At 37.3% G+C, this 72,089-nt stretch overlaps 4 protein-coding genes across 4 annotated transcripts in view; 3 read left to right on the plus strand and 1 right to left on the minus strand.

Annotated features, from left to right (window-relative positions):
* Nucleotides 1–22,551: 22,551 nt before the first annotated feature.
* LOC143538267 (uncharacterized) lies at nucleotides 22,552–23,073 on the minus strand. Its single transcript, XM_077031862.1, has one exon. The coding sequence runs from the start codon at nucleotides 23,071–23,073 to the stop codon at nucleotides 22,552–22,554; it is 522 nt and encodes a 173-aa protein (XP_076887977.1).
* A 6,563-nt stretch (nucleotides 23,074–29,636) lies between these two features.
* On the plus strand, nucleotides 29,637–37,598 carry LOC143538299 (uncharacterized). Its single transcript, XM_077031889.1, has 5 exons — nucleotides 29,637–29,826; nucleotides 31,011–31,353; nucleotides 32,178–32,452; nucleotides 36,277–36,473; nucleotides 37,111–37,598. The coding sequence occupies exons 1-5, from the start codon at nucleotides 29,637–29,639 to the stop codon at nucleotides 37,534–37,536; spliced, it is 1,431 nt and encodes a 476-aa protein (XP_076888004.1). The 3' UTR covers nucleotides 37,537–37,598.
* Nucleotides 37,599–61,758: 24,160 nt separating this feature from the next.
* On the plus strand, nucleotides 61,759–63,231 carry LOC143538284 (F-box protein CPR1-like). The gene is made up of 2 exons (XM_077031873.1): nucleotides 61,759–61,950; nucleotides 61,986–63,231. Exons 1-2 carry the CDS (start codon nucleotides 61,812–61,814, stop codon nucleotides 62,921–62,923), a joined length of 1,077 nt encoding a protein of 358 aa, XP_076887988.1. The 5' UTR covers nucleotides 61,759–61,811; the 3' UTR covers nucleotides 62,924–63,231.
* Nucleotides 63,232–71,758: 8,527 nt separating this feature from the next.
* Nucleotides 71,759–72,089, plus strand: part of LOC143538286 (protein MULTIPLE CHLOROPLAST DIVISION SITE 1-like) — a 3,283-nt gene continuing 2,952 nt past the window's right edge. Inside the window, exon 1 of the mRNA XM_077031874.1 lies at nucleotides 71,759–71,855. Within this exon, the coding sequence (XP_076887989.1) occupies nucleotides 71,808–71,855 (48 nt within the window). The 5' untranslated portion in view covers nucleotides 71,759–71,807. The remainder of the gene's footprint in view (nucleotides 71,856–72,089) is intronic.

Here is a 72,089-nt window from a genome sequence, read left to right on the forward strand (position 1 = left end):
TTTAATTTAATGAGATGTTATAACCCGTTTAAAGAATATCTGGGTTTGGTAAGACCCATATCCATGAATTCGAGTCAAATGCATAAGAAACCTTCATTTAAAAATCAAACAAATCTGATGACTCCAAAAAAAGATGGAGCGACCACATCGCGACACGTAGGATTTTTATGTTTTCGTTTATATATATTATTATAGATAAATAGATTATAGATTGTTCTAAAGGTTTAACAATAACTCAACAAAAGACATTGGTTTAGTGGTTAAGGCTCTCACAGTCTCACTAACTAAAGTGGTTACCTGGGTTTGCAACCTATAGAAAGAGAAATTATTCTAGGTATTTTTTTTAAGTTTGTTAGTTGATAGTTTCATTTTTTTAACAGCTTATAGAATTATATATATTCGACATTAGCAAAATTAAATATGCTAAAAGGTAAGTATATAACTATAGTAAAACATAAGAGTAATTTTCAACCTATGTTATTATGATTTTGTCAAAATAACTCGTTTAGTCCGTTTGTTCCGAATAATCAATGATACGTTAAGTTACATCATCAGAAGCTTGGTGACCAAGTTAGCATTTTCCTCCCAATTGTATACTTTTCAACAAAACTATAACCATCCATCAATCAACGTTATGAAAACAATTGTTGTTTTGGCGTATATGACCACTTATTTATGTACAATTCAAGCATCCTCGACATTTCTTGATTCTCTTTTCATTAATAGTATATATAAAGCCCCTTATAAATTATATATCTACTAATTGTCAAACTTGCATGCCCTCACATTGAACAACTGTTGTGGATGTACTTTCTTGTATGTAATGTGTACTGCATATAGTAGCGTGCTTTCTTTAACACGATATTGAAGGACTAAAGCAAGTTATAAAACTAAGAAAATTTGTTTTTGATCATGCGACTCCATTGTCATATATGCATATCATATGTACAATTATGGACCGCAAACACTATCATCAAACAATCTTAAAATCAAAATTACCTATATATAACTTGTTACTTTTTAGAATTTTGAGGCCCCACAGAAGCGGAGCCAAAAACATTTCTTTTTAACTTCCTCTCGAGCCTCCCATGACCCTAAGTTTAACAATTTTAATTGTGCAATCAAGTTTAGCAAGTTGGTTAAATTTAATATAAATAATCATTAGTTTTGACAAAAGGAGGGCATCCCGATAATATTTTTATACATGTTTCGATATACATATTAATGAGTCACCTCTTATTTCACTTTTATGGTTTTTCGATCGATGTAAAATACATATTTATATTCTTCTGGACATAATACAACTTTATTTTTTGGGTTTCTCTTCCAATTGTAATAGCGAGTGTCGGTATCGTAACAAACTGAACCGATACATACCGGATTACCGTTTTGCAATCCGTAACAACGCCCATGCTTAGTTCACCGGTTCATTAAGGCTGAGGGGTGTGGAGCGTGAGAAAGGGCGCAAGAGGACAACCACTCGCGCCCAGGGGCGCGAGCACCACACCACCGAGGCGCGAGAGGGGCGCGAGAGGGGCGCGAGCGCGGAAAAAGAGGCAGGAGCCAGGGGGTTCGCGGGACAGGTTGAGCGTGAGGGGCATGGGGAGTGGTGAAAATAGCCGTTTGAAAGATAAAATGAGCCGTTGGCTCTTAATTTTTTTAAAAAATTTTTTTTTTCTACTACTATATATTACCCATTTTATACAACACTTTAACACAACTTCAAAAAACACCAAACTTACCCATTTCTTTATACAACACTTCCTATATATTACCCATTTCTTTCAAACTTTTTTAAAAAAACCTTTACAAAATCCTATATAATACCCCTAAATCAACCCATTTTTACCATATCAAACACAACTTCAATCTCCAAACAACCCATCGTCCCATTTTTTTTTTTTAAATAATGTCTTCGTACTCGTCTGATTCCGACTCCTCCGAAGAGGATGATTTGCTTCTTCATGTAGGGGGAGTTTTGACCGCAGCCGTGGTAAATCTCTTGCAAAATCAAGCCCATCAACCCCGACTCCCGAAGGTTAGAGCACCACCTCGTGATCGTGATCGATCGGGTGCTAACGATACTTTGATGAGGCATTATTTTAGCCCTCAACCGGTATACGCGGAGTCGGATTTTCGAACTCGTTTTCGAATGAGCAGGCAATTGTTCACGCGTATAGCGAGTGATTTAGAGGCACGGTATCCCTTTTTCCAACAAAGGGAGGATGCTAGGGGTCTTCCCGGTTTTACCCCTCTTCAAAAATGCACGGCTGCTATCCGTCAACTAGCGTACGGCATCTCGTCGGACGCTTTGGACGAGTATTTACAGATGTCGAAAAGGGTTGCACGTGAATCCCTTCATTTTTTCTGCCAAGGTAAAAAACATTAATTTTACTTTTTATTAAATATTTATTAAATTTTTTAATATATATTGTACGTAGGAGTCATATCGACTTACGCTCGGAGATATCTGCGTAAACCTACAACGTATGACATCCAACGCATATATGAGGTGCACGAGGAAAAACATGGTTTTCCTGGGATGCTAGGTAGCATCGATTGTACGCATGTTGGATGGGCTATGTGTCCAACGGCCTGGCGAGGTCAGTTCCACCGTGGTGATCATGAAGGGCCGACCCTCATACTTGAGGCGGCGGTGTCACAGGATCTTTGGTTTTGGCATGCTTTTTTTGGTGTTGCTGGGTCAAATAACGACCTTAATGTTATCGATCAGTCACATTTGATCAACGACCTTATCGACGGGGTTGAACCACCTCAATCTTTTGTTGCAAATGAAGAACTCTTCAAGTACGGGTACTATCTGGTCGATGGTATTTACAACGAATGGGCTGTGTTAGTTCAAGCTTTTACAGATCCAGTCGCCGACAAACGGAAGTATTTTACGAAGAAGCAAGAGTCTGCTAGAAAAGATATTGAAAGAGCTTTTGGAGCTATAAAAGAACAATATTATGTTCTGGCGAACCCGATACGTTATTGGACTCGGGAGAGGATAATGGACGTCGTCTACACGTGTCTTATCCTACACAACATGACGTTAGAAGACGAGGGCAAAGCTATACGCCAAAACTACCAAGGTGACATTCCGCCACAACCGTCCACAATCAGTGATCAACAAAAACTTCATAACATAGCAAATATCAAGAGCCGTGAGATACACGGGGATCTTCGACATGAGTTGGTTGAACATTTGTGGGCGAGGCGACCAGAGGATCTTGTATTAGATTAGTTTTATTATTAAATATTATTGTTTGTTTAATTTTTAGTATGTTTTTTTTATTATATGAATTTTCAAAAAAATGTGTGTTTTTTTTAAATAATTTCTTGTTTTTTTAATAATACGTTTTTTTAATACATTTATAAAAAAATAAAAAAATAAACCGCTCGCGCCCCCTCTCGCGCCCCTCCACACCATGGCCCGGGGCGCTATCACCACTACCAACACCCATCTTATCAAGTTTCTCTCTCTGCCACACGTCACAATATTATTGGCTGGCGCCCCCACTCACGCCCCCTCTCGCGCCCCCCACACCTCTCAGCCTTAATAAAAGGAAACCAGCACATACCAACTATAAAATTAGTCATTTCTATATTTAATATGGTTAGAAAGTCAACAACCGATTAATCTTGTTATCCTCATTGTTGCTATCAACATCAACATCAACATCAACATCAACATCTTGGACTAATCTCCTTCAATTCAAAATTTCAAAAACCACATTAATCACCATTTAACAATCACTATCTTATGATCTTCATCAACAAGATCATCATGTTCACTTATAACAAAGTAACCCTAAAAAACAACCAACTCAGTATCATTTTCTTAGAGGGGAAGGGGCATTAGTGTGGGTAAGGTTTATGGGTTGTTTACCACATGGTAAACCCACCCTTAACTATGTGGGTAGTTTGCCAAATTACAATTTGTGGCAAAGGTTTACCACATGGCAAACCCATTGGAGGTTTTTGAAAAATTAAACACTCATTAATTTTCAATGAAATTTTAATTTTAATTACATTTAATTGTTTATTTATTTTTAAATTTAAACAAAAAATGTCATGGGGTATTTGTGGGTATGTGTTTCCGGTTATTTTATGATTTGTGGTTACTTAAAGGTATAAATGAAATAATTGTGTATCATTGGTCAATGCATGAGTACTATCTATGAGTGTCCTTCCTCTCTTATAATGTGAGGAGGGGTTGCTCACCGTTAGATGATGTGTAATACTCCACCTTTTACCATTCTAAACCATTTGTTTATATAATTTAAATTCAAAAATAAATGAAAAGGAAAAAAAGGAAAAAAAAATGATTGGGTGTGGTTTATGTGCACGAGGTCATTGGGACTCCGCCACAAGTGATTTTGGGGCATGGGGCGCAATGTTTCAATGAGACTACTAATTACATCTTAGCATTATTTGTGGTGTTCCCGGGAGTGTACCCTTAGGCTTAAGCTATGTGTTATACATCATTCTACTCATTTCCATCATTCATGATACGTATGCGTCATCTTAACTTTTCATCCATTATTCAACCTCATAACTCAACGGATAATATACACCGCTCTCCAATATTCTCCAATATTAATTATTCTTTTTATTTAATACAATTTATAATGTTCATAAAATAAAACAAAACTTATACTATATATTTATAAAATAAATAAAAACGCATAAACTAAAAAAAATGGAAACGCTTATATTAAGTAAAAAAAATCCAAATCAAAAACTTAAAAACTAGAAAAAGACAAACTAAAAAATGATTGCATTAATTATAAAAACACAAAAATAACTTTAAAAAAAGAGAGTTATGTTATATTTTTTGACGATTTTTTGTTTCTACATGATCACCGGCTTGCTTCCCGAAAGATTGTCAAGATTTCGCGTAATGATGTTGAAATCTTTCTGATCCACGTCATCTTATATAACATTTTCCTTTAAACAAATTTTTCTCGTTCGATCTAGGCTAGCATCGGTGCTTAGTTTCTCCTTCAATCAACTTCATCATCTCGATTTACAACTTTATAAATTTTACAAATTCTTCCCATATAACTTCCAATTTGGTGTTATCGCCTTCTTTTAGTTGCCGATGCCGCATTGCTATGTCCCTCCCCATGGGGCGTTCCGGTTCTACCCGATCTTCATCCTCGAAATCACCCGCATTAAGGTCAATGCTACAACGGGCATCCGAACCACCTATGCTAACATGTTGGATAAACACAGTTTGAGTTTGGGTTGTATAAAACTTTAACATGTGGCCATATCAACATGTTTACAATATGTCACTTAGCTTTTGTTGTAGTTAAAGTGTTTATACCTTTGTGCTTATATTACAAGTTGTGTAATTTATTAGTTGGACTTAGTTGACAACTTGTTAGTGTATAGAAGGGTTGACATTTAATTCTATGTTAATTACTGCACGCGGTTTTTTGTTGTTAGTAAAGGAAAAGTACGTACAGCTGGAGTACATTATATAATGCACTTTGTCCCCCTAACTTGTTATTATGTCTCCTAAAAGTCCTATGATATATATACCCTTCTTCCAAAGAAGGTTATGTATATGCATTGACTATGAGATAATTGAATATAATAAGTTATATATATAGCAGTACGGTCAATATATAACTAAGATAATTGAATATGACTTGTATGTACCGCAGGATAGCCAATATCCAACGTTGAATATGAGCATCTAACGTTGAAGTTTTATCAAGAAACATCACCGAAGAACATTAACTGGCAAAATGATCTCGCTAGTAATTACCGAGGGTAAAACAAAGAGTTTAGAAAATGTAGTTTAAATATAAGCTAGGGCGGGTGGTTCCTTGGTAATCATCGACATATTACGATGAGTAATTTGTTACGTACTTTTACATTTGTAGCAAACAGACATTTCCGATGCAATAGCTAAGCACATGTTGGGTAGCAAAAAAATCATCATCATCATCATTATTATTATTATTATTATTATTATTATTATTATTATTATTATTAGTCAATAGGACGAAACCACAAACTCTTAACATAACCGGACGGAACAATTGGCTCCTTGGTGACAAAGGCGCAACACATGCATGGTCTGGAAAGATGGCCCATGACGAGCAGTATCAAAGTGGTTAAATGCTCGGACAATTTGAAACATTTATTTGTCTCAAATATTCATCAGAGATGCCTTAACTTGATACATATAGGGCAGCTTTGTGAATCTATACTTGTACCATATTTTTCTTAATTAGTACTTGATTTAAGTAATCGCTAAGTAAAATAACGTACAGTCGCTCAAATTGCTACCGTCTTAATCAACCTTGTTGCAACTTGCAACACACTGCATTCCACATCTCCCTTTCTCTATATTTTTGGTGAGGGTCCAACCCAACACGAACCAAAAAGTTTAGCATGAACATAAATATCGTGTTAGACATGAACTCAGACTCGACGAATATTTGCGAGTTGACACGAACACAACCCGCTTAAGCTTTTTTACCCTTAAAAATAATACTATAAATTATAATGAAAGAATTACATTTTATATTTGAATCTCATGTCAAATTTCTGTTTGAACTTTTTAAGTTTGCCATGATATATCTCAAACCATATCAACTTATGATATAAAACATCAAAAAGATAAATTAAAAGCAAATGGGCTAAATAGGTTAACCAGCAAACCAAACACGAGCACAAATCGTTCAACTAAATGGGTTTATGAGTTCAACCCAAAACTTATATATACCTGTTTCTACCTAACCCAAAGCCACAAATTTCATGTTAGGTTCTTGCCATGTTAAAAACTTACACCCCTTATCCTTGTCACCCATTGCTACAACTAATATACAATGGAGAACAAGTTCACGAGAGGTCATCAAAGAAACACAAATCACAATGATTGCTTTTAAAAAGTGCGCGATAACATAATATTGTAGAGTAAATATCATGAAAAACCCACATATTTACTTTTTATTCTTCTCACAAAAGTTTATCAACAACTTCTTGCACGCTCAAATCATTCTATATTAATTGAGAAAAACACAACCGCCACCATACCCAGTAAATTTCACTCATAGCAAAGCTACTAGTAGGGTATGAGGAGGGAGGGATGTAAGCAAACCATACCTTTATCCTTGAGGATAGAGAGACTGCTTTCAGAGAGACTCCCGACTCAAAATATGATTTAAAAAAACATATTGGAATCGATAAATTAAAAAAAAAACAGTTGAAATCCGGTCTTCTACTTACGTATTTTTTTCTGGTGTGGCTTATAGTCTGCTAAACAAATTAAAAGTGCAGGTTTAAAGTCGTTTTAAAAAAGTTTCACATCTTTATATAAGTTTAACATGTAGATATATGACCAGAATCCACAAATAGATCCGGATATGTGATATTTGTCGTGTCTTACTGTATTATAGTATTACTTGGGATTTTATAAAAGTTTAACATGTTGATATATGACCAGGATCCACAAATAGATCTGGATCCATGGTATTAGCCGTGTATTATAGTGTTACTTGGGATATGATGTTAAGATAAGCAATGACGTAGGATCAGGTAGGGTTTGATTGATTCTCTAATTTGTCATTTTGTGTGATAACGGTCGTTACTTTATAGATATATTTAATGGAATTTTCAGATCTACTTTGGGAAGGTATTAGTACGTACACCACTCGACCCGCCTCTTTAAAATATTTCATTTTGAACAAATTAATATACTTCGGTGTTAGGTGTTAACTTACTCTTTTAAATAATCACTCGATATCTTTATTTTCAGTCCTTTTAACAGTCAAATAGATTTGTTAATATACGTTTATCAACTGCTTCATTTTCTAATAAGTTGAATATATAACTTATGTCTTGATGGTCTAAGTAATATACGTTGAATACAATTTCTAATAAGTTGAATACCATGAAGCTTCCTTTCGTTTCAGCTGTGGTAAATCTTTAAATCCTTATATCTAATAAAATTGAAACCCATCAATTACAATCAAATTACTTTCAACGTACACACTTTTAAATGTGTAGAAAAGAAAAGCATTTTTCAATTATACTTATTGTTTAATCGTGTAGGAAAATCGTTGTGGCATTTTTCAGCACTTTATTGTAGTGTGGTTGTTCGATGGCTGATATACATCCGAGAATTTTACTCCTACGCGATGTGGAATGAGTAATTATTAAATGTTAGTAGGAAAATCGTTGTGTGTCACACCCCGTCTAAGGCTTAGGAGCGTGACTCAATAGTTGGTATCGTGAATGTAAATAAATCAGAGTTGTGTTTAGTTTGCGGAAAACTTATAATCTATAAGGATCGAAAATGTAATATTTACATATATTAAAAGTCGGGATTAAAACACCCAACGGTTAACAAAATATTTATGTGTTTATAATTTACAAACCACCATATGTTTAAGTTTACAAAAGAAAATCCGAGCCATCGGATTTATATAAGTAGCACTTTGATACTCCAAGCGCTAAACTTGTTCACCTGCAAAATGTAAGAAAATACGTCAGCAACGAATGCTGGTGAACACGCTGACGCAAAAATAACTCTTTTACTTTATTACCCCTCGAGACTACACATGTCTCGGCCCAACGTGGCTTAGGAATAACAAAGTCAAATAACACATTATAAACTAGAGTCTCTACACTAGGTCACCTCACAAACACCGCAGTGTTCGACTTCATTAAGTACCCGTAAATATACACATACGGTCGTACTCCCTGCAGGAGAGCGTCCTACGACCAAGGGTGGTGCGATCATGCCCATACATCGCATAGTACCACCTATGTAAGGATCCAGACATATGTATACCACAGCCTGAGGGCTAGGTTTATACCCATAGTTATAACGGTTTTAGGAACACATAGTTCCTTGTAAACAATTTCATATAACAAGTTGACTCTTTTGAAAACAAGTTTAAAAGTTTAGGGGCGTATTCACCTTGTCTCTTTAGGATCGGTTTCACTCACCGTCCAAGGGTCTTTCCCTTTCTTTTATCTCGAACCTATAGTTACGAGTATAAATGTTTGTTAGTCGGATACACGATCCGGCTTAAGACCTTTAGTCTTATATCTCAATCCTCGATTGAACATCTAGTTCAATTCTTATTTACTTGAAAACCTCTTGTTTAAAAGTAAATTTATAAACCTTTAGTTTATATTCAAAACCCGACGTTTCTTCTTCTCCAAGAAACGTAATCATTTTCTTTTATTATTTAAGAATACCCTCTTTAAATAATATTTTCATAACAAAGAATATAATCATATATACTTTACACACATATATATGTTATCACTATATTCATCAATCATATTTTCATTCATTTCTTTGTTATGTTTTCTTTTCTTTTATTGAGGCATCGAGTATAACCTCGACTTAAGGCTTAAGCCTTGAATACAATATTGAATTCATTATTACGCCTAACCTTAACGGCGTATGGAAACTCTAGGGACTTGAGCAGCACTCCGACGCCGCTTCTCTTTTCTCGACACACAAATCGAGGAACACCAAACTTCAACACCCGTTGGCGCGAACTTCAAGACTCATTGCCATTACTACAAACACCTCTTTGGTATGTGGGTGGAGGGTGGCACAACTTCGAGGAAACATTGTTCACAAACGAGGGATTCGAGGCAAGTTTATCGAGGAAATCGCTTATATGATTATTGGTTTCTAGAGACCGAGAGTAGTGAGAGGTGAGAGCTGTTGTTGGATGAGTGAAAATGAGCAGCCCTTGGTCGTTATTTATAGACCAAATCTGGTGTCCCATTGCGTACCGCGCCCGAGTCCCTGGGCACCCGTCGCGTACCGCGACGTAGCCCAGGTGAGTCACCGCGTAGGCTTGCCACGTGGCGACACGTGGCAGCCGTTGCGACACGTGGAGACACGTGGCGGCAGTGTTGCGACACGTGGAGACACGTGGCGGCAGTGTTGCCACGTGGTGACACGTGGCGGCACATAGTGCCACCGTGTGCCATGTGGCACACGTGTCACAACTTGTCAGACACCCCATCGCGTACCGCGATGGGAGTCTCTTCTGACTCATCGCGTAGCGCGATGGGTCAGGAAAACAGAATTTTCATTTTTAACCCTCCAGTTTGGATTTTGGCAATTTTAGTCCTTAGACTTTGGAAAGTTGATACTTTGAACTCGAAATTTTCACGATGTTACATTGTGGCATGGTGTTGAACTCAAGATCTGCAGGATAGAGCGAATATCAGAGGGCCACTCGAGTCTCAAGCTATAAACATATTAGCTTAATTAATAAGTCAACATTACCTTAAAATTGATTGTATATATAATGGTAAATTTAAATAAGATAATTCGAGCTGACTCGAGCCAAATCATGGTAGCTTGAGCTTGGCTCCTTTACTAACCGAAGCAATTTTGAATGAGTTTTTCTTTTCAAACAAGTTTCAAGCAACTTTCAAGCCAGCCACAAGATTTTTAAACAAGCCTACACATAACCAATTTTTTGGTGACTTACATAGTTTTTAAGCAGTGGAACGCAATAATTGGTTCTCTTTAAATCAGAAACCGAGCCTATTTAGGTAATAGAAAATGTTTGGTTTGAACTTTTGAACTTTGAAGAAATATGCAATTACTATAGTTAGTGTGAGGAACGTTTGTAAGATTTTGAAGACATTTTGTACATTTTGTTGACATAGTAATTAAAGAATGTGCTTTGATTAAGAAATTTATCTATATATATATATACCTTGAAAATTTTAAAATGTTAATGGAGATACATAGGTTCATACAAAATGATAATATATGGTTTGCTAACATGAGATATTTATATACCTTTAAAAATGTTTGATATATAGTAGATGATGTGTCAAAATATAAAATAAAAATTCTCAGTTAGTAATTTTGTTCGCATAATATATAAATCTGTTACACGTGAAATACAATTGTATCACTTAATGCATAATAATTGTGTACGTGCAAGTGGCATTTATTAACACGACAAGGTACATGTGATGTGTTGGGATTTATGGTTCATGTTTATGGCAACTTGTCACACACTTGTTTCTTTACTTGTAATTCCACATTCGTGCTCGTGGTACAAGTGGATGATTTACTTAATACAAGTTTATTTCATTGATTAAATAATAATCACATGAGCACTCACGAAAGTAATATAACTAATGAAACACATTGGGTACGTCTATACTTAAATATTTTTTAAGCAAACTTTTGTTAAACAAAGCAGGCCCAAGGCCCATAGTGTTGCAAAAGGCCTAATTGTGTTGGATATGCTTTAAATCTCCACCACCATTTCGTTAGTAAAGCCACATTCGATTGTCTTATGCCACCAACACCTAGACCTCCAAGCTCGTTTGAAGCAATGATTTTTTTTCCCACGCTACCCAACTAATCATTCGAGCATTATTGGCCGATCCCCACAAGAAATTCCTCCTAATGCCTTCGAGAGTGTTTGTTACACTTATCAGCGTGTTATATAAGGAGAGGAAGTAAATTGATAAGCTTCCAAGTACTCACTTCACAAGTGTAACTCCCCCTGCAAACGATAATGCTTTAGCTTTCCAATAAGATAGTCTTGCATTGAGTCGAATTGATCACCATCTTTACACCTAACTACCAGCCATGCCTTCAATTTTTACGCTGCCCACACACACATACACACACGCACTTAATAAGCTACTTTTTTTTCTCCATATCAACCTTCAGACTGTAAAAGACACAGAAACATCTTTAGTATATGGCAAAGGTTTCTTAGATTCACCTCTGACCACTACGCAATGAACTCATCGGCATAACACAAATGTACTAGGAGGGGAGCCTCATGGTAATTAAAAAAAAAAAAACTAGTCATTTTATAGCTAAGTGGTGGTGTAGATTCAAAATTGGTTTCACACAATTACGGGCTAGAATTACTGTTGTTATTCATCATGACAACATATATAATGTGGGGTTGTATCCAGACTAAGGTAAGCATCGGGGGCGTGGGGGTTTATAAACAAAATTGGTAGAATTGAGCCGGGTATTGAAAATGTGGTCCTCTCGACAAGAACTAGATTGATAGTTCATTTGGGTAGTGAAAACAAGACTGGATTGATATTATGACATGCAATCTACCTTCAAAGGAGATATTTTCAACCTTGTTCACTCTCAAATCAGTCAAAAGTTGTAAAGCTCAAGACATGTATTCGGTTCAAACTGACAATATTATTATGTGGACATGAAAATGGAATAGAAATCTTAAACTAGGCTGTGTAGAATTGGAAGAATGACACAGATGTCAACACCTACTAAATAAGTGCTTGATCTCAACAGTTATGGTACGTTTGGTAAGAGGTTACAAAATAGACTAAGGAATGAATTGTACAACGTAAAGAAATGGATTGTTACAATTCCGTTGTCTTATCTAGATATCCAATAAAAATCAAATGACTTATTACATTGGGTTGTTTGTTGGCGGGAAAAGACGAAGAAATGAAAAAGCAATTCATTAAAATGACATAAGTATCCCCTGACTTAAAATAAAGAAATTTACCAACGAAACTTGAGATAAAATAAAGAAAAGAAAAGCATAATTGTGATTAATATTTCAAAATCATATTAGATATAGGAAAAAAAATCACTAGCATATTTGTTTTATAGTGCAATATCATGCATATAAAATTAAAATAACGAAAAGCACGCGTTCAAAAGAGAAAAAGAAAGAATTATTTTTAACGCGGATTTTTTTTTCTTTTTGAATTAAATATTTGAATTTTGTACCTAAAAGCAATCAATTATCTTTATCAAGATCCAATATTCAGGTGGTTCCTAAATAATTTATTATGTGTTATATATTATAATTATTATTATTGTTTTTATTATTATTGATCGTGTAATTATAAGCTTCTATATATTTAACCTCCAAAACATCCCACTGTATTCTTGAGTTTTTTTTCCATGTGATAAGAAAGAAAATGATAAGATTTTAGTTTGAATCTTTATTCTTGAGTTTTTTTTATAAAAGAAATGATAGGAAAACTTGGGTGTTTTAAGTCCCAAAGTTTTCTTGCCAATTTGGCATGATTTGGAAAGAAAGGAAATGATAAATATTTAAAATTACCACTTTACCCTTCAATCTATATCTAATAATTGTTTTAAAAAGACTATATTTGTAAAACTACACATTTTTTTCTTTTCATTTCCTTTCCTTTCATTTAAACTAAAAAAAGTAATTAACCATTTCTTTTCTTCCCATTTCTTTCATTTTTCATTAAACTTGAGAATGTATTATATGCATTTACTTTCTTTTCTTCTCTCATCCTATCCAATCTTATACTTTCATTTCTTTTAATTAAAAACTCGAGAACTCAGTGGGAAGGGCCATCATCTCCGGCCATGTTGTCTTTGTTTTAGCGTTTAAGGTTTATCGAATCTTGAAACCCGCTCTCCATACCATATAAAATAATATAGAGAGAGTTCAGGTTGATCGGTTTATTTATTTGAAAATCAAAACATGGCTATTGTTTAAATACATGAAGGAAGAAACAAGGCTATAAGTAGTCGACTAGGACTCAAATACATGGTTATCTTTATCTTTAAATAAACAAATAAATATGACATAAAGAAATAAATATAAGAGAGAGATAGAATTCCAATGGTTATTGTTATTATTATTATTATTTCTATTATTATTGATCGTGTAATTATAAGCTTCTATATATTTAACCTCCAAAAACAAGGAGGACAAAATGAGAAGGAAATATGCCCCAGTCGAGTCGAGCCTAAAAAATATGTTTCTAAACATTAACATTATAAATAATGTACACATATTTTTATGTACTTAACAGGCTAATAGCTAATTGCTCCGGCAACCGTTCATTGTATGCGTTCAGTAATCAATAACTGAAATCAATTATGGTATTCATTGTATGCGTCAGTAATCAATATCTGAATATGGTGCAATCAGTTGAAACAGACGGGTTAAGAGCCGGTTATTGAATCGTCGTCGGTTACGATTTGACTGAAAATGGTTATTTAAAGGAGAATTTACCCTGTCATTGAAGACACCAACAGGACACACAACATCGTTTCCAATTAGAACGCCCCCCCACATCAGGTACGATTTAATTGGTTTCTAGATTTTTAACTCGTAATATTGCTAGTGTTTTACTGTTGACATTTTTATATTTAGTTGTGTACAATCGTTATAGTTGATGATGTTAATTTTATGTAATTTGTTTTTCAGTGAAATAAATTCTGGTTTTTTCTACTCAAATGCTGAACAGAGAGAGGCAATGGTTGCTGCAGAGAGACATTCTGTTGACGAGAGAGTGAAAAAAATCATTGATCTGAAAAATAAGGCATTATTTTTAGGCTTGTAAACAAACCAAATGAACTCGAACATCGCGTCTTTGTGTTGGTTCGTTTACCTTTAATTGAACAAACGATCAAACACAAACAATTAAAACGAACAGGGTTTTATTATGCTGTGTTCGTTCTTTATGAAAATGAACGTGTTGGGCCTAAAAGTTATTAAAACTATACTATGTTCTAATTGGACAAAAAAATTAATGTTTATATTAGCAAACAAACTTAAATAAACGCAAACTAATGAACATAGTGAATGAACGAGGCATGTGTTCATGTTCGTTTAACTAAATGAACAAAATTTTTCTTTTGGTTTTCTATGACATCAATTAGTTTCGGTTAACATTATTTTTTTATATTACTGAAGGACCAAACGACCACACGATTGCACAAATTAAGGATGCTATTAGAGATGGCCTGCGAGCAGTCAAAAATACAATTGAAGACAAGGCAGTTGTTAGAGTAAGTTTATTATATATTTGATTATGTTGTTGACTCTGACTTTAATATAAGCTGTATATTTTTATGTGTATTAGGGTGCTGGTGCTTTTGAGATTGCTGCTTGACAGTATTTGGTTAATGAAGGAAAAAAAACTGTTAAAGGGGTAAGTTAAACTTGTTTATACTTTTAATATGACTTTTTAATATATTTAATATTTTGGTTCTTATTGTTACGACCAGCGTGCTCAACTTGGTGTTCAAGCTTTTGCGAATGCACTTCTTCTTATACCAAAGACTCTTGCTGAAAATTCTGGGCTTGACAATCAAGACGTTATAATTACTTTAACTGTAATCTCTTTATTATATTTTCTTTTTATTATTTTATTTTTTTACAACATGTTAATAAAGTATGCTCACTAAAATCACTTAATTAGGGAGAGCATGACAAAGGGAATGTTGTTGGACTAAATCAACAAACGGTGGAACCAATTGACCCTCAGATGGAGGGAATTTATGATAATTACGCGGTCAAGCGCCAGATCATCAATTCAGCGTATGAACATAGCTAGAAAATATATTTGGAATTTTTTTATAATCTCATTGGGTGATATTTGTTGGGGTTTTGTGTTTTTTGCAGGCCTGTAATTGCTTCACAGCTGCTGCTTGTGGATGAAGTGACTCGTGCGGGCCGCAACATGAGAAAGCCGAGTTAGTTGTTTGGTTACTTCATTTAGCCTATGATATCGCAGGTTGAGATTTACGGTTTGTTTTTGGTTGAAAAAGCATTTCTTTTCTCTTGAATACTAAAGTAAGGTTCTTTTTGTTGTCAACCGAATGTCAAATATTAAAATTATCATTTAAAAATAAGATTTTATGTTGCCGAAGTTGACCTTTTTTCATAATTTTGACTATTTTGGTAAAAATTGACCTTTTTTCCGTAAATTAATTAAACCATTCCTTAGGTGAAGTTCTTTCTTTTATTTATTTTTTGTGAAGTGGATTACGTTCTAAAAATCGTTTGTAAATGACCCAAATGAACCGACTCGGTTTGTGAATGAGCCGGTTTTGAGCGCGTTTTTTCAAGCAGGCTCGGTTTGTAAAGGAGCTGAACAAGCTGGCTTGTTTGTGAACGAGCTATTTGAGTCATTTTCAAGCATATTTTAGAAAAAAAATGACTTTTGTAGGGACACCTGGCTCCCGGCACCAGATTTTTATTTGTTTAAGCCGATTAAACCGAAACAAAAAAAACAGAACCGGAATTTTGATATTTTCTTTTATTAAATAAGTCAATCCTGTATGAAGGTGATGGTCGGATATTTGAGAAGCGGAGTTTTCACAAAGCTGGGGCTTTTGTTATAGTCACTGAATGGAGTTTTAGTACCCAAAGGTTCTTCACACAAACCGGCTTTGGGGGGTGTGACGTTTTTCATCTTTTTGCAAGCTTTCAACTTAGTTAATATGATTTGAATTAATTCTTTGTATTATTAATCACTGCAGCATTCAACAGCAGCTATTCAATGTTGATAGCAATGAATACAACAGATCTGAAGTTGTTCTAATGGAATGGATGGTACAATAAGTCCTCAACTTCCAGTGCTATTTTACCAACTATCTACAATTTCTTATGGTAAACAATATTCTAAAAAATATTAATTAAGCTCTTCTCATTGTCATGTTTAAATGTTTAATTTGAAAGCTACAAAATCTGATGAAGATGTAGATGAAATAGCTAAATATCACGCAGTGCTTGCATGCAGAAAAGCAGCATCTTTTGGTGTCACGTTTGCCATGCTTGCTGATCTGTAGAGTGTTTTGGATAAACCCGATGGTTGTTGCTTGCGGAGAAGACGGGTCCAGTGGAATGAGTCCAGGGAAAAGGGTATGTATTTCTTATTTCAAACAATTTGTTAAATCATTTTATTATTGCATAATGATCAATACTAACAGCTCATGAATATGTTCAATATATATTGTATGCTTTCTTCCTAACCTTTATTACTTAAATGCCATATATATGTGCAATAAGTATTAATAAAGACTATTTCGTCTCCAGGATCTGGTCGATTTACCGAGAAAGAAATTGGTTCAACCGATGTCAACACAACGAATCCATGAACATCCAGGTAACTTTAATAGGCACATAAATCTTATAGATTCATCTTTTATAACAACTCTAATACATTTTGTTACACCTGCAGTCCTGCACCTAAGTACCTGTGTATTTTCATGTGTTGTATTAATCTTTTATAACAACTCTAATACTTTAATTTTGTCCATTTGTGTAATTCTTATAAACTTTTGTGTCAAATTTAATTTCTTTAAATACTTGTAATTTGTTTTGAGAAATTTGATTTTAGGATGTCTGACATATTCCAGACATGCTTTCTGACTTATTTGACTTTTTATTTCCTTTTGTTTGCCTCGTTTGATATAGCGCATAATTGTTTGTTGACGGTTACTCAAAGTTATCGATATATTGTAACACAACTAATCTTTATTTCTTTTTTGCAGGGTTTGGTGTTCTTATTAACTGATGATGTTCTAGATTGAAGTATGTTTGGCCCATTTAAGATGTAAGGATCCCACATCAAGAAAACCGGATGTTCTGCTTTGTCATTTTAGTGCTCCAGAGACCGTGAAAGCGATCTTGGCTAAAGGTAACCCGCACTTTGTTTGTGATTCACGCACGCTTGTTAAACTATATAAAGAAAAAGGGAAGGTTACCCGACAAGCATGAGTAGTTTTTTTTTATAGAGTTTCTAATATTTTTTAAGAAATTTATTAATAAGGTGCATATTTTATGCATGAAGCATCAGCAACAGATTGAAAGAGGGGATTCTTCTTATTGTCATGAGTTCTATCGTACTTGAATTTACTGAACCGTTTGCTCATATACCATTTGGTGAGCAAAAACATATTCATTTTTATCTTTTAACTCATTTATTTGAATTTTTGAGTGTTTGATTTTCATTTTTCGTACCATTACTGGTGCAGGTGTCATCCATTAGATGACTGTCTAGCAAATGTGTCGGTTCCCGAAGAAAACCAGCTTTTGAATGCCTCATGCTGGTATGGAAAATAGAATTTAAAAACATGAGCCGGTGTCGACTTTGGATTAAAATGCTTTTTGATGTTGCATTGTTTCTATTTTGTGGAATGACTTTGTAATCAGTTACCATGAATATATGTGCCTTCCAACTTCAACAGAGCGCACTTACTGAAGTGGTCTGATAGGCACCACATTTTATCAGATTGGGTGACTGAAGTGCATGTGCTAACTGTCATTAGTTTATTTTACACTCATTAATAATGCAATTCATAGTTTGTTTGGCATACTTCATTGGTTGTTTGCTCCAACACTGTAATTATCTGTAGAAGCTTATGATATGGAAGATAGTCAACAAATGCATGTTGGTGATGAGAATAAAGTTGATATGGAGATTGAACAAGTAAATGTATGCAGTTGATGCTCAATTTGCATGCTTCGTAAGGATATGTTTGTTCACTCAGCTTCATGTATCTTTGTTTGGTTTAATGTGTTGTTTAGTCATATGACTGTAACATATCATAATTATATAAAAGTGAGTGGAGTTTTACTTTAGTTTCTTGACCGATGTGGGATGCTAGACTTATTTATAAAGACAATGCGTTTTGGTTTTACTTCTCTGTTATGTAGGACTTATTGAAAATAATTTTAAAATTGTAAAATGAGTAAATAGAGAAACAATTTACCGGTTCAAGAATACAACAAAGGTGAAATGGTTGCCTGGCATTCAGTAAACATGGTGTATACAAGATTAAAAATATGAATTATAAAAAAGATTACTAACTAAAAAATATTTTAGTTTTGATAACCTTGGATACAAAACATTAAACCTCTAAATAATAAATAATAACTATTTAGACTTAACATCGATATACCTAAGACTTAATAATCGCCTCTAAACTTCTAGAATCATTTAAATTATTTATTTGTTATTTCTAAGATCTAAATCTAAATTATCCGTAAAAATATATAGTTATTTTAACATATACACGGGTGTCCGCATAATTCATGTGTTCATCACAACAATAAAAGCTTGATAATGAGCTACGCTCAGTCGAGCAAAAGCTAACTCGAGGTCGACTCAAACTATACAAAACATCACGAAATCATTGATAAACGAATAGAAACCGAGTACTATATTGTAAGCTGTTGCCGCCGCTGCATCGCGCGGGCACACTTACTAGTAAGCTTCTATATATTTAACCTCCAAAACAAGGAGGACAAAATGAGAAGGAAATACAAAAGATGGAATCAGGGCCGGCTCTGAGAATTCACATGCCCCAGTCGAGCCGAAAAAATATGTTCCTAAACATTAACATACTAAATAATGTAAACACATTTTTATGCGCCTATTAAAGTTATAGCGTAAACATGACAATTAGCAAAATCATTGTCTTAGAATGGGTTTATGACATACTTAATAGGCTAATAGCTAATCAAGGATTTGTGAAGCTCTTCTAACATTCTTGATAGCAAATTGATGAATCAACTCATCGCAGTTTATGCTTTATAATGTTCCGTTCTCAATAGTTATCATTGTCAACACACTAAATCTTTCTTGAAGCATTGTAGATTGAAAATAAAATTTAGTAACTATAATTTCAAAAAACTCATTTACGCAAATTCATTACGCTGTTATCCCATCTATTCATTTCAAAATCATACTAGGTATAGAAAAAAAATCACTAGCATATTTTTTATAGTGCAATATCATGCATATAAAATTAAAATAGTGAAAAGCATGCGTTTAAAATAGAAAAAGAAAGAATAATTTTTAACGTGGATTTTTTTTAATTAAATATTTCAATTTTGTATCTAAAAGCAATCAATTATCTTTATCAAGATCCAATATTCAGGTGATTCCAAAATAATTTATTATGTGTTATTATTATTATTATTATTATAAGCTTCTATTAATTTAACCTCCAAAACATGGAGGACAAAATGAGAAGGAAATACAAAAGATGGAATCAGGGCCGGCTCTGAGAATTCAGTGCCCTAGTCGAGCCGAAAATATATTTTCCTTAAACATTAACGTATTAAATAATGTAAACACATTTTTATACGCCGATTAAAGTTATAGTGTAAACATGACAATTAACAAAATCATTGTCTTATAATGGGTTTATGACAAAGTTATAGTGTAAACATGACAATTAACAAAATCATTGTCTTATAATGGGTTTATGACATACTTAATAGGCTAACAGCTAATTAAGGATTTGTGAAACTTTTCTAGCATTTTTAATAGCAAATTGGTGAATCAACTCATCGCAGTTTATGCTCTATAATGTTCCGTTCTCGATAGTTATCATTGCCAACACACTAAGTCTTTCTTAAAGCATTGTAGATTGAAAATAAAGTTTTAACAACTATAATTTCAAAAAATTCATTTATGCAGATTCATTACGCTGTTATCCCATCTATTCATTTCAAAATCATACTAGGTATAGAAAAAAAATCACTAGCATATTTTTTATAGTGCAATATCATGCATATAAAATTAAAATAGAGAAAAGCACGCGTTCAAAACAGAAAAAGAAAGAATTACTTTTAACGCAGATATTTTTTATAAATTGGTTGTGGCTCAATGGTAAAGTACTTATTTTACAAGTTAAAGGTAGGGGGATCAAACCTCACTACCACCAACTTATATGGGAGATATGAGGGATGACCCTGGCTTGCCAGGGTTCGAGTCCTGATCTCACCCGGTTTTACCGGCTCCTCGCTGTCGTGCCGTTTGGCGGGCGTGGGGGTCGGGTTTTATCCGGTGAATCCCTCAACAGGTGAACCGCTAGGGGCTCCGTCCGTCCGGACTAGTGGCCGGCTCAGGCTACCTTTAACCAATGGGGACCGCGTACAGGATACCCGGTGTTACTTAGTTGGCCGTTAAAAAAAAACACTGATTTTTTTTGAATTAAATATTTGAATTTTGTACCTAAAAGCAATCAATTATCTTTATCAAGATCCAATATTCAGGTGGTTCCTAAATAATTTATTATGTGTTATTATTATTATTGTTGTTGTTGATCGTGTTATAAGCGTCTATAAATTTAACCTCCAAAACATGGAGGACAAAATGAGAAGAAAATTCAGAACATGGAAATATGCAATTGTGGGGGTAAGGCATCAAACATATCATACAAGTAACAAGTCAAACGGAAGAAACTGCGGAAAAAGCTTCGTCTGCAAAGGCGTCACAAGCCCATCGCGGAAGATACACTCATAAAAATAAGAAGTAATAAAGCACAACGTAAGTACCACCATAGGCAGGACACAGGCCCGGCTCCGAGAAAGCAAAAAAAAAAATTAGGCCGAAGGCAAAAAAATTTTGGGCCTCAAGTAAAAAAAGTTTTTTGTTAGGTTTAAACAATTTAATTTTTATACGGGTTTACTTGGTTATAATTTGGGTTGTATAAAAAACTTTTGTTTAAAAATATGATTAAACATGTGTCAAATGAGATTAGAACTCACAACCTTTTGGTTGGGAGTAATACCATTTGCCACTAGACCAAATTATTGGTTATGTAGTTGAGTTTAAACATTAAATACACATATTATATTAATAAAAAAACAATAATTTAAAAAAATAAAAAAAATTCGAGCCTATCGGGTGTCGGACCTATGGTGGTTGACCACCTTGCCATGGCCCGGCAGGACACGTGGCGAAGTACCACTGCTCAATAACCTGGCAGCTATATGGATGCATGATGGACCAATGAGAATGAATCAATGTAGTACTTGCACATAAAGAAAGAATATCACTGGCCAGATTGTCCAACCAATGGACCATCATGCTGGGCCATGAGAATAGAAGCTTTCATTGAGTGGGACAACTGACCCAACCCTTCTCCCCTCTTCGGTTATATACACAGGATGATGTTTAATGGTAAAAGGATTTGATTCCACACTCTCTAAACTCTCTAAATATATTCCGATCAATTACAATACTAATTATCACGCCGGAGGGTGGTTACGAGAAGACCACCATATTTCCCTTCTCGTAACGAGCTCACGGTGCTTGGTTTTGTAGGTGGATCCTCCATTGGAACTCAGTACTGTCCGTAATCTATTCTTGGGTGAGATATTATGTTTAACCATACCGGGTTAGACTTAGGGGCTGTTTGTTTACATCTGAATGGAATCATTCAGGTGTAAACATCTGATTCATTCAGACTTCAGACTGTTTGGTTTCAAACGAAAAAATACCTAAATGGTTAAAATTAGATCTGAATCATTCAGACTTGTTGTTGTTGCTGAATGGGACAGAGGCTCATTCAGACCTGACTCATTCAAATCTGAATGAACAAACAACCCCTTAGAGTTTCTTTAAGAATTAAAAAAAGGAAAAAGAAAAAACTTAGATGGATGAATAATATGTATGACTAATTTAAAGATATTTAATGTGTAATAGAGGATTATTTCATTGACGATCAAACACATCTCATTTTCATTATCCTCAAATGTTAATCTGTTCTATTTTTCATTACCTCAATCCAATTAAACACTTTTCAAATAATAAGCATCATTTTGTTTTGAAGATTTAAACATTTTTGACATCACTTTTTCAAATATTTTTCATTTCTCTTAATTAACTCCCGTAGTTCCACAAACAACATTTCAGATTTAGCATTCCCCATATACAAAACTCTTAAAAAAAAGCCTCAATATCTATACATCATCACGACCGGTTCACAAATCAAAAACTCATGTCATGGATTACTTAATCACAGTCTTCGTTTTCGCATATCGTAGATAACCGAAGACTAGACACCCGAGCTTTCTTTGAAGAGTATTTTCGAATAGACCGAGACCTTGACACTTTTAAACCACCATTGTTCGGCTTCTGCTTATACATACCATCTTCATCATTAACCTGACTTGTTTCCAAAGGCAATATACGAGCCTTATTTTTGTTCTTTTTGTGCGAGTAATGTGAATCTAGAGCATGACTAGCTTTATTCGCAAGTGCAGCCATATCCGTGGTAGTAAGACGCCGTCTAAGCATTGTTTTAGGTAGAATAAGATAAATCTGACCCGCGTCAAGCTGTTGTTCCTGATCCAAAGATTGGATGCGTTGGTCACAATACAAAGTGTCCGAGTTACATAGAAAGGAAGAAGGCTTCTCATACTGAAGAACCTCGGAGACAAAGATTGGGGTTGGGTACTCGAACAATTCGCCTTTGTTTGTAACAACAAACGCGCTAGTAGAGTTGTCGGTTGAAGAAGATATACAAGCACCCATCTCTCTATATGTATGGTGTGTTGATCACTTGAGAGTTCGTAGAGAGTGAATTAACAAGAAAATATTGGGAGATGGAGTGAGGGGTCTGAGTTATTTATATGAAGAAAAAGAAAAGAGAATCACGGTGTCTCGACATTTTTCAAATAAAAATAATATTAATAGGGACGTGATTTGAAGCTTCCAAATTCCTAAAGTCTTCGTCGTCATCATCGTACTCAGTATATCCCATCAATAGAAAAGCTATGGTAGGGTCTGAGGAGGGTAAGATACAGGCAGCCTTACCTCTACCCCATAGGGATAGAGAGGCTGCTTCCGGTGAGACCCCCGGCTCGATAGTAGTTTTGCATCAAGCCTTGGACATAAGGCACATAGCACTCAATCATCGGGACACCGGCTGATCGGTGCATGTACCCTTATCTTTCAGCTATCAACGCCACTACATGATGCATGATTAACCGTCCGTCACTTTTAACGTTATTTTCACGAGATTAGTAAAATAACGTCAAAATTAGTGCAATTTCACTTTTGCCCACCCGAGGGTTCACACATATATACATCATATGTGCGCACCGCAAGCAGGGCTATCCAAATTCCTAAAGTATAATATTATATTTATTTGTTATATTATATGTTGTTGTAGGAATATTATGAACGTGGGTTATTGTCGGAGCCATCATGTTATAGCATGTGATGTGGGCATCTAACGTTTGGGACATGGAGTGGTTTCCTTATCAATGGAGGAATTTATTTTTTAATTCAAGATTGTCTTATGTAGTAAAGGAAACCTCCTTCCTTTGACAAAGTTATTATTATTTTTTAAATATATAAAGATTGTAATAAACAAATTATTAGGCTTTTTTCATTTTCTACAATAGGTCATGGAAAACATATGATTGATCTTTCCTTTTTATTTGTTAATACCAACAAAATCAAACATGGTATCATCAATTGTATTATTATAACACACGCAGGAGCATATAATTAGATTCATATAAAGCTTACACTTTTTTGTTGTATATTTATTTGAAACAATTATGCTACCTTTCGTATTACTTGTTGAGTTGAACGAAATTAAGTAAGATATATGTGTTATTTCTAACTAAAAAAACGTTCAGGGTTATCACTACATGTATTAGGAAAACGTTTTAATGATGATCTCTACCTAATAAAACATGCTCGTAACTCATCCAACAATACATACATATATACATACTTAAAGTCATCTTCATGCCTTCAAGGCAAATTAATGGTCCATCGTGTTTACACTCATGATAAACTTGGTAATTCCATACAAATATGCACATCTTCGGAGGAAGCCGTTAATCAAATATTAAGACATGTAATTGTCTGTTTTATAACTTTTAAAGCAACTAATCAAAGATGAATCAAATATGTAAGCCACCAACGATCTAGTTAAATATTAAGATTACAGATTAATAATTTAAAAATAATATAGGAATCTGATGTACGTGAGCTAGCAATTGTCTAATCCAACATGTTATAACATGTGAACATGTGGGTATCTATTTGTTTCTTTGCTCCTTTGTTCGATTCTATTTGGGACATGGGGTGGTTTCCTCATCCATGGGGAACACTAAACAAAACCTTCTAGCATTCCATTACTCATCAATAACAAGAGTGATTCCCGACAAACTATTAATTTCAAAAATAAAATATAAAATGTAACCAAAGTATTAGAAATAATGTTTTGTGTATTTTAGTTATATAATAGTATAATTAGTTCATGGAATGGGAGAGATACCATTTGATTATTCTTTCTTTTTTAATTATTAATAATACCAACAAAATCAAGTATAATATTCTTAATTGTATTTAATATTTTCTTTTAACATGGTCCAATCATTTAACACGTGCATTATTTTATAGGAGCAAACGATTACATATTTGCATTATTTTTGTCATTTGGAAATAATTTGTCCACATCTTATATTCCTAGAGGAGGTGCGAGTTAGTTTTATAGGAAATTAGTTAACTACTTTTTCATAAATAGGTTTACTTGATCTTTAATAGTAATAATAATAACAACAAAACAAAGGTAGGCAAGTACTAACTAACTTAGATATAAAAAAAGGTTGTTGAACATGAAAACAAAAACAGTAGTTGATGGGCTACTTTGAAATTTCGGTTGAGTTATGGAATATTATCAAGACCTAATGGGGGCGGAAAGCGGAATTTAAACTGTAAAGTAGGTTGGCACTTGGCAACGCAATTGTTAGTTACAACAACCGGGTCCATTAAAACAAATTTTATGTCTCTTTTTAGATGAACGCGCTTACCATCCATGTTACAACAACCGGAACAATAGGTAGACTGCCAAAGATGGCTCTTGCACCCGAGAAAGCATGGGGCTTCTTAGTGTTCTTGATTCATGTAAAATAAAGAAGATGAACTTTGAGAGTTCTGCTCTAATAATGGAAGATTAGAGAATTAACAAATTATGTGATTTTTAGTATCTATCAAATGAGTTATGAAACTCATTTCGTAATCACCCAAAGAGATCCCAAACATCCATTTATTACAATAATTAATCTTGCAATAAACAAGATTAAGTTTCTCTAAAAATGGTTTGTGTCATTCATGCATGGCCTGCGCCAATTGAATCTGCCATGTGTGCCGCACAAGCATCAAGATATCCACGTCAGGCAGCTTGCGCCTTAGTTGGCGTGCGCCATATGTGTGCAACACATGAACCAACACATCTTGTATTAGACCACGCACACGATTTTAAAAAATAGAAAGGCGGGTTACCCTTAAGTTGTCCACTTGATTCTGTTACTAAGGCTATGTGTAGTAAAGGGCTACAAAATATGACGATTTGCGCCATGTAGCGTCCAGTCAACAAATGGTATGTTTTTGTTTAAGGGGTGTAATGGTGTTGTAGCCCCATATACATATATGTATATATATCACACACACATACCATTAAAATAATAATAAATGAACAAGTAAGGTGGCGACAAATAACACCCCCCCCCTTGTCGCCCCACTTTTCGCCTTGGGGGCGGTGTGCACTCCGTTTATCGCCCAATTTTGGGCATGTTATCGCCCCCACTACGCTGAGCCTAAGGGAAACAATATACAAAAGCAATCCTCTTTATAAGCCACTTTAAGTTTAGTCCCCCACCAACGTAGGACAAAATAACAAAGCCTTAATCCGTTTCTTTCAAACTTTCTTATCTTTGGTTGTGTCAACCATATATCTTTGAGCATCCATTTCCAATCATCATAGCTATCTTTTGGACGTGGTTTAGTTTGTGGTGATGCTCTCACTAAGAGGGTGTTTGGGATTTCTTATGTTGGTCTCTTTATGACTTTTTAACCTTTTAAAATGTTCAATGATGTTTGAGTGTCCTAATGATATAAGTGGAAAAGTTGGATAAGTTACAACTTTGTAACTTATGACTTTTCCATAAGTCATAAGGATGGCCAAATAAGAAATCCCAAACACCCCCTAAGTAGAACACAAACCCGAATATAATTATTTATATAACTCATATATATAAATATAATTATTAATATTCAAAAACAATGAAAACTCATTTTTATATATATACTACATGTCAAGGGTTAGTTACGTCCTACTTGCCACTTTAATATCTTTTTTTAATTAATGGAAGTGTTGGTTAGTTGATTTTTAATTACCAAATACAAATGGAGATTATTAATTAATATGAATAAAACTGAATCATCTTATCAATTTTGTATATCAATTTTTATCAAATTTCTGTAAACAGCGGATCTCATTTTTAGATTATTTGTCAATGACATCTGTTTCTTTAATTAATGTTTTGACGTTTCGGTCTAAATTTTTTTATTCCATATTTTAATGTGTCGCGACACACTAGTTAACATGTCCCACGTGTGTGTGATTTAACGTTTCTAACAGCTTCGCCGCAACGCACGGGTCTAAATACTAGTTTTCACTCAGTTTTTTTCAACAAATGAGTCCAGGCCCATCTACAAAAAAGCTGAAAGTAATATTTTGGAGAAGCCCAAGTTAGAAGATCAGGCCCGTAACGAAGCAAACCAGTCTACTAGTCTAGTATAGAGTGACTAAAATGACCATATTGCTAACTAGAAGTCTAATCATCAGAATTATAAAGGGGGGGACAAAGGGCATTAAACGACCCAACCGCCTCTTGTAACATAGGGACGTTATATTCATACATATTTTGCGTGTTGCCATCACCCTTTTCCATGTTGTCATATACCTATCACACGAGTCGTATATGTCTTATACGACTCGTATGGTGGGTGTGAACATGTCAACGGGTGTGAATAACCAAATCTCAAATCAGGTTCACTTTTGTGCCGAAGGCATTAATGACACCAACCCATGCAAGACCAATTAATTAATTGAATTAACACGATTTGATTTAAGTAGGATCCCCACCTATACCGGTGTTAGCCAAGATAAAACCCAAAAGGTGAGAACCCTTGCAAAGCCTCACTTCTATCTTTCAGAGATAGGGATAGGGATTGATATTGCTAGATATCGAAAATGATGATGATCTTATGGAAACCGAGACATTGACTACAAACAAGCCATCAATCACCCTAGAGTCATACTTGTGTATCGGGAGACCCTCAAAACTCAAATAAAAGAACTAGGACGTGAATAAAGACTTAACTAGGCTAGAACTCGTCTCATGTATGATATTCCTCCCAAGGGAGATCCAAACCCTTAAGAAACTCACAACCCAAAGGAAACCCATGACCAAAAACAAATCCACGACCCCAATTCGCTCCTAACTTCCTTGGTCACACTCCTTTCGTCACCTTACTCCGACTCAAAAAATGTTCAAGCCTACATACAAGCCCATACTCAAACCCAACCTAATGTATTGATAACCCCTTACTCCGACTCAGTAGATGTATCCAGTTCGTAACACGATAATAATGCTTTGAATAGTGATTTAGAGGTTTCTTACATTCTCATAACCACACCCCTTTATGTTTTTTTAGGTTTTTTATTTTTTTTGAAAGGCAATTTTTTTGTTGTATTTACAAGGACTTGAACCCAAGACATTTTGATGTTTAAGAGACTTTGTCTCTGCCACTAGATAAACCACCAACCACAAGACAACAAGGGCAATGAATTGTCACGATTAGCAAATGTTTCAAAGGAAACATGACCGCACTTTCAACATCACAAAAAAACCGGTGTCATGAATGCACTTGTAAATATTTTCCTTATATTAGCTAGCTTTTACCTTGCAGACATAAATGACCCACAACTCCACAAGTATTTTCATTAATGTTGTTACTTGTGGGTTCGAGTGTCTGTGGTCCTTAGAAATGGCCCCCTTTTGTTAAATCTTGATTATGATAATTACATTAACAATAGTAGGGCTCTTATTTTCTTAAAGAAACTATGTGCTTGATGATGGACCCAACTGTTGTCAAATATGTATTATATATCTAGTTCCCACATAGATTAACAGATATGCCAATAGAAACACGGTGTTGTCGACTACATCAATACAAGTTTTTGCCGGTTGCTTTTGTTGTTGTGGTTGGATACATGGGTGAAGAGTGGGTGAGAATGCTTAGTGTTGTGTCAAGGATGTGTACTATAAGCGGGGGGGCTACAAATTAAAGTTCAAACGACCACACATGCTTGTAATAATGAGTAGGTTTTTATTGTCGAACAACGATGTTTAGAACGAAATGGTTATTGAATATGTCACATTATGAGTTCACTAGCATGAGCCATGAAGTGACAGCTGCTCATGAATTATAAATTTAATAAGAATTAAAATTATAAGTCATTTTTTATACTTATAAAAAATTTTATTTAAATTTATTATGCCAACATTATTTATTTTAATTTTAAAAATAACATATGATAGACGATATTGAGTGATTTTTTATAAAGTAGTTGTTTACTTGTTTTGAAAATGGTTGATGATTGTATTAATAGTAGGTTGTTTTGAAAATGGTTAATGACAACTACAATCTCTTTGGGTAAGGTTTGAAAAATCAACTATTCGTATATAAAACAATGATGTATGTGACTAAGTGTCTTGTAGTTGCCAATAGAATAGACAGTATATTTCTTGCTATCCTAGTTAAAGCCACTATTAGCAAAAAGGTAAAACTTGTTTCTCACTCAACCGAATACGTATACGTGTTGAATGTTTGATTGAGTAAATAGCGATTTGTCAACCAAGTCAAAACGTTTACTACTTTAATGACCGGTCCGATTGTTTAAAACCTCGGGAGAAGACGAAAATGTTAGCTGTTTGGGTCATTTGCCAATAAAAAAATAACAACAAACCTAAAGATATAAATACATATAAAAAGTTTATACATACACCGGAACATCACTTCAAATCCACAATTAGCATGTCAATCAAGTCGTATAAACAGTAACGACACGTCTAATTCACAATTAGGAGTCTGTCTGTATCATATACTCACACAAGTTATAAACCTCACACACACTGCTGGTACATTTGGTCAAAGTCAACGTCACTTCACAGCTTCTTATGATCGAATCACCCACCATCACCACTTTCCGTCATCAATCAAATTCAGAGATGCATTTGAGCGAGAACGAGGGTATAGAGGGTAAGGCGTTCGTGGTGACAGGCGGACTCGGCTTCGTAGGCTCAGCACTGTGCTTGGAGCTGGTCCGTAGAGGCGCACGTCTTGTTCGAGCCTTTGATATTAGATCCACTTCTCCTTGGTCCGATCAGCTTCTCAATAATGGAGTCCGTTGTGTTAAAGGTACTATTTATTGGTTCTGTTTGGGATTTAGGGTTTATACTGTTAAATGTTAATTAATTGAACCATCAGTCTATGCTATTTATGAATTATATTAATTGGTTGAATAAAATTGAATAAGTAGGTGGAGATTGTCTGAATTATTAATTAGGGCTTTACATGATGCTTTGTTGTATTATCTTACTATTAGTGTTTAAGGACAAACAAGGTGTAAATATTGGTTATGTGTGATTTGTAAGTAATGTTTTAACACCTTATACCACGCCTCTCGCATGCGTGAAGGTGAAGTTCATGCCTCGGTCTCGGGACGTAAGTGTGCATTTTGAAACCAAGGGCGAATGCCAATGTAACATTTTATTAGAATAATTAATAGTTGTCTGAAATAAATCTCTTTGGTAAAGTGTTATCAGGTTTTATTTGTAAATTTGAAGGTTTTGCTTAGTAGGTCTACTGCTAGAATTGACTAAATACTCTTGAGCTGAGTTGGTCAAACTGTATAAGTTGACCAGCTTATATGGCTAACTGATACAAACTCTTTTATGTTACTAAGTTCAACTTTTACATGGTATGACATTTTACTAAGTGTGTACGTTGACCATCTTGCGATTGGCACAAACAGTAAGTTCGAAGTATAACATATAGATATTTTATCATCAAATCTGATTTTTACATGGATAGACGTAACACAAATATTGATTTATTGATTTAAGTCCCCAAGATTCTTGATTGTCTTTCATTGGATCTGTAAAAACCTTCCTTCAACAGTGTGAAAAAATGTGGCATGATCACTTCATAAAACAAATTAAAGTATATTTGTGCCTCCATGTTGAATAGTGATGATGAAATGAAGGGCTGAGATGTATCTTGGCCCCTCACTTCATTGCAATGATAACTGTTTCGGTATTTGTTAAAACTTATATTTTGAAGTTAATGGTTTATTGCAAAGCAAAGAAACTCATACATGAACTTAAGAATCTTAAGTGTAATTTCGTGTAAATATGCTAAACAACTCGACAGGCATAACACAGATTTGAAGGGTAGATTTTTTATGAAATAATATTCATTTTTTTTTACTTAATTTGTAATGCACATTTGATTGTTTTCTCTTCTTTTTTGCGTCTTTGCAATAACATAACTCAAAACAATGAACGGTTTTTCATGGTTTATGTGGAATTTAATGTTTTCAGGTGACATCATCAACAGAAAAGATGTGGAAAAGGCATTGCGTGGTGTAGATTGTGTTTTCCACTTAGCTTCATTTGGTATGTCTGGCAAAGAAATGCTTCAATATGGTCGAGTAGACGATGTCAATATAAATGGAACCTGCCATGTGTTGGAAGCTTGCCATGAACATGGTGTTAAAAGACTTGTATACGCAAGTACATCCAATGTCGTTTTTGCGGGAAACGAAATTATTAATGGAAACGAAAAACTGCCTTATGTTCCTATGGACAACCATGTTGATCCATATGGTCGAAGCAAATCTATTGCTGAACAACTGGTTCTAAAAAGCAATGGCCGTCCTTCTAAGTATGTAATTCAATACTTTTACTTATAAATGGGTCGGTTTCGGTTATGTTATATCTTTAATTGGTCATACGGGTGTAAACAAGCCAAGCCGGGCCGCACCTGATCTCGAGCTTGGCTCGTGAGTCGTTTTTTCAAGCTCAAGCTCGGCTCGTTTGTTATTTATTAGTTTGTATACCTTTTAATTACTATTATATATTTTTGAGAAAAACCTTAAACAAGCCTAAGCTCCGCTCGAGGTCTTGCGTAGTACCTTAAACGAGCCAAAGCTCGGCTGGAGCTTGGCTGTGCAGTGTGAAGCTATTACACAGAAACCCAAAAAGAGTAACTTAAAATCCACAAGGCTCGTTAAGGTTCAACGAACCTAAACGATCTTCCCATACAAAGCTCGAGCTCGGGCTCAATAACTAAATGAGGTTTATTTGAGGCTTGGGCTCGATAAGGCTCGGCTCGTTTGGTCAAAAGTCCCCCGAAGCTCATTTTAATGTATTAAACTTCTTAAATCATTAATTTAAAACTTTGGGTAATTGTTGAAATTATATACTTGCCTAATACTATTTTACACACCAACCTGATCCGTAAAGTGTCACCCCTTTTAACTGTTATCTGATCCAATGACCTGTCCAATTTGACGGATCTACTTTTACTGCACTGGTTTCATGTGTCACTTGTCCTATAATGTAAGAAAAAGGTTTGAAGTTTTTGTTAGTTGTTCTTAACAACTAACTGGATTGTTTGGGTTATGTTATATCTTTAGTTGGTCAAATGGGTAAAAGGTAAAAATATTAACTTTTCAACCAGTAAGATTTATTTTGTTGTTTTCATAGGAACGGCGGGAATGGGGAATGCTTATATACATGTGCAGTACGTCCTGCTGCTATATATGGGCCCGGTGAAGAAAGACATTTACCTAAGATTATCCATCTTGCAAAATTAGGATTGCTTCCTTTTAAAATCGGTGATGAAAGTGTTCAAAGTGACTGGGTTTATATTGATAACTTGGTTCTGGGATTAATTCTGGCTAGTATGGGACTTTTGGATGATATTCCTGGAAGAGGAAAACACCCTATTGCTGCTGCTCAGCCGTACTTTATATCAGATGGTAATTTTTATTTTATTAGTCCTACTTAATTCATATATTTTTTTTAGAACTGCAGCTTTTATATACCAAGTCTAGCAAGTAGCTAGAACCAATAATACAACCAAAATACAACAAATCATGACATCAGAGACAAAACAAGAACTCACCCACTACCAAGCCCAACTACCATCAAAATCACACCAGTTACTCCACTCCACAGTTAGCAAGTTTGCACGATATTTAATCCAAGAAAATGTGCTCGCCATGATATTTTCCAAGATCTTGTCAACTCTAAACGTTTCACCCCTGAATATCTTTGCATTTCGGGCTTTCCATAACCACCAACAGGTGGAAAGAATAACCGCGTACAACGCCTTTCTCATCTTATCATGCGCGGATCCAACAAACGGGATTGAGAGCAGTTGATTGAATGAGTTGCATTCTGCCACCTTATATCTGGTCCATTCTTGAACTCCTTGCCAAACTCGTTTCGCCACCAAGCATTCAAAAAACAAATGAGTCAAATCTTCACCAGCGGCCCCACACGAATTGCACACCAAGCCAGGAAGAAGCACCCCCCTCTTTGACAGAGCCTCCAACGTCGGTATTTTATTAACAACCGCTCTCCAAACGAAAGCATTAATTTTTATCGGTACCCATTTCGACCATTGATGCACGTACGTCTCTTGGCCGAACATTTGAGTTTCAATATCGCGTCTCAACCCCTTAGTGTAAAACTGACCCGCCTCATCTCCTACCCAAAACCACCTCCCGTTCTCGGACGAGGGCCTGACCACCTGCTGAATTCGATTCCAACATACTTGTGATAGTTGTTGTTCAGGCCAGGTAAGCTCTCTTTTCCAATCCCAGCTGGGGTCGCCAAGCCCGTGATCAAAATTCAGCCTATCCTCAATGGTGCAGTACTTCCGTGTCTCCAACGCAAACAACTCCGGGAATAAATTTTGTAGAGAATCCTCCAATCCCCAGTGATCTAACCAGAAATAATGCGAATTCCCTCTACCGACCACTGGCTTAAAATAACCCTTCACATCCACCGACAAGTCCGCCAAGTCATCAACCACCTTCATTATATTTTTCCAAACCCCTATTAAAGAAGCCTTAAGCGGAATAGGTTTCCACATTCTAACTCCGCTGTGGATTGCAAAAACAGTCCTTGCCCACAGTCTATCCTTTTCAGTGCGATATCGCCATCGCCATTTAGTAAGAAGCGCTATGTTAGCCGCTTTAATGCTACCTACCCCACAACCCCCTAGATCTTTTGGGGCGAGGATCTTATCCCATGCCACCCACGCTATCTTCGAGTTACCGCTATTTCTTTTCCATAAGAATCCCCTTCTAACCGTTTTCATTTGATCAATCACAGCCAAAGGCGCCCTGAACAATGACAAATAGTATGTTGGAAGGTTTCCCAGGACCGCCTTACATAATGTCAGCCTACCCCCAAAAGAGAGCATGTCAGCCTTCCATGATGATAATCTAAGCTTCATTTTATCAATCAGAGCTGCCCAATTCTTAATAAGGTTCATATTTTTTCCGACCGGGAGACCGAGATAGGTGAATGGGAATACACCCGATTGACAGTTAAGTATAGCAGCCATATTTTTGACTCCCGGATCATCAACCCCGACTCCAAATACCTTACCTTTTTGGAAGTTAACCTTCAAACCGGATGACAGATAGAAGCATCTAAGAATTCGGGAAAGGTTTTGAATGTTACCCACCGACCATTCTGCCATAAACATCACATCATCTGCAAAGAATAAATGAGACAAGATTGGGCCGTCATTCGGCAGCCTTATACCATGAATAAGTCCCGTTTCGCGAGCTTGTATTGTGGCAACATGAAGGGCTTCCATGGCGAAGATGAATAAAAATGGCGCCAATGGGTCTCCTTGTCTAATCCCTCTATATACATTGAATTCCATTGTAGGAGACCCGTTAACCAAAATCGAGGTTCTGGCCGTCGATAAACATCCCAAAACCCACCTCCTCCATAATACAGGAAACCCCATTTGGCTTAACACAGAGTCAATAAACCCCCAGTTCAGTGTATCCTAAGCCTTCTCAAAGTCAACTTTAAAAAATAACGCTTTTTTATCTGATTTATTTAACCATGAATACACTTCGTTGATCATCAGCACCCCATCAAAGATGTTTCTACCCGCCACAAATGCCGATTGCTCTTCGCTAATTACCAAACAGATCACCTTCTTAAGACGATTAGCTAGAACCTTAGCAATAACCTTATACATGCACCCAACCAAGTTAATTGGTCTAAAGTCGGCGATGTTAAGCGGGTCTTTAACTTTAGGAAGTAAACTTACAAAGGAGGAGTTACATCCTCGGCTAAAGGTGCCGCGGACATAAAATTCGTCCAAAAGCTTCACAAAGTCTGTCTTTAATATCTCCCAGAAGTGTTTCACGAATCCGAGCGAAAAGCCGTCTGGCCCTGGGGCTTTTTCACTTCCGCAATCCCAGACTGCGTCCTTAATTTCAATCTCAGAGAACGGCTCGACAAGAGAGTTTGCCTCACAGTTCGAGAGCTTTTTAAACCCGGTGTTAATGAACTTAGGCCTCCTTCTAATAGGCTCTTTAAACTTATGTTTAAAAAAATTGAAGATCCCTAATTTCAAAGAATGCGGATCGGTAACCCGAGCCCCATTCATGGACAGGCCATTAATCCTCCCTTTCTTCATATTATTCTTTAACGTTCCATGGAAAAAGTCGAATTCTCGTCCCCTTTGACTTCCATTTTAACCTGGATTTTTGTTTTAAATCAGATAGTTTTTCCATCTCTAAATCAAGCACTAGTTTTAACCTGGATTTTTGTTTTAAATCAGATAGTTTTTCCATCTCTAAATCAAGCACTTAATTCATATATGTTCAATACATTGTCTTCATTTCGTGGGTCCCACTTAAGTTACATGAAACTATGCCTAGAAATAAAGATGGGGCCTACAGAATAGAGCATGGTATAAACAAATGGAATATTAGCGAAGGACACTTAATTTGTTCAAATAGTAAATAAAGGGCAGTCTCTATACAAAGTTTGAAGGCGGTTTTTTTTTTCAACTATCTATATTAACCAGTTTTTATATCTGTCCCAGTCTGGGTATCCAAAATAATAAAGTTAAAGCTTAACTAAAATGTTCGCTAAAATTGTAGCTTTGACCCGTGTACATAAATGATAATCTGGCCTGGTTACGGAAAATGATAGTCTGATCTGGTTGCTAAAATGATAATATTGACCCGTTTACAAAATGGTCATTTTTACCTGTTTTACTAATAATGGCAACCTTGACTCGTTTATTAAAAAGGGTGTTTAATAAAAAATGGTATTTGTGGCATCCAATAAAATATTTGATGAAAGTGATGATGCAAATTTACCAAATTACCCGTCATGGTCAATTTTCTCATGGATCAAGTTGTGAAACTAAAAAAGAAAGCTAAAAGATCATACCAAAACTTTTTATATTGTTATTGTAATGGAACAATATAAAAACTAAGGGTTGTTATTATAGTAAATTTGTTATGGGACAGAACCTGTCTGTGAACTTTGAATTTAGAGGAGTGTTTTTAATGTTCTAATAGCTATCAAATTTGCAACAATTTATGCTACACACATATTAATACAAGTATTACATTATTACCCATATGTCCAAAATGCCATTTCATCATAATGAAGTAAGGTGTTTTAAGTATATATTTTGGATCACGCGTAACATCATAATAGTTTTGTAGTTACAACTAAGAAAATGGTTGCCAACTTTCCAATTTATCAGACAAACTATTTTGAGATGAATGACACTTTTTTTTTTGAACAGGTTATCCTGTGAACACGTTTGAGTTCATCCGCCCATTGCTTAAAAGTCTGGAATATGATTTACCAAAGGCATCATTACCTGTTGATAAAGCTCTTATTGTGGGAAAAACATTTTCTGTTATCTACACTCTCATGCATCCTTGGTTGAACAGTCGTTGGCTTCCTCAACCTCTATTGCTTCCTGCTGAAGTTTACAAGGTTCAGTCAAGCACCCCATTAATTATTATTATAGAAAATTGCAGATGGTTCCTGTGGTCACATATTGCAGTTCTGGTCCCTCAGATTTTAAAAATTGTAAAATTAGTACAAATTTTATCGGGTTGCGTGTTTAGTCACCACCATTAATGGTGTAAACGAGCTGAGCCCAAGCTTGATTAGGCTTGAGTTTGGCTCGTTTAACTTACAGAGAGGCCGAGCTCGGCTCGTATCGAGCTCTATTTCTAAAGCTCGAACTCGGCTCGTGATTAGTTTTTCCAGCTCGAGCTCGGCTTCTTTTTCTTATTTATTAATTGTTTTATATCATATTATTTAGTTATATTTATCATAATATTTATATAGTAATAATTGTTAAATAAATAGGCTCGCAAGCCGGCTTGGGCTCAATTAGTGAAGCTCGAGCGTGGGCTGGTTTATTAAACAAGCTCATTTTTAGGCTCAAAGCCTAGGCTCGAGATTGTTTAGGCTCAGCTTGATTCGATCTTTTTTTCGAGCTGATTTCGAGTAGCCCGCAAGCGGCTTGGCTCGTTTACAGCCCCATTTAAACCATGGGGACCATTTGTGCAATACATTCTATAAATCACGCCATCTTTTTTCTCTATCTATTTTCTATATGCAGGTTGGCGTGACCCATTATTTCAACTACCTGAAAGCAAAACAAGAATTGGGGTACACCCCAATAACTCGTCCCGAACAAGGCATGGCGGCCACCATCTCATTCTTCAAGGAGAAAAAACAGAAAAGTTTAGACGGGCCCACATTTTATGAATGGCTTTTTGTTGTGTTTGGAATGTCGGCGGTTATTATAGCTGCAGCCTTCCCTGTCCCGGTACTTAGAAGAGCATGTTTGATGATTATACGGTCCCTGTTTGCTTTGAGGTTGTTGGCTATTTGGGCTGTTGCAATGCATGTTGGTGAGTCTATATATGCTTGGAGAGTAGCTAAAAGAGTGGATCCTGAGAATTCGCGTGGGTGGTTTTTGCAGACTTTTGTTCTTGGTATTTTCTCTTTAAAGTTTCTCCTCAAGAGAGCTAAGAACAAGTAGTTAGTTATGAATGAATGTATCGGTGCTATGGTCAGTTTTCTCATACTAAAGTGTTTGATTGGGACTAAGATAGTGAGACCAGAACTTTAATGAAGCTGCTATTCAAAAATATTATATACATTCATTTTTCGTTTGATTCTGTTGGATGTATAATATACAGCTGGTAGTCGTATACTCGTATGCAGACCTAAATTTGCCACATTTATTGATTTTTAGTAAATATAATGTTGTTCAAAATGAAGATGACTAGAAGTAGCAAGATGCAACCAGGATTTGCAACATGATTTCTTAAGAAAAGAATATAGTGACTAGCTTACATATAGACAATAAACCGGAATAAAACAAATTACCTTATATAGCAGCAATGTCTTCATAACTCGACCGGTTAATGAACTGGATGCCTTAATTACCGGCCCACTGGTGTTGAATCGTTATTTAGAGCCGAATAACATGATGAGTTTTAAAATTTTGTAGATTTACATACTTTTCATGAGTAAGTCAAGTCTTAATTATTATTTAATGTAAGCACATGAAAAATTCTGGTTACTTGGGACTTTCAACTTAGAAAATGTGTTATTTTGTGTGATTTAGTTAATATTTAATAGGTTTGATCCACCCATTTTGAATATTAAAATTTAGATCGTCAAGTCTTTTTAGAGAATGCTAAACCTTAGAGGTTATTTAGTTAACCAAATGCTTTTGATGAAGTTAAAATTTGTCAGGAAATTGCAATTTGAAGTAATTGAAATGATTTGTCAAGCATATGGTTGGCAAAGTGTAATAGAATCCTTTGAAATATCATGTTTGGCTTGTAAACATGTCAAAGGAATTAGAATGTAAAACACTAGTAAATGACATAATTATCCTTTATGGTGTTTTTTATAACTATATTTATTAAACTAATAATAAACAATTGTGAAAATTTGTATAATGCATATTAAATTTCTTGTACAACCTACTAGTAATTACAAAAGTATTATAACAAAATAATTCGATTGCAATTAGAAAAAAGTAGAAATTAAATGTAACAAAAGTACTTCAAATGATGTCCTACATCAATGGTTGCACTAGCAAGACAATATTATTGAAGTGTTGAGAAATTACAATTAGATCATATATACATGCAAAATAGTTAGTGTTGCTCAATACAAAATTGTTTCCTAATGAACAAAATAACTGTCGGATGCCAACGATGCCGCCTAGGGCTGCCCGTTAGGGTCGGCAGCCTCCATATAACCCAATAGCTACGAAACTGCTTAACATCATCCATGCCATCAAGAACAATAAGTTTTTGTGCACAAATCTTGCTTGCATCATGTTGGCCCCGTATTCCGGATTCTGAACATTAAAATTGTGATTGGTCATATAGCCTTTTCTTGTAAGGTTCACATATCTCTTTTACAAGAACTATTTTCTCTAACATCGTTCAAAAAGCTACTACCCTCAAACATATATATGATCTTACTAAACAAAGCTTTGGCAATAGTTGTCTTGCCAATTCCTCCCATTCCATATATCCCTACCATCCGCACATCTTATGTTCCCAATAGTGAAATTAATGTATCCATATGAGAGTCGATGCCAACTAAATTATTCTCCATATCCCTCCACTCCTTCACTTTATCCATCTTTTCTCTAAACATTTCCTCGTGCTGCTAAAAGAATACATGGACCTTCTGCCCGCGAATATCAGATGGATCGACATGATAGAACACCGGTATCACCTCTAGTCCCATCTGATTACGCCGTTCCATGATTTTGGCCACCTCAACCAAACGTTATGAAGAGTTTGCATATTTTTTTGAGAAGACAACTGCAAACCTTGATTATTCTATGGCTTTCAGCAGTTTTGAAGAACTGACGTTCCCTTTTTTGTGCTCCTCAACATCTTTAAACACACATACTCCTCTTTGCACAAGAGTTGCATAAAGATGATCAAAATAAGTGTATGGAGTATCCTCGCCTCTAAAGCTCAAAAACACGTCATATTCCCAACTTCTTGTTGGTACACAACATGATGAACATGGAGAAGGCTTTAAATAAACCATTAAGTATATGTTGGTGGTTTCTCTTGATTGAACTAGAGGTTCATTAGAACAATCAAAGATGGAGTAGATCAATTGAAAATGGGGATTACTCCATCATTGGAAACCTTAATACTATAAATACCACACCACCTCCACAGTGGGAGGTAAGCAAGAAAATATATTCTGAGCCCTTACTCACTTTTACATTCTTATTATCTTCTCCTACAAAATCTTATTCTCACACCGGAGGGTTACCCCAAAGAGGACCCCTCTGTCCCTTTCTGAGGGGTAAGTTCACGGTGCTGTTCATTTTGTAGGTGGAAGAACTCATATTCCGGAGAATCATCGGTGATATAACACACTCATACCCGAGGAACGTTGATCGTATACTAGTAAGTCGATCTACGCTTCTTCATTGGCGCCATCACCTGTTACAACGGCAACAAAACCACTATTTCACCAATTTTCTCTCTGAAAATCTTCACCATGGTTTCCGGTGTTCGAAACAGCGATCAAGTTCTGGAGGATAATGAGCTTGAGGATGTTAATGAGGGACATCAGTTTCTGAGGGCGCCGCGTGATACTGCGCGCACCACCAGTAACAATCTCCTCATCACAACACCTCATAGCCAGACTGAAACTCCTCCAGACGATCTCACGTTCCAAAATCTGACTAGTGCAAAACAAAAGGAACCAATGGGCCCGGAAGTTGAAACCAATAACCCTAAAGAATGGCTCATAAACGAATAACGGCGTTTAATGGACAAGTACAATGAGATGGTAAAACACAAAAACTTAGCCGACTTGACACAAAGGCTCGCATTTGATAAACAAACCATTCAAGGAACAAAAAAAAAAGGCGCGCGCGCCGGAAGATGGTCACTCTGTTCACACCGAACACGCTGATATTAGTGATGAGGAAGAGGTGCACAGCATGAGAAAGACGCGAGATACTCATGCAGGAGGTTCACAGCTTCGCGCACACATGAACATAGCACCTGCAGCCAAAGTTGATATGGATTTATACACACCATACAACCCACAAGCGAAAGCGCAAGTGGACGTGACCACACCATATAGACCAGCCATCTTGGTAAAACATTCAAAATTCACTGAGCGCATCGCGAAGGCTCCCATTCAACACAAGACCAAGATGCCAAGTGGTTTAGGCAAGTACGATGGCACAACAGATCCAGACGATTTCTTACAAGGTTTTTACAACACTGGAAACCTAGAAAGCTGGACGATGCCAACATGGTGTCACATGTTTGCTCGCTGCCTCACGGGCGCAGCGCGTGTCTGGTTCGAAAGCTTGCCGACAGGACAAATCGATGGGTTTGAAGAGCTATTGGAAAAGTTCCAGGCTCACTTTGTACAGCAGCGCAGACACACGCGCGACCCTGATGACATCATGCACTGCGTGCGCAGGAATGACGAAACCATTGAAGACTACATAACTCGTTTCAATCAGGAATCTCTTGCAATCGGAGGCATCACTGAACAACTCTTGCGTGTGGCCTTTATACAGGGTGCGCGCAGTGATCAACTCCGCAGAGCTCTCGTAAGCAGAGATGGCATGCCAACCACTTGGGCTAAGCTTATGGAAGCATCGCGAGTCTTCGCGCGAAATGAAAAACAAATTGCCCAAGACAGAGCAAGAGATAGAGGGCATCAAACAGAAGCGGCGCGCAACAATGAAAGGAGGGGCAAACAAAACTCCATTTGGTCCAGGTTGCAACAAACCAGTTATTCTCCCGCAGAAAAGCAAGCGCAACAAAGTTCACCCCAGCCCCAAAAAGACATTCTTAAGAGGGAGGGCGGACCTCTGCCAAGAATATGGACTCCCCTCACCAAAACGCCTTCGCAAGTGTTAAACACAGAGAAATTTTCAAGTTAAAAGCCCCAAGCCGTTATTCCATAAGGGACCACCGAACAGTGGCAAATATTGTGAGTTTCACAAATCCACAGGGCACAACACCGATGCATGCCATCATTTGAAGGATGCGATTGAAAAAGATGTGAAATCAGGCAAGTTGGCTCACCTGGTAAAAAATCCAAGACCAGAGAATGAACAACCAGACGGAGCCTCAGCCAGCAAAAAATTCAAAAGAATCTGTGTAGCTGAAGGAAGAGGACAAGGGCAAAGATCGAGGAAGAGAAGCGCGCAAGTCCAAGGGGATTGGCGCGAGCAACAAGTAATCTTCCCAAGAATCAGAGAAGGCCCGTCTATCAGAAGTCCTCTAGTCATCACTGCACACATCGCTCATTATGAGGTGTCAAAAATCCTGGTGGACACCGGCAGTGAATCAGACATCATGTATGAGCAATGTTTCAGGAAGTTGGATCCAGCAGACCAAGCAAGGCTCGAAATTGTGAATGCACCAATCTCGGGTGTCTCAAACGAAATTATTCACCCTCTAGGTCAGGTACAATTCGAACTAACTATGGGGGATGAGAAACACAAGCGAGCTGAAATTGTCAACTTCTTGGTTTTGCCCACCACTTCATGCTATAATATGATCTTGGGTAGATGAACGATTGCCCAATTCAACGCCATACCGTCACCAGCGCACGGCGCGATGGGTTCCCAACACCAACAGGAGTAACATTTGTATACCGAGATCATTTGTGCGCAGTAACAAGTATACCTCGAGAAAGGAGAATGAAGCTTCCAATGGCAAACAACGCGCCAGAGGAATGGATTCTCAACCCAAAATTCCCAGAACAAACAATCACAATTGGAGCTACGATATCAGATGACACAAGGGTGAGAATGAAAAGATTGCTCACAACGTATGTATCGGTCTTCGCGTGGCAACATTCTGATATGACTGGGGTTCCGCGAGACCTGGCGCAGCATTCTCTCAACACATTCAAGTCTGTAGAGCCAATTGCTCAAAAGAAAAGAGTCATGGGAGATGAGAAGGCAAAGGCCATGAATGAACAAGTAGAAGATCTACTGCGCGCAAATATCATCCGCCCAATACGATACCAAACATGGGTAGCCAATCCTGTGATGGTAAAGAAGAGCAATGGGTCATGGAGAATGTGCATTGATTTCAAGGACCTCAACAAAGCGTGTCCAAAAGATTGTTACCCCCTCCCAAACATTGACGCGAAGGTGGACTCTGTGGCGCCATTTAAGCTCAAATGTTTCCTGGATGCCTATAAAGGCTATCACCAAATTCAAATGGCACCACAAGATGAGGACAAGACTGCTTTCAGAACTGACAAGGGTGTTTTCTGTTACACAAAAATGCCCTTTGGTTTTGGTTTGAAGAATGCAGGAGCCACTTACCAAAGACTCATGGATGCAGTTTTCAACGAGCAAATTTGAAGAAACTTAGAAGTCTACGTGGATGATTTGGTGATTAAAAGCAGGGAGGAAAAACAAATGCTCAAAGACATCGAAGAAACCCTTCGGCGCCTAAAGGAAGTAAACATGAAGCTCAACCCGAGCAAATGCACATTCGGCGTAGAAGAGGGGAAATTTCTCGGTGTAATGGTCACCAAGGATGGTTTCAAGGTGAACCCAGAGAAGGTGGAGGCTATCCTCGACATGCCCTCGCCATCCACCATAAAGGAAGTTCAAAAGTTGAATGGTAGATTGGTATCAATTAACAGGTTCCTAGCGAACCATGCAAGCAAATCTACCCCATTCGTTAACACATTGAGAAATTGCTTAAAGAAAAGCCAATTCAAGTGGACGCCTGAGGCCGAGCAAGCTTTCAGTGAGATAAAAGAATGTCTGATAAATCTTCCTGCGCTCACAGCTCCACTACCTAGCGAAACTCTAACGTTGTACCTGTCAGCAGGAGAGCGCGCCATTGGCGCAGTGTTGTTAGTGGATCGCAAGGGAATCCAAACACCAATCTATTATGTAAGTCGGGTGCTGACAGATCCTGAGACGCGCTATACCATCATAGAAAAGTTAGTTTTATCACTAACACATGCGTCGCGCAAGCTTCATAGATATTTCAATGGTCATCCCATTGAAGTCCTGACTGATTACAACATCCAGCAAGTCTTGCGACGTCCCGCGCTCTCAGGAAGGCTGACAAAATGGGCGCTGGAATTAGGGAAGCACACGATCACCTACAAACCTCGTCCAGCAATCAAGGGACAAGTCTTAGCTGATTTCATTGCAGAAATCCCTGAAGGAAAAGTCGAAGAGGCTCAGCGCGAAGTAGACCCTCCGCAAGCCAATAATGAAGAAAATGTTTGGAGATTATTCACTGATGGAGCTTCAAACAACGAAGGGTCCAACGCAGGCCTCAAACTGGTGGATCCAGAAAATCATGAGTATACTTACGCAATCAAGTTGGATTTCAAGAGCACCAACAATGAAGCTGAGTATGAAGCCCTGCTGGCTGGTTTGCGCATCGCGCACAAGTTCGGAGTTAAAAAGCTAGAGGCTCATGTCGATTCATACTTGGTAGCAGCACAGGTCAATGGCCTTTATGATGCCAAGGAGAACACTATGCCTCTGTATTTAGAGCAGGCGAAGAAACTCACCGAGCAATTTGACTTCTTCAGAATCATACATATTCCGCGCAGTGAAAACAAGTCTGCCGACGCGCTGAGCGAGATGGCATCAACCAGCTTCGATCATTTCGGCAAAGATGTCAGAGTGGAAGTAATGAGCAACCCGTCGGTGGAAGCGAAGTCTGTCCTCGTAATTCATACAACACCTTCATCATGGATAACTCCAATAATGGAATTCTTGGAGGGAAAAGTACCAGACGATCACGCACAGGCGAGGAAGATAGGACACAAGTCGCAGAACTACGAACTGCTTGATTGTACGTTATATCGACGCTCTTATCTTGGACCGCTCATGAAATGCTTAGACGCCGAGGAAGCAAGCTATGTGATCAAAGAGATACACGAGGGAATCTGTGGAATACATGCTGGCCTGCGCATGGTGGTTGCCAAGGCAATGAACGCAGGTTACTATTGGCCAGGCATGTACTTGGACGCGTTAAAAGAGATCCAAAAATGCAAAGCGTGTCAGAGCTATACGCCAAACACCATGCGGCCAAAGAACAACTTGATTCCGGTGACCTCCGCATGGCCTTTCCACAAATGGGCAATCGATATTGTGGGTCCCTTACCACAAGCGCAAGGGCGATTAAAATTTTTGGTAGTGGCAGTAGATTATTTCACAAAATGGGTTGAAGCCAAGCCACTGGCAAAAATCACAGCCGAGGCAATGAAGCAATTTATTTGGAGCCACATCATATGCCGTTTTGGCCTGCCCATGGAAATTGTGAGCGACAATGACAAACAATTCACTGACAAGAAGATATCCAGTTGGCTCAAAGAATTGCGCATCAACCAGGTCTTCACTTCAGTATACCACCCTCAAGGGAATGGCCAAGTGGAACGCGCGAACCAAAGCTTGCTGAACGGGCTAAAGAAAAGGTTGGAGGGAGAATCTCATTCATGGGTCGAGGAGCTACCTAATGTCCTGTGGGCGCACAGGACATTAAGCAAAACCAGCAACGGCGAATCCCCGTTCAGCCTAACCTATGGAACGGAGGCTATGATTCCAGCAGAGATTGGATGCCCATCCTATAGAGTGCTCATGATGAGTAAGACGGATAAAGAGCGCGAAAGGAGGTTGGATCTCAACTTACTTGAAGGGCGCAGAGAGGCGGCTATCATCAGTGAAGCCAAATACAAGAAAAAACTAGAAAATATTACAATCAGCGCGTGAAAGAATGCCACTTCAAGAAGAATGATTTTGTCATTCGAAACAATGAAGCTAGTCGCGCGATACCCCCGGGAAATATGTCCCCCAACTGGGAGGGACCTTATCAAGTCTCGGAAGAATTGGGAAAAGGCGCATACGCTTTAAAAGATTTGAATGGAAAGAAGATCCCGCGCACATGGAACGCAGCACAGCTTAGAAAATGTTTCATGTAAAAATTGTCAAGTTTGTAATCAAGGCTTTTTAAGCCATTATGAATAATGATACGCGCTATTTTCTCTTAATGTGTGTTCTATTACCTTTTGCATACATGTTTCACACTTCCCTTTATTAATTTTGAGCAATATGACAATATTGTATTGACATCAAACTAAAAATAAAACGAAGTAAAACATACATGCGCGAGCTTCAAGCTCAAACGCGTTAACGAGTTTTAACTCTAAAACGTCAGGGCCTTAGCCCAATAATATGAGCCTTAGCTCAGGGCCTTAGCCCAATAATATGAGCCTTAGCTCAAATTACTCACAACATCCATCCTACATGCTGCGCAGCTAGACCATAAAAATACCTAAGCACAGCTAAGGCAAAGCACATGCCAAAACATAGTTGTTAAGGTCTCAGGTCGAGGTCGCGCATGGGATTATAATGGATATCAGAGTAACACATACTGACACGTAAAGGCTAAAAAACTCATTCATAATTCCCTATAATAAATGCGCGATAACGTCGCGCAAAAGAGGAATAATGAAATGCCAAGGCACGTGTCAGCATATTCAGAATATTGCAAAATAACTTGAAATATGACAAGGATTAAGTAAAATAATTTCCTTACAACCTTGTTCAAGTTTCAATGTGCAAGCATATCTTATATTCAACAAGCAAACACATGCAATAGAAAGAGATGAATTGGGAATGCGCAAGATGCGAATAAGGAAAAAACAAAATTTCATTCCAAAACATAGAAGTTTACAAATTTACAAATGATGAGATAAAAACTACAAAAAAAAAAAAAAAAAAAAAAAAAAAAAAAAACATGAAGGGCTTTTCAAGTCTCTATATCAATATCAGCCTATTCATCGTCCTCATCATTACCTCCTCCCTCAGCATCTGGCGCAGCCCGCTCCTCGTCATCTCCAAACTTACCATAATAAAGCTGTTCGTCTTGAATGGAGTCGTCTTCTATCACGATAGTGTCAGGAGTAGGTCCTTTGGCCACGCCAGAGCCGCTAGCAGAGGCAGCATTGCCCGCGCCATTATCGCTGCCACCAGTCCCTTCACATTCATCAAGTAATTTCTTTAGCGCGCCAAGATCGGGCTGGTCAGCAAGCGCGGCTATCTGCAAGTCACCAGGAAAAGTATGAGTACAAAAGATTAGGAAAATAAGTCAAAGTAAACTCATTAAGGTTAAAATACCTGCTCAATGATGGAAATTGGAGTATTCAAGTACTTCTCCCCCACCTCGGCCATGTCAGCGCAGACAGCGTCGAGCTGATAAGGGTAGTCAGATGGATTCTTCTTCAGCATGCCATATTCATAGCCATCCTTAAACCCTTCAGCTCGACCCACCAAGCGCGATGCTGCATTGCAATCCATCACAAGGGTCTGAAACTCGTCTAAGTATTTCATCGAATAAGCGCAACGAGTCACACCCTGTTAAACTAGCCATTGACGATCCTGCGCGAGGGAAGAAACAGACGTCTCAAGAGCAGGAATCTGAGAGTTTAACAACTCAACAGTTTCCTTGGCTTGTTTTAGCTCTTCTTTGTCAGACGCTGCTGCCGCCAAGGCTTCATTCTTTTCCGCTCGCGCAGCATCGAGCTCTTTCTTCAGGCGCGCAACCTCATTCTCTAATAAAGATTTGTCAGTGTTAGCCTACGCAAGAGTTTGGTCACGCGCCTCTGCCTCCAACTCTAGGTCACGCGCCCGGCGCGCGTACTTGGTGGCATCCGCTTCTGCCACCTGAAGCTTCTCCCGCGCAGCTTGCAGCTCATGCCCGGTTCTCGCTAAGTTCCGCTTGGAGTTTCTCAGCCCTCTCTCGGGCATCAGAAAGATTCCAAGCTGAAACCTTAGCCTCTCGCTTGGCCTCCACAAGGGCATCATGCACTTTTATATAATCATTGCGAAGCTCTTGGGAGGCAGCAAAGAACGCAGACCCAGCAAAAAGGTGGTCATTAAGCAAGTCCACGCGAGCGCGGTCCTCTTGAAACCTCCTCTCAGCCGGAGGAACAGAGTGAGCCCAGAAGTCTTCACATACGCCCATGGATTGAAATGAGCTATCTTCAATGATATTCCAGCTCGGGCGGTATATGTGATCGGCTTCCTGCAAACACAAAGCAACGCAAAAGCAACGTTTTAGTCATCTAAACACTAATCTGGAAGTCCGCACAGCGGAGCAAAACAAACTTATACCTGCGGAGAGCCGGCAGAAAAGTCAGCGCCAACCCCACGAGAAGAAGGCTGCGCCACGAAATCTCGTGGCGCTACAGGGCTTGCGCGGCCACCATCAGAGCCTTCAGAATTGACCTCCTCATCATCCTCTGTAACAGGTCTCTTCTGCGACTTGGAAAAATCAAAAACAGTCTCACGAGGGCTGCGCGCAGGAGGAGGTGAGGGAGGTCTTGACGCCGTTAGATCAGCGCGTAAAATAGTCTTCTGCTCCTTAGTAATCCCAATGAGAGGAGATTCAGTGCTTGTTGGAGCAGGAGCAGAACTAACGGCGCCGGCGCCAGCAGTGCCACCAGCAGCTTGTGTGCCAGCTATAATTCCTACGAAAAAACCAACAAGGAGAAATGATTCATGACTTGATCTAAAGGAAAAAATCAGAAAATCAAAGCGCAATAAATACCTTGGCGCACCGCCGTTCGCGAATTGAGCATCGCCATGAAGTCCATTTTCCCCCTTTTTCGAGGGTAAAACAGGGGACTTCAAAGCAACCTTCGGCGCAGCCTCGGTACCTTGCTGCGCCTGAGGTTGAGCCACCAAAGTCGCCGGCTCTACAAACATTTGAGTGAACAAAAGCTTCATTAATAACTCAATCGGAATCACGCTCATAAAACCACAAAATATAAGCAAAGTATACCTGTTAGAGAAGATGAAAAAGCAGGCGCAGCGCCGCTTCCCTTGTCCGCCGCGCGAAGAGATGAGGTGGCAGCACCATACCTCGTGTGGACGGGAGGATTGCCCACACCTCGAGGCAAAGAAGACGAGGAAAACTTGGAGTAAATCCCTTGGTTTTCTCAAGTCCCTTCGCTTGGGTAGGAGGAAGATTCTGGGCAACAGGGGCATCATTTTTCTTCTGTTTTTTACTGGCCCCTGCGCCAGTTTTGCCTTTAGCTTTGCGCTTGAGTTGTGGCGCCTCAGCTGCTTCCTCCTCCACCTCCTCTTCCGCAAGCTCCAACTCATAGTTCTCGAGCGCATCTACAATACGTGCAACAGAAATGTTAACCAAATTTGGTATTCTAAAGGCATAAGCATAAGTACAAAGGCTTACCAGGCGCATCGCTGTCAAAGCAAAATTCTAAATCGACAGGGATGAACATATCATCGAAGCGATCGGGGAAAGCAACTTCCCCAGTGCTCAGCGCGACAGAGCCGCCCTCCATATGCTCGTCATAGGCGGCGTGGACGTATTCCTTGCTTACTGCATAAAACAAGACAAATGATATCAGCAAAACGAATTATATTCGCGCAGAAATAATGCAATGAGCTAATAACTCACCTAAGCCATCAACATGGACGACAGGCTCAGTCGCGCTGTCGGTCCACCTCTTGCTCATACCAACCCCCACCAGCGCCTCCTCGCAAATATTCTTGGCGGGGGATGGTTCAGCAGATAACTTGTTAACCCATGCGCCCGTTGGGTTCTTAAGAACATTCTTATCCGCGGGCGCAGAAGTGATCGAGCGCATGGTCATGCGGATGAGAATCACACCAGCCTTACTATAAAAAAAAATTTCAGCCCAGTCATGGAGGCTTTTGAAGGAAACAGTGCAGCACTTAACCCTCTGACTGCGCGGTATGAATGAGAACCAAGAATCTTGGATTTTTGGCTTGTAAAAATATTGAAAGCGCCGAGGGGTGGGCTCCACGCGCTGAGCTTTGCACATGAACTCAAAATGAGTCATGCGCACTAGTCCACAAGGATGGACTTGGGATATGTGAATCCCATAAAACTGAAGGAGCGCACCCATAAACCTTGTCATCGGAAGACGAAGGTTACAGTGAGTGAAAAAAGTGAGAGTATAAAGAGATATAGTCGGTGGGCGGATCTGCCGCCGTTTGCCCGGTCGCCGGGAGTAGACAGCTGTACTCAGGGAGAAAACCCTGAGAGGCGACGAGATTATCGAAGTCAGACTGTTTCAATTTGCAGGGAATCTCATCCCATCTCTTCACCGTTTTGTTCTTCCCCACCTCCTCCGACGAGGCCTCGGCAGCCCGTTTACCCTTGCCGGTCTTCTTCAAAGTGGACATAACCAACGACTTTACACGGCGTTTGCTGGGGGAAATTGTGGTGTCTGGGTTATCAGACATACAATTGTGAATCAAACAGTATGGTTACTTTAAGCACGGAAATCTGGAAGCAAAGGATAAAGGCTCTTAATCGGAATGAAAATTGAAGAAGAAAGAGCTCTGAAAATAACAATGAAGATGAAGAAAAAACCACTCAAAAGGCTTGCTTTTATAGGCCCAGGAGAGAGAAAGAAACAGGTAATGATCAGAGTTACGCTCACGCGCCCCCACTCGCAGGTGCAGGCCAACATGAGCGCGACACGTGTTCCTGACACTGTATGAGGAGACATGAAAGGCCACTGTAGCACCTCGAGCACACGAAAAGTCTGACACATAACGTCTCCATCTCTGACGCATGTCAGCACCAACCAACCACGTACATGGACGATTTATTTCAACCAAAAGGATAGAATTTCGCGCAACGCACTTGTGAGAAATGAAAAAGAAAAGATAAACCCTATTAAAAAAGCAAACCATTAAGTCTAATATCTATCTTACCTCGCTCGCACGAGACAAGACACACATTAGACTGGGGGGGCTTGAAGAGGTATGCACCCGCCTTAACATCGAGCGGGGCGGGTCAACCCACAAGATATAGACAAGAGGCTTGAAATCATGATGTCATGAAGACGCAAATCCAAAACCTATGCGCGTGGCGCATATCACATATGCTCACGCATCACATATGCTCACGCATATCACATCTGCGCGTGGCGCATCTGCGCGTGGCGCATCTGCGCGTAGCGCATATCACATATGCTCACGCATATTACATATGCTTGCGCATATCACATGCTCACGCATATCACATATGCTCACGCATCATATATGCTCACGCATATCGCATCTGCGCGTGGCGCATCTGCGCGTGGCGCATATCACATATGCTCACGCGTATTACATATGCTTGCGCATATCACATGCTCACGCATATCACATCTGCGCATGAAACATCTGCGCGTGTGAATAAAGAGGACCTCGCGCATCCCCAGGATAGGCGCATATCACACATGCACACAATCAACCACGTCCTTATCCAAATCAGGATAAGGACAACCATGATTGTGCTCATCAGACAACCTTCCAGAAGGTATCCTTTAAGGAATAAAGAATATGCTGATGTTGACAGCTGCCAATGAAGGGTGGACAACTCAGCAAAGCCCATGTGCTACCACGTGATTGCACATGGGTCAGGTGAAATACCTTGGTCAGAGAATAATCAATGAAAAAGCACCAGGTGTCCTAAGGACACGTGGCGCGAAGCAATAGGAGGAGGCCAAATATGCCCTAATTGGGTCTGAGCCCAATCATTGGAAACCCTAATACTATAAATACCACACCACCTCCACAGTGGGAGGTAAGCAAGAAAAATATTCTGAGCCCTTACTCACTTTTACATTCTTATTATCTTCTCCTACAAAATCTTATTCTCACACCGGAGGGTTACCCCAAAGAGGACCCCTCTGTCCCTTTCTGAGGGGTAAGTTCACGGTGCTGTTCATTTTGTAGGTGGAAGAACCATATTCCAGAGAATCATCGGTGATATAACACACTCATACCCGAGGAACGTTGATCGTATACTAGTAAGTCCATCTACGCTTCTTCAGATATAAAAGAGTAAAGGACTATAATAATAGTGGGTAAGACTCTTTTGTTCTTTGGTGTGCAAATTGGGATAGTATCGAAGACTTTAAAAATGAATGGGAACACAACAAAAAATTTCTTAGATTCCGGAAGTTGATGGCCCCATAAAGTGGAAATTTTGGCCCAAATTAAATTCTTAATGTTTCTTTTTCAAAAAGAACAAGTCACATTGTCACATACAAACGTACAACACGTGAAAATCATATCACAAAGTAAACTAGTCTCACCATTCACACTTCATCAACTCTGGTGTCTTGTTACACTCGAAACTTAGTCTATGTGTAGTGGTATACCTAAAAAGTAAAAGCGTCTCACCATGTAAGCATGGGGGATTATTAATTGTTCTATAAAAACACGTAATGGTTTAACTAACAACGCAATATAATCTAATCCTATTTTTATATAAAAAGAGTAAATTACAAATTTGTCCTTTACGTTCGTACCAAAGTTCAACGTATATTGACGAGATTTATACTTAGTGTTTCCAAATATTGCACGTTTTATCCTTTGACCTTAGCTTAATTATTTTTTTCTCGTTAAATATGCTTCTTTGCAAGGCACGCGAGAGTACTTGTTACATTACATATTTATTAAAAAAATACAAATTGTAGCATAACCATCCCCATTCGCCATTTTCACAAACACTAGCTGACCATCATGTTGAAACTTGAATTGCATCTCTTTTCTATGTCTTGCTTGTATGCTTCAAAAGCCTTTTGATCTTGGCTCTCCACTTTCAAATATCATTATAAAGAATAAGATCTGGCTGATCAAGAAGAAGTAGTGATTCCATGTAGTCACACATAACAAATAATTCTTTTAATCCATCAATCCCAAGTTTATCGATGCGTTTTGAGTAGAAATCGTAAACAACAAGTTGTAAACGATCATCTCCTTGTTGTGGAATATCATTTATAGGTTCACCACTCTTCTAAAATCCTTAAATATACAACCTCCTTTTAGAGTAAAAGCGAGCTTTGTAAATGATTTTGAAACATCATCCCCTGTCGTCCATACATCAAAATCTAAATTAAACTATCCAGAAGGTTACTTCTCTAAACTCTTCATTTGTCATATCAAATGAAATAATCATATGCCTTAAATCATCATCCATGATAATCCTAACAATCTTAAGCCAATATACCTACCTGATTATGGAGATCATGAAAAAAAATGATTTGATCTACGAGGGAGATTGCCATATGACCTTCTCCAAGCCCCCATGGTTAACTTGAGGAGGGTCCTAAGAGGGAGGTAATCTTGACAATTTTAGGGCATTGGTCTCATGACAAACCTTAAAACCTATAACACTATCATATATGCGTTCTCCAATACTAGGCATTACAACAATAGTTGGCAATGTATACAGAATTGACATACCGAAGACAATGGGTGTCATGTTGCCAATCTTTTCGAAGCAATCTACCAATACATTGGCAACACATATATGGTTAACTAACCCAAGGAATCTGATACATTTAACATGGCTAACAAACTATGATAAAGAAGAAGATTGTTCAAGTTTGGAGTCAAACTTTCTCTTTGACAGAGAGGATATTAGCGACCTGGTTCAACAAATTGTTTCAAACGCTATGATCAAGTGATCCGGGTCCAAGGTGATGCATATTAAAACTTAAGGGGAAATTCTAAAATTGTGCATTTTGACCTCATAATTTCTAAGAATGTCCACAGAATTAAAAAATCCCTAAAATGTCCACTAGTAAACGGACGGTCCTCACAATCTTGAACAATACACGTCCGGTTCTCACCATCATAAAAAAAATAATGTCGTCCTCACCATCTTGAACAATAAACGGGCAGTCCTCACCGTCTTCAAAAACAGTGTCTTTCTCACCATCTTGAACAATAAAGTAGTTGTCCTCACAATCTTGAACAATAAACGTTCGTCATAACATTTTCGTTTAAATCTCGTTGGACCTTACTATTTCTTCACAAACTCCTAGAAAATGAGGGGTCTAGCAAAAAAAAATATATATTGAGTACATAGCTACCACCACTAATCACCACCATTTTTGCTTGTTGCTACCTCTGATATCTATGCCATAAAAAATTGTGCTTCTGACATTTTTTTAAAACTATTGAGTTTTTTTATAAAATTGCTAGGATGGGATAAAAATGGTCTGATCGAACGAATAGCTTAGAGGTGGCTTGATTTAATAGTGGGTCAGTTTAAAGATTTTTGAATTCCATGAACATTCTTAGAAAGTGAAAGGTCAAAATGAACGTTTTAAATATTTCCCAATCTATGTTGGTTTATAGGACTCCAATTAATTTAGTTGTTATTCGACGTGTTAAAAAATTTAAATAACGTATTAGTTTATTGGGTGAGCCTAGTGGTAAGAGGTTTGAGTTTTCTAACGGAGACTCAAGTTCGATTTCTGCTTGTATCATTTCGGTTGTATTGGCAATGAAGGATTTGAGTTGGGCTTTGTGCAAGGTTGTCAGTTTGAACCCCGAGCCCACCCGAGTTTTCGTCCCACCGTGTGCTACGTCAAAGAGTTCTGCTCTTGTAGTGGCACAACGACTATCAAGTGGCAGCCGGCCTCAGGGCCGGCCCAAATGTATTGTAAAGTAAGGCTAGGGCTTTAGGCCCCATAAATTTTAAGGGCCTAATTTAAAAAAAAATTACAAAATTTATATTAGAGTTTTAATTTGATAGTGTTGACAAACAACATAATCTTACTCTACTGGTAAAGTGATTCGTGTGTAAACTAGTTGGTCACGGTTTAAAACTCATTCCCTCCGATATTTTAGTTTTTTGATATTGTTCTAGGTGGGAAAGGCTGAAAGTGAAACAGTAAGCCTTATTACACTACTACACAAAAAGGTATTTGCTATGGTCAAATCCGTAGCTATTTCATAGCAAACAGGGCGCTTGCTACGAAATTGCTACAGATTTGGTTCGTAGGTACAAGTCTCGTAGCTAACTTATTTGCTACAGATTTTTGTTACGAATTCAGAATTTTGCAACGATTTTAGCTACCAAAAGAGACGTCGTTATTTTAGCTACATTAGCTACGGATTTTTGCCACATAATTGTTTGCTACGGATTTTTGGCTACGAATTGTTAGCTACAGAATTCAGCTACGATTTTTTAGCTACCAACTTTTAGCTACTGAATTTTGCTACGATTTCACAAGTGCGTAACTTTGCTACGGATTTTTTAGCTGTAGTTTTTGCTACCAATTTGCTATAAGATTTAGCTACAATTTTTGGATGATTTTTGCTACATATGTAGCCACATAAATTCACATAATTTCGCTACGGATCATGTAAAGTTTTAGCTACACATTTAGCTATAGATTTTGTACATAATTATTTTAAAAAAAGAATTTATATATTTATTTTCCACTTTTTCTCTGTAACATTAAATTCAAACTTTATGAAATATCATAATAAATATAAATACTCAAACCAAAATAAACTATCCAAATATAATACAAGAAAGAACCAATCATCCTAAAAGTAATACAATAAAAACGGAAACTTGCATAGTGGAAATTTTTGTAGCTAGTTTCGTGACGATAATTACAGTTTTTCATTCATTTCAGCATACAATCTTGCATTTTCTTCAACATAGCTTGTTTCTCTACTTTTCCTCGTTCCAACTCTACTATTTTTTCCCGTTCTAACTCGTCTATATTTTCCTCCGACTGTTGCACCTGTAATAATATTATATTCATGTATCATTCTTAATAACAAATCAAAGTTCAATGCTCCAACACAGACCGACCCATGTGCAGTTGGTCCAGTTTTAAGTTGTATCAGGTTCACACTCCTGATTTAGGGGGAAAAAGACCAAACTCTATATTTTTTTTTCCTAAAAGAATACAAACCTTTTATTTTTCCCATATGGGAAGGAAGCCTCTAATGGTGCACCCGTCAGCATGACATACGGGCAGATGATGTTGTTAGTCCCATACAGCTGAGGTTTTTTCTTTCCCCCTGCAATGCCGGCCATAATTTCATATCAAATTCTGTGTGTATGGTAATGTCATCTCCATACTTCTTTACAATCAATTTCTTATATGATTCCTAAGATGGAAACATTAAAAATTAGTACATTAACATTATATAATTAAACTAGTAAATAAACATACATTAACAAAGTAACGAGTCTTACACAAGCTTCCCCCGTCCTCGTGTTGATCCAATCGACATTTTGCTCTATAATAGTGTCTTCCACAACATTGGCTTCTCCAATATCAACATCCGCTAACGCGCTAGAAACTGGCAGCTTATCTAGGGGTCTTGAAACTTTCTTTGTGTGTGTTTGTAGCCAAAACTCACCAAACTTAGCATGCCGCTTCAGTGTGTTGTTCTACCAAGTAGGTATTTATAAGTTGGCAACAGAATAATATTAGTGATGTATTAAATAAATAAACAAACATAGATACATATTTATATCATATTTCAAATTCTAAACTGTTAAACCAAAAAAAAACAACCCGTTTAGGTACGGTTCGGTTTGGATTCAATTTCAACGGTTGGATTTTGGTTTTTGATGTTCAAAACATATTAAACGAACCGTGAACACACCTAATATTAAAGATGATACATTAACATTTCTTACCATTTCTTCTCTTATTGTAAGAAAGCTCTTTGAGCCAACCGCAACTCTACTAGGATCGGGCTCCGGAGACTCGATGTCACGATCGCTGCGTCTTCGTGCAACTTGCCTTATCTTTCCACCACGAAGACTATTACACCAGCACCACAAGAACCACCACAACCAAGAATATCTTTACTACCCTGCATAATGTATTCACACTACATACAAATAAAATTATATGTATAATATCCCTAAATACCAATAATATAAACACTCAAACACATAATTTTTTACATAGATCATCAGCACAAAAACATGAAGATGAACAACTACATCAAATTATGGATGATAAAATACAAATATACAACATCAAGCAATATCTCTTTTTACCCTTTTCTTTATTCTTCCTGTTTATTTCTCAATTCCGAACCACTTGAAGATTCTTCTATTATAGAATAAAGCTTTATTAAAAAAATTAAATGATAAAAGAATTGAGGAGAGAATGTGAGGGGACGAATCAGATTAGTCCAGTTAAGGCTTCATCATCATCTCTAGTGGACCGATTCAGGAGAGAATGCGAGGGAATAAGAGCGTGCCGGCTTTGGGGACGATTAGGGTTTACAGTAATGAGAAAAGAATGAGCGGCACTTTTTGAGTGGGATTACAATTTAGGAGTAGAAGAGAGGTATTTTTTTTTTGAACGGCCAACTAAGTAACGCCGGGTACTTCATACGCGGCCCCCGTTGGCTAAAGGTAGCCCGAGCCGGCCACTAGTCCGGACGGACGGAGCCCCTAGCGGTCCACCTATTGAGGGATTCACCGAATAAAACCCGACCCCCACGCCCGTCAAACGGCACGACAGCGAGGAGCCGGTAAAACCGGGTGAGATCAAGACTCGAACCCTGGCAAGCCAGGGTCATCCCTCATATCTCCCATATAAATTGGTGGTAATGAGGTTTGAACCCCGTACCTCTCACTTGTAAAGTGAGTGCTCTACCATTAAGTCACAACCAATTTATGAGAGCGGTATTACATTACAGTTTTGGATTTAGTTTGAAAAATGCTTATTATCTTTTTTAAAAAACCATTTTAAAAAACTCAGAATTTGGGGTTTTTTGAAAAGATGTTTTTTAACTATTTCAAAAAAGCTAAAATAAAAAAGATTTTTGTGATTGTCAAACATATTTTAACTTATTGGCTTTTTAAAAACACCAATAAACTAATAAGCATTTTTCAAACAAAATCTCAAACATGCTCTTAGGAACCTTCTAAAGAAGCTATGAATTTGCAGTCCGAGCTTGTAAAGTCTATTGTGGAATATATATATCTATAAATTGGAAATGGCCCAATACGTTTTTACGCTCAAGTCCGGTTTTTCGCGACCGGTTGTGGATATAAAACGCAAACTAAACCATCCACTATAGAATAAAAACTATGAAACTGAACAATGATCACTCTATTAAAAATAATCGTCAAAGTTAAAATCAGACCAGTGATCAGTTTCACAGTTTCAAAACGAACATTGACCACTCCTACTACATAAAGTCTATTTGATTATAAAAGAAAAAAAAATAAGTGGTAATAACAAAATAAGAACTAATTTGTTTTTTAATTGTTTAATTTACGTAAATTTATACTCTAGTGCAACTCATTACAATTAGGAAAATTGGATTTTAATAATTCCAATTTAATGTAGTTGGCTGATAATAATCCCTATTTTGAAAGTAGCTGTCACTGGTCCCAACTTTCACACTATTTATTTTCATTGGACCTCCGTTAAAAAAAATTAACGACATTATGTTTTTTTCCAAATTTCAAACTAATATTTTAGGGCTTTTAATCGGAATGAGAATACAAGTCGATTGATGTAAAACTTAACTCGAAACGACGCTTCAAACAGCTTGATTTTTGTTAATTAAAAGTTTAAACACCGAAATTGAAGTTTCCTTTAGTCGTTTGGACCACCGTTTGGAAGTAAGTTTTACATCAATCGACTCGTATTCTCATTCCTATCAAAAGCCCTAAAATATCAGTTTGAAATTTGGAAAAAAACATAACGTCGTTAAGTTCTTTTTAACGGAGGTCCAATGAAAATAAGTGGTGTGAAAGTTGGGACCAATGACTGCTACTTTCAAAGTTGAGATTATTATCAGTCAACTGCATTAAGTTGGGATTATTAAAATCCAATTTTCCTTACAATTAAAACAAAACCTGGTTTATTATGTCATATTGAGTTTTAAATGGTTATATTAGGTTGAAGTGAGTTATATTAGATGCAACGAGTTAATAAAGAATAATATCACATGCGTCTTAATGGGTCCTACCGGGACTAGATAGGACTTGATAACCCATATTGGGCCTTGATAGATCTTAGTGGACTATGAAGAGTTTTAGGCCATCATATCGAGGTTTATATGGTTATATTAGATTGTACTACTTCATATTTGATGTAACGAGTAATAACAAGTCATATATGTACTAATGGGCCATATCGGGCCTCCATGGAACTTGATGGGTCATGTCGGGCCTTGATAGATCTTATTATGCCATATTGGGTTTGATTGGTGCTCCAAACCATGAGTGCGAAACTGAGCCCGAGCTTCACTTGTCGAGTTTGAATTGGCTCGCGAGCCTAGTTAAACCTGCAATTTTTATAATATTACATATAATAAAAATAATTATACATATATATATATATATAAAATAATTAATAAAGTGTAAATGAGTCGAGCTTGAGCTTGTAAAACTACCCACGAGTAGAGCTCAAGCTTTAAAAGTAGAGATCGAAACGAGATGAGCTCGAGTATCACGTTGATAATAACACACTTTTGTTACGATTTTCAAAATTATTTTTTATGGTCTTTGCTATGGATATCACAAAATAAGTTTCAATGTGCTTTTTTTTATATATATTTTTTGCTACGCATTTTTCAAACTATTTTGTGTCAATATTATTATTTTCTCCTAAATTTGCTAGGAATTTTGCTATATATTTCCCAAACTTAGTTTTAGAATTCTTTTTTTGATTTTGCTATGCATTTGTAACGAATTTCATGCCAATATTTTTATTTTCTTAAATTTGCTATGAATTTTGTTACGGCTTATAATAAACTTTATTTTACAAAGCTATAAATATTTGTTTTCAAGATTTTGCTACCGGTTTTATGAAGTCATTTTTATCAAAAAAAAAATTTCATGTTTGCTACAGATTTTGCTACGACTTCATTTTTGCAATAGAATATCCGTAGCTAAGTCATAGCAAAATGTATCCCTAGCTAATCCATAGCTACTTCGTAGCAAAATTGGCGACCGATTTTTTCCGTAGCAAAAAATCCGTACCAAATACCTATTTATGTAGTAGTGTTACCCAATATTTTATAGTGTTACGTTTATATTTTATTTTTCTCTTGTTAAGATTAATTCAATATTTTTTTCTATTACTTCAAATACTCTACAATTTTTTTAAATGAGAGGAGGTTTTTCTAGAGAGAGGTAAGTCGAGGGTAGCCTCCCGCTTGACCGATTTATCGGAGTCGGAGGAAGATCTCTCATCCGATCATCCTGAACACGAAGGGGCTGCTCTCGATGTGAGATCAGCAGCAAAAGAAAGAAGAAAAGGGCCATGATCCTATGTTCGTTTTCCCCCTGCTCTGATGATGCGCTCCTTGTTCGCGGAGCTACATACCAGAAAAAGAAAAGGATCTCTCTATTACTTTGAGAGGAGAATCGTTGGTTTTTTCGACGGACTACGTGGGAAATACGAGATCTAGGCAAGCCGCTACCTGTTCTCCCCTTGCCCTTGAACGATAGAAGAACTACTTATCTTCTCTTAGGTAGCGGTCGGTCGGTTCGCATCTATGGTCAATCAAAAGGTCCGCGGACCCATTCTTCTATACGATAAATCGCCATCTCGTAGCACCACCACGACACCGATTCCCCGACAAAACCCCCGATTTCCCGAGAGTTAGATAGCCGATAGTAGTAGAAGCTCTAAGGCCAAAGTTTTATTCAATAACTTGAGAGTATATTGTAGTTTCCAGTTGCAGCCAAAGTTCTTTCGAGTTTATAATATTAAAATTTAACATTATATAGATATAACATTCGTATTTCTATAATTAATATGAATATTATAGCTGTAAATGCTTATATTGAAATTGTCAAATGTGTGTAGTGTCGTCCACAAGATGTATTTCCATTTTCTTTCAATCATGTTGCTTTCATCTCGTATTTCAATACATTCACATTTTGGTTTGTTTATTTTAAAAAACAAATATGTTATTGTAATTCACTAGCTTATGTTACATAATAGATTGTCTAAAGAGAAATTAACTAATTTGGTTTTACATTTAAACTTTATCTAACAAAATCTGAAGCAGAATGAATAAAAATATGAATAAAACGAGCCGAATGTTTTTCAAAAAGGCCTCAAATTTTTTATTTGCTTTAGGCCATCAAATTTGTTGGGCCGTCACTGGCCGGCGGTATGGTTTCCCGAGGGAACGCTCAATCCAAACTCTGAAAGACAACGTAAGAGCGATTAAGGTGCTGTTTGTTTTTGCAGACATAAACTGTCTGCAAGCTGATTTCATCTGTTTTCATGTCTGCAACTGAAGATGTGGTCTGAAGATCTGCAAGCTGAAAATATAAGACTGTTTGTTTTTATAAGCTGATACTGTCTGCATAACTGTCAAACTTATCTCACAAGATAGAAGTCATTTATTCAAGTTACATCTAGTTTTTAGTCTTTGCTTGCCATGCCGATTTGGTTTTGGTGGGTGGTGGAAGGTGGTGGTGGTGGATGGTGGTAGTGGCGGCGGACGGTGGGTAGTGGCGGTGGATGGTGGTGGTGGACAATGGGTGGTGGTGATGGATGGTTTTGGTTGGTGGTGGACGGTGGTGGTGATGGATGGTGGTGGTGGTGGGTGATGGATGGTGGTGGTGGCGGTGATGGATGGTGGTGGTGGTGATGGATGGTGGTGGTGATGGATGGTGGGTGGTGGACGGTGGTGGTGATGGATGGTGGTGGTGGTGGCGGACGGTGGTGGTGATGGATGGTGGGTGGTGGACGGTGGTGGTGATGGATGGTGGGTGGTGGACGGTGGTGGTGGCGGTGATGGATGGTGGTGGTGGTGGCGGTGATGGATGGTGGTGGTGGTGGGTGATGGATGGTGGTGGTGGCGGTGATGGATGGTGGTGGTGGTGGCGGACGGTGGTGGTGATGGATGGTGGGTGGTGGACGGTGGTGGTGATGGATGGTGGGTGGTGGACGGTGGTGGTGGCGGTGGATGGTGGTGGACGGTGGCGGCGGGGTACGGGGGTGGTGGTGGCGGCGTACGGTGGGTGGTGGTGTTGGCGGACGGTGGTAGGAGCAGTGGATGAGAGGGTGGCTGCAAAGGGAGAAGAGTATGGTTTTTTTGTGAAGATGTTTTAAGCAAGATTTCCTTGCTTTTCTTTTAAGATGAAAGAAGATAACTTCAGATCTGTTTTAAGAAAAAAAACAAACAGTCTTCAAGGGTAATGTCTGCGCGCCTGCAGACATTAGCTCCCTTGAAGATGTTTGAAGAAAAAACAAACACCCCCTAAGACAACATAATCTGCCAAAATGGACCAGCATAAGGGCTCTCCTAATTTAGAAAATGTGTTATCCTAAATGCAATAAAATCGCCTTAAAAAAGGTTAAAATTAGTTTTTTTGGGCCATTAGACGGTTATTAAAATAGAAGCAGAGTATGTAATTTATTCGATAGCCTTCCTTCCTTAGTTGTTCCATTTCAGTATCTCTGGTAAACCCTAGAAATCAGTTGTTCAAAATGTCAGATAACATACCTGTTGAAATCCAACTGGAAATCGTGAAGTGGCTTCATGTGAAATCGCTGATTCAGTGCCGATCGGTCTCCAAAACATGGAAGTCTATCATCGACAGCTCTGATTTTATTAAAAAGCATTCCCGTTGCCACCGCACACAGGTACAACACCGTATGAAGATATGTTTTTCACTGTCGATGGTGGATATGATCGTGATGTCAAATATGTTTCAATTGTTGATGATCATACTTTTCCCGAACACAAACTATCCCCGAGTCCTCCTCAATTGCTTGGCATGCTTGCTCGTCCCTGCAGGATAATTGGCAGTTCTCATGGTTTGTTAGCTTTGTATGGCGGTCGTAGGACGGACATGGTTGTTCTTTGGAATATTTCTATTAGAAAAGCGGTAGCTGTTGCCGTGCCTTCTAATGTAGAAGAAGGGATATATAGAACTGCTATAGGTTTTGGGGTTTGTCATAAGACTAATGACCCTAAGATTGTCAAGATTACGTATCTTAGTCATCACAAGACGGCGGGTATGGAAAGTGTCACTTGCAACCTTCCTGAGGTTGAGGTTTTTACATTAAGCACACGGGCTTGGAGAAGGTCATATGGCAATCTCCCTCGTAAATCAATTCAATTTGATGACTATAATACTGTAGTTATAGATGGTGTTTATTATTGGCTTGCTATGGATGTGATTACTGTGGACGGTGGTTTTAGGTTTATGATTATTTCATTTGATATGACAAGTGAAGAGTTTAGTGAAGTAAACCTTCCAAATTGTTTTGCTGGTATGGGTTATAAATTGTCATTGTATAAGCTTGGGGAATCTCTTGTTGTGGTTGTTCAAGATGAACATCTCATTAATGGAGCTTTTGATGTATGGATGATGGGGGGTGGTGTTCCAAAATTGTTTACAAAGCTATGGACTATTACTCCTAACGTACATGCTTTACTAGCGGGATTTCGGAAGAGTGGTGAACCTATATATGACACTCTCGTGATTGATGATATTGTGATTGATGGATCAATGGGTTTATATTATGCGTATCAGTACATGGAAACGCTACTTCTGCTTGATCAGCCAAATGTATGGTTTATGAATGACATTTGAAGGTGGAGCTAAGAACAAAAGGATTTTGAAGCATACAAGCAAGGCATAGAGATTGAGGTGCAATACAAGATGACCCTCAAGTTTCAAGGTGATTTGGTTTCATCACTTCTTAGGTGGTATGCCCTTCAATATTTCAGTAACAATGTGCTACTTAATCCAGGTTTAATTTTATATTATTTTACTACATGTCTTTCGCTGGTAACTAGAATGTCTATCTTCCCCAAAAGATCCATGAATTTGGGTAGTGTATTATTGGAATGGTTGAGTGAAAAAAACACATGCTTGTTAAAATGTTGTATTTGATTTCTTCAGCTACTGCTTCTTCTTCATGCACTTGTGCTTTTATATGTTGCTTTAACATATGTTTGGAAGTTTGAATGGTGATTTTTTTAATTATTATTATTATTATTATTATTATTATTATTATTATTATTATTATTATTCTAACATACTTAATTACTTCGGTTAATGTTATAATAGATTGAAGAAGTAAAGTTAAACATTACATAAGTAACATAACTACTGAAGTTGCAGGGTATGTAATCTGCAAGTAGAGGTTGCAAAATGCTGTTTGTGTTAGGGGTCAAAATGAAAATAAAGGAAAATCATTATTAAGTCAAAATAATCCGGGAAGATGACATAAGTGCAGATTTCCTCTTATTTTAGAAGATATCTCACATTTTACCAGTTGGATAACACCAACCTTGCTTTTAGACAATCTAGCTAAGAAGCACGGAAACGCGAAACATAGTGGAGTCCCCGCCCCGGGGACGGGTACGCCGGGGAAACGCAGCCGAAACGTTTCCCGGACGCTTCTGAAAATCGGGGACGGGAAGTTATAAGTTTCCGGGCTTGGGTACGGCGTCGTAGAAGTTTCTGAAACGTTTCCTTGAAATTTTAGGGCTTTTTGATTATTTTTTCAAAATCAATGTGTCTATAAATTAATTATAATAGAAGACGTTTGAGTTTAGTTTGACGGCAGGAAAAAAAGCAAACAAACCGTCCATTTTATATGATACTAGGTTATAAACCCGTGTGATACACGGAGTTGGGTACAAAAAAGCGGAACTTAACATCAATTACGATTAACATATACATATTAGCAAAAACAAACCATCAAAATAAATTACAGATATCCGCTCCATGCCAAACGTTAACGTGAGTATTGGAAAGCCCAACCATTGCTAAAAGATATCCTCTGATACTCCATAATCTCAAAATCGTGAGTAGATCTCCATACAGGCATACTCCATATTTCATTATCTTCTCAATTCTCATATCAATATAAATCTATTTTGGACTTTGTTTAATATATTTGTATTTGTATTTTTATTTTTTTGGGTCGTTCCCTTGTCGTACCCGTGTCTTGGATTTTTTATTTTTGTCGTTTCTCGTACCCGTAACGTCCCTGTTTCCTGGTCCCGTACCCGTTCTCGTGCTAGTTAGCAATCTCGAATTTGCTCTTCTTTTTAGTTATATTTTTCTACGAGCAATTAGCTCATGTATATTAGATTCCAGAAGAATTGCATACAACAAACTTCGAATGATTTCAAGCACTTGGATGTTCGTTGATGACGTAACAATTTCTTCATATTTGCATTAAATTTCTTAACTTGTCTCTTGTAATCTGGCTAACAATGATCAATTTGCATTAAATTTCTATAAAAGCGGTCAAGACCAACAAAAGTAGTGAAACCTATTTTACAATTCAGATAACATCATCCTTACCTTTACGCCTTGTTTTTGAGTTTTTTAACCAAGGAAAGAAAAGGAAAGGAGAGGGAATGATAAGAAAGGGAGAGGAAAGGGAAGAATTTTTTTTTTAATTAGGTGTGTTCTTGAGTTGGAAGGAAATTAGAGGAAATGAAAGGATAACTATGTTATCCTTAGTAATCATCTCATTTTTGGGAGGATAACTTATTGGAAAAATACATTAATTTAATCTCTTTTAACTCTTCCTACTTCTTTCCTTTCCATCCTAAAAAACTCAAGAACACTCATTTTTTAACTATCCTTAGTTTTCCTTTCCTTTCACTCCTTTAAAAAAACTCAAGAACATGCCGTTAGAGATGTCGTTGTCTCGTTGATATGATACTTTTAAGGGAGAATTGCAAAAATAGCCCTTATGAGGAGAGAGAAACTTCAAAATAGCTGTGAGATTTCATTTTCCCAAAATAGCCCTCCAAATCCAACTTCCACATGACATTGGGAATTTCCCCGTGATATTTCGTGTACCAATAAAAAACTGTCATTTTTCAAGCCTTCCCACCTACCACACGAGTTTTCATCTCAAGTCTGTCTTAAACGTTTGTTTTCACATCAAATCTAACCTGATAAAAACCAACTTTAACGTGATGTTTCAACCTGTTTCCGTCTCCAACTTGAGTTTTCAAAATTATGGTTTATTAAGTTTTTTTGAAATTCATCTCCAAAGATGAATTTTAAATGAATTTCGTCTTTTGAAAAAGAAAATTATCTTCTTCATCTTCATATTCATCTTTATCTTCATCACCTTCATCATTATTCCGGTCACCGTCACCGCCACCACGGACATCCACGATGTTGTTGTTAATGGCGGTGGTAGCGGTGGTGGAACATGAATCAAGGACATCCGCTACCACCCACCCTCCCCGACCTGAACCACCGCCATCGACAGAATCGTCCTCCGGCTGCGTAATTTGGGGTTGAAGCTCCAACATTGGCTGAGTTGACACTTGAAGATTCGGAGTTGAGGAGGTTGAGGACTTTGGGTAATACTATAAGTGAAAGGATTAGTATCCCTAGAGCCAGGATTACTGCAACCATTCTCGAAAAGATTCATGATCAATGGCGGAAGTCGGAACTCGTTCGGCTCAAGTTTCATGGTGGTGGTGGGTGATGGTGGTGGTGGTGGTGGTGGTGTCTGGTAGCATTAGGTGGCGGATGAAATGCTTGAAGTTGGATAAAGAAGATGATGAATATGATTTTTTTTAAAAGGCGGAAACATGTTGAAACATCACGTTAAAGTTGGTTTTTATCAGGTTAGATTTGATGTGAAAAGTAACGTTTAAGACGGATTTGATATAAAACTCACGTGGTAGGTGAGAAAGCTTGACAAATGGCAGTTTTTTATTAGTCCACGAAATATCATGGGCAGGCCCGGCCCAAAGGGAGGGCGAAGAGGGCTACAGCCCAAGGTCCATCATGTTTTGGGGCCCAAAAAAATTTATAAATTTGTTATATAAAAAAAACCATATTGAAACTGCAAAACGTTAGCTGGTTCAATTGGTAGCAGCTCTTGTAATCAAGTTGCAGCTGACTGTTCGAATCTCATTTCTTACATACATATTTTTCCTAACTTTTTGGGATTTTATATATGTGTAAGGTTGAAAGGTACACCACTAAAATTTGAGTTCCATCTAAAACTTAAATAAATGCATGTTATTTTATTTATTTACTTTCTCAATGCCAAATATTAATGAACAATAAACGGTGTCTCAAGCGAGACCCAAACATACAAAGTTCAAGAAAGAAATACAATCCACTAACAATACATGATAGTTCAAGAAAGAAATATAATCCATTAACAATATATTTTATGAGTCCTATGTTTTGTTAACACCTTCTTTTAAGATTTTATTATATATATTCAAAAAACAAAAAGACATTTTAATTAAAAATAAACAATTTTATGAGAGACTCATTATTCGTTTAGGTATTATTTGCTATAATACAGTTTGTTTTGTTTATTGATATCACAATTAGCGTCGTAATATTGACTTTTTATATACAAGTTATTGAGTATATATATTTTTAGGGCCTAACTTTTTACTCGCCCCGAGCCCTCAAATTGTTCAGGATTCTCGAAGATGGCCCTGATCATGGGGAAATTCCCAATGTCACATGGAAGTTGGATTTGAAAAGCTATTTTGAGAAAATGAAATCTCACGAGCTATTTTGAAGTTTCTCTCTCCTCAGAAGGGCCATTTTGGAAATTCTCTCTACTTTTAATTGTATTGATTTGGGGAGTCCATTGCTTTGAAGATTCTTTTGCATGTCAAAACCGAATTCAAATTCAGCAAAACCAAGTTCGTTTACCATTTGGTTCCTTTTCCAAAGCGAGAAGCCGAGAAACATGATATAACAAAAAAAAAAGTAAAAAATAAAAATAGCTGCTAATGTTTTTAAAATTGTTGATGGACTGGAGCACATGTAATTGTGATCGATTTGGTTTCGATCAACTTTCCAGTGGTATGCCAAGTTCTAGGCACAATGGTCTTATGGGGCACCAAGTTGAAGGACTGGAGCACATGTAATCTGATTATACCATTGTTTAACAGGTTTCATCATTGGAACTTGCACGTGACACACACTCATCGTGCTTTCTGCTTCCGACTTAGAATGCGTCTGACACTAGTTATTGCTTCATACTGATGTCATGAACATAAACGTGTGAGTTCTCAACTGCGATAGGTTTCTAAAGTCAACAAAAGCTTGGAAAGTTTGTCAGACCTTCCGTATCAGAGCCATCCATGGCTTATGTGGAGGATATTTTTGAGAAGGATGGAGAAGATAACTATTGTGAAGGTTGAGGTGGAGGCTATCCATCCTTGAGCATCCTTCATCAAGGATGGTGAAGAACGGTGGTTGGTGGGTCCCCAATGTTGGTAATGTGAAAAATATGAGGTTGTTTGTGAAATGAATGAATATGTTAGTGTTGCAGGTAAAAAGTGTTTGTGGAAAGAATGAATGAAAAGCTGACGTGGCATGCTGACTAGCCTGTTTGTGTAAAAAATTGCACCAAACTGATGCGGACAGTCTCATGTTAACTTTGGTGGATATTGGAAAGCAAATGGCATGTTTATTCTAAAAATATATATTCATGGGAACATTGAAAATATGCAAAATGGTATAAATTTGGTCAAATTACTTGGATAACTTTAGATCAGAAATCAATTGCATTTATTTAGTTAAAATTATTATTATGTTTATAGGTATTAGCGATGCAAACAAAATCAAGGACAATCACTATTAAAAACGTTTTTTTTTTTAAATACCGGCTTTCACGCATGGACAATTATAGGTGGTTTTATTCAGATTTAAAGTAAAGAATGACTTATATTTTGTATGTTGGATAAAGATAATAAAGTCATAAATGAAATGACAATTCTATGGTTGTATAATTGTTTATATTATTATTGTATCTTATTATCTAATTTATAAAATTTGAATTTGAAATATTTGTTTGTTTTTTTAGTAACCTGTATATCATAAGAGTTCTAACCTAGTAAAGGAATATTTTTTTTTGCAAGGTAACCTAGTAAAGGAATATGAGAGAAGAAATGAAGAATTCAAGCCATTTTCTTATTAGTCCATTTTTTTCTTAATTTTGGTTTGAAAAACTGTGACCTGGTTTATATAAGAGAGCATGGAGGAGGGTCCGGGGAAAAGGAGTTACCAATCGGGAACTTTTGGGAACACTAGTCAGGACCCGAAGTGCACTTTTCTGTCGGAATATGTGGATTTTTTTTTCTATTTATCAACATGGAATGGGGAATGGAATGTGCATGTGTTGGGGCCGGTAGTGATTAAAAAAAGAATTTATTTAAATTTATATTTTGCTATACAAAAGCAATATATTTGTAATTGATAACATACTATAAAACTAATTATTACATATTATATTTGTAACTAATATATTCTAAACTATTTATACTGAAAATAACCTATTTTTAAGTTTATAATCATTTTTTGTTCAGGTTATTTGAAATATAAAAAATAAAAATTTTGTATCAAAATAAACAAAATATTTAATTTAAAAGTGAAATATTTTTTTTGTTTGGCCAGACATGGTTATTTTGTGTTTTTAAGGGTAGGACATGCCAAGTCTAGCCTGACCCACCTAGTAAACTTTTATTCTTTACAAACTTTTATAAATTTTTTTATTTTGCTATTAAAAATATTTAGCAATTACTCATAATGGATGATCTTAGATGTTATTTTACTTTTAAATATTGTTTGAGATTGCTCTAAACATAAAAAATTTATATTAAGAATAAATCAAATATACACAAGTACATTTGCCTCACAAATAACTTGGACCCCACCTTCCAGGGCCAGATGAATGACCAAGCGTGATGCGAAACGTCACTGAATAACCATATACGTAAGGATTTGTGATAGCCTTAGGGGCAGAGAAATGACCAAGCATGGCGTTGTGCGCCACCGACTAATCATATATATAAGGATCTATAATAGTTTTAGGGTCAGTAACTATCTTTGTTTATAAAGTTTTTTAGGAATCTATAATCCCATGTATCATATATAACCTCGGTGAGCGATGGCTACAACGCGAGGCGGTGGTTATTAGGTAGCATTTGATATGCAGGAATGACATGTGGAATTGAATGATTCATTACGTGTGAATGAAAAAAACAGTGTTTGGTTGCTCAATGGAATGAAATCATCCATTACACATGGAATCTCATTCCATTAAAACCATTCCTTCTCACCCCCCTTCTTTTTTTCATTCATTTCCTCCCCCACCATACTTTCTCAATACCACCACCACTACCATCGCCACCACCACCTCCTAACTGCCACCGTCGTCACCACCTCCGCCACCACCGCCGCCAACATCACCACCATCGCTACCAACGCCACTTGACCATAACCTCCACCGTCACTGTCGCTGTCTGACTACCACCACCATCACCGCCACCCTACCAATGCTACCGCCGCCCTCACCACCACAACCACCCCGCCTAACTGCCACCACCACCACCACCACTATGTTCGTCGCCGGAGCTATCCCTATCGTCGTTATTTCAGTTTTTTTTTGTGTAAATTTGTAAAAAAAATATTGAGATAGGAATATTTTTATTATTTTTATTTCATTCCTACAATTTTTTTTTGAATACCAAACAACATAATGTAATTATTCATTTCATTTTCATAGGTTAACCAAACAAGAAAAAAGAATTGTAATGATCCATTTCATTCTTTTGTTCATTTCATTCATTCTCTCATTTTATTCCCTCTTCATTTCATTAGTGGTAGGTGGGATGATACTACGAAGAAGTATAAGTATAGTTAATATTAAAATTGGTACGTATAATTCTTAAAACATTGTGTACAATCAGGTAACATAAATATATGAATGAATTATGACTATAACTCTGCATTCTCGGGTTTAAAATACAAGGAAAATAAATAATAAGATTGGATAGGGGAAGAAAGGAAAAAAAGTTATTCGAGTTAAATAAAAGAAAAGAAAAGAAAATGTTAATTACATTCTTGAGTTAGATTGGAAGTAAAATATAGAAAAAAAAGGGATATTGGTTTTTAATACTCCCAACTTTCTCTCGTTGGTAGATAACACTCCTAGCTTTCGATTTTCCGCCTACCACTCCCAACTTTTACCCTATTTTCTTGTACCACTCCCCGTCTAAAAGGAACAATAACCTCGTTAATGTTTTGGCTAAAAATGTCATTCAAATTAGTTGAGGGGGTAAAAAATAAATTTGATTTTTTAACACATAAATCTCATACCGATATAAGATACCAGAGAGAGAGAGAGAGAGAGAGATAGAGTCGATGAGAGGGAGAGAGTTGGTCTGCCATATTTTCCGGCGACGACAGGGTCTGGCATCCTGTTCTTCGATGAACTCCCAATACAACGACTAAACGGGGACGGTGGTAAATGTACTAAGTACAATAGCGGGGGTGGACACAGACGAAGAAGAGGGTGTCGGCGACCATGGTTCCGCCACCTCGTCGCCGTCATACCCAACAGTTCATTGGACGACAATGAAGGAGGTCACGTTTGAAGGCCAGGGGAGGACTTTGGAACAAGTTAGAAATACAAAACACCTTCGACAACTATGGAAGTAACGGCCAACAGCAGTTTATTACCCGACCCCTGCCTGAAACTCTATCCTCTGCAATTTGTTAAACTTAGAAAGAACCCCAATTTCACCTGTCGATTTGTATTTTGTTAATCCCCTTTTCTGATTTGAATCATAATGATTCCTAAATTGAAGCAATTTACTTGTTAATCAGAGATGTAGTGCAGGCATTTTGAACGAAAGAAGAGAGGATATATGTGGTAGATGGGTTGGTGTTGATGAAACGGAGGTGTAGTGGTGGTGATGGTTGATGAGGATGGAGTAGTGATGCTTGATCTAGGGTTGGATGGAGGCAATTTTGGTATATATTAAGCAATTTAATTTTCTTTTTCACCCCCTTAACTACTTTGAATGACATTTTTAGTCCAAAACATTAACGATGTTAGTGTTCCTTTAGACGGGGAGTGGTACATGAAAATATGGTGAAAGTTGGGAGTGGTGGGTGACAAATCGAAAGTTGGGAGTGTTATCTACCAATGAGAGAAAGTTGAGAGTATTAAAAACCAATATCCCAAAAAAAAATTGTAACTTTACAATTATGTTCTCATAACAACATGAAAAAGAGAATTGAGATATGGAATTAGTAATACTGTAATAGACTATAAACATTCATTCACAATCAGGCCTATTTATTTAGCTGGAAAGTTTTGAAGGGAAAAAACCCTAACTTTTCTTTCCGTTCTATTTCTTTTCCTAAGAAAAACTCAGGAATGTAAAAAAAAAAAATCTTATTTGTTTTCTTTCAAAACCTTAAAAAACTCGAATACAGTAAAAGTTAAAAAAACATTTTAAGAAATAACATAATGCATAACCAGGTTAGTAGTCGCCGTTTGGAAACATGTTAAAGTCATCATCCCAAAGAAAGAAAGCATTAGCCAAACACACCTCATCGTGTCTAAACTAAACCCAATCTCTGAATCATCTTCAATTCAATCTATCAGTTGGATATTATTGATATAAACAAGTATGGGATTAAACTACTACTGAACTGAACTGAAATGGCTTCTTCTTCACTGCAATTGCATCCTATTTCTATTTCCATCCCGGTATGTGTAAATTAAGTGTAACCCTAATTGCATTATTATTATTATTTTATTATTATTATTATTATTTGGTTTTCAAATGATGATGCATTATCATTCTGCCGACTGATTAGAACCTAGGGTTTCTTACTAGTAACCAGGATTTATATGTTTCATTTTCCTCAATTCATTTCAAGTTTTGTAACATTTATAATAGATTACAATTGATTGGAACACCTGATGAAAGTTAATTACCAA

The sequence above is a fragment of the Bidens hawaiensis genome, unplaced genomic scaffold, assembly GCF_021521415.1.
Source record: "Bidens hawaiensis isolate Kalapana, Puna unplaced genomic scaffold, B.hawaiensis_p1.1 tig00011542_1, whole genome shotgun sequence".
NCBI lineage: Eukaryota > Viridiplantae > Streptophyta > Magnoliopsida > Asterales > Asteraceae > Bidens > Bidens hawaiensis.

Coding starts and splice junctions, on each gene's coding strand:
- LOC143538299 (XM_077031889.1), top strand. CDS start 29,637: ATGCATTTGAGCGAGAACGAGGGTATAGAGGGTAAGGCGTTCGTGGTG. Junction 29,827..31,010: donor TGGAGTCCGTTGTGTTAAAG/GTACTATTTATT, acceptor TAATGTTTTCAG/GTGACATCATCAACAGAAAA. Junction 36,474..37,110: donor TTCCTGCTGAAGTTTACAAG/GTTCAGTCAAGC, acceptor TTCTATATGCAG/GTTGGCGTGACCCATTATTT.
- LOC143538267 (XM_077031862.1), bottom strand. CDS start 23,073: ATGGGTGCTTGTATATCTTCTTCAACCGACAACTCTACTAGCGCGTTT.
- LOC143538284 (XM_077031873.1), top strand. CDS start 61,812: ATGTCAGATAACATACCTGTTGAAATCCAACTGGAAATCGTGAAGTGG. Junction 61,951..61,985: donor TTTTATTAAAAAGCATTCCC/GTTGCCACCGCA, acceptor CACCGTATGAAG/ATATGTTTTTCACTGTCGAT.